At 42.7% G+C, this 72,089-nt stretch overlaps 1 long non-coding RNA gene across 1 annotated transcript; it reads left to right on the top strand.

Moving 5' to 3' along the window:
• The first annotated feature begins 26,569 nt into the window (after window positions 1–26,569).
• Window positions 26,570–56,906, top strand: LOC123813252. The gene is made up of 3 exons (XR_006784695.1): window positions 26,570–26,638; window positions 40,000–40,112; window positions 56,825–56,906. It is a non-coding gene; the product is annotated as an uncharacterized LOC123813252 (long non-coding RNA).
• Window positions 56,907–72,089: the final 15,183 nt, after the last annotated feature.

Here is a 72,089-nt window from a genome sequence, read left to right as displayed (position 1 = left end):
CTGTGTACTGAGCTAAGGCTTAGTTTCAATTACACAAAACTGTGAAGAGACATTGGATGTAATTGGTTATAATAATAATTGCAATAATTATAGCCATCATTCTAATAACTACATTCATTAAACCCATTGCTGTTATATTTAATCTTCACAACAAACTGATGAGGTATGTGCTGGTATTACACCTGTCGCACTGTTGTGGATTATGAGGCTCAGAGAGGATGAATAGCTGAAATTCTGATATAGTGTGTTCTCAGCCCCATCAGATCCAGAGCACCCTTTCATGACAGATATTTTTAATTCTCTTTTATTGTTGCAAAATGAAGTTCAAACATAATATCCACTTAGCTACATAACTCTAAAAGACAACATAATGCCCATTGGTAATGTAAATAAAAAATAAAAGGAAGATAATTTGTAATAAAATAATAGGTATTTCAACATGGAGATGCTTAGACCTGGCTATTCTGGTAGCATTATGAAATAGTTGATGGTTGTATTTGTATGTAGAATTACCTTGAATGCAACAGTGGCTGGGTTCTTGGGGATATTAACGGTGAGCAAAAGCAGACATAATCTTTGCTCTCATGAGCATACAGTCCAATAGCAGGAAAAAGAAATCTATTAGCCACACAAGTACCTATATAAACATAAGGGCTATGCAGGGAGGTGGTTGATGCTATAAAAGCATAAAAATGGGGGAGGGGTCACAACCAAGAAATTCAGAGAAGATTTACCTGGTAAATTAATACTTAAGCTGAGATCTAAAAAATAAACTTAATGGATTATGTATGCCTAGCATATGGTAGATCTTCAACTAATATTTGTTGAATGAGTGAATGCATGCATGAATGAATGAATGATGGGCATGTGCAAAGACCCTGTGGCAGGACAGCCAGTGTGGCTAGTGAGTGGAAAGGATAAGGGTTGTACTATGAGAGAAGGCCTGAAGAGTACAGGCCATTGTAGACCCTTGAAGTTGTGTTGTGGGTTTGGGTCTTCAGCCTAAGAGCAATGAGGTTGAAGCCAGCAAGAGTTAGTCTTTATAATATGGTTTGGGCTTTGAGAAGGTCACTCTGACTGTGATTTGGGGAAGCAAGTTGTTTGGAGGGGTAGGTGGTACGTGAAAGCAGCAGAGAAGGAAGAAAAGTGGGAAGGATAGTTAGGATGCTATGCAGTAGTCCAGGAAGCTGGTGGCTGCGCTGTGACCATGTGATAGATGTAGAGGTAAAGAAAACTCTGAGAACTTCTGTTAAGACTGCAAAGCACATGGCTCTGAACTGGAACCCAGCTCCTCTTCTGTTAGCTCTCACTGCCCTGGGAGCCTGTGGACAATACAGGGAGAGTGTACTGACCAGAAGGGGTCTGAGGCCTGGAAGGCAACTATGGCTGTCTCAAGGGAAACTGCAGGTGAGGCAACCCACAACTTGCTTTCACCCCCAGAGCTACAGTTCAGGCCAGGGTGTCTTCTCCCACCTCAGGCTCTGAAGAGGAGTACTGATTTCTGCAACTGAGAACATAATTTGGGCACTTGCACTGTTTTTACCTGTGGAGGAGAGAGACCATGGCTCTGGAGATCAATGGTGGTAAACAGGGGAGGAGAGGCAGGGAGTGGGGGGAGGGGAAGGGAGTTGTTTATTCACACCTTTGCTGTTCCAAGGGGCATGTTGCATGAGGCACTGTCAATTCCCTAGGACACAGGAGTCACTGAAACAGGGGCTGTACATCTAGGATTCTCCATGTGTTGCTTTTAACTTTTTTATTATAGATAATGCCAATCTTATTTGAAAGTAGAATAGTGTCACGAATCCACCATCACCTCCAACAATGATCAGCTAATGGACAGTCTTGTCTATGTCTCCAGCCTCTCTCCCTGCATCATTTTGAAGCAGACCCTAGGAAGTATGTAATTTCATCTGTGGGTATCTTGATATAAGTCTCTAAAATATAGGGGCTCCTTAATTTAAAAAAATTAAGCATATTAATACCATCATCGCACTAAGTAACAATTAGAAGTATATTTTAATTATGATATATGTTATGATGCATTATGATGGTTATCCAATAATTAATAGATGTTTGTGCTCTTTTCCCTAATGCTTTATTTTAAAAGTTTCTGTTGTTTTATATTTGTTCATTTGAATCAGAATCCAAATAAAATCCAAATGTTGTAATTGATTACAATGCCTCTTAGGTCCCTGGTAACCTATAGATTCTCCTTCCATCTCTCTCTTTTATGTTTTTTTCCTTTCAAGTGTTTTGTAGAACAAACCGAGTGGGTTGTCCTGTAGAGCCTCCTACACCTCAGTCTTGCTGAAGACATCTCTGTTGTGACATTTAACAGATTCCCTGCCCCTTGTGTTTACTGTAAAATGGGAGTCGGATGTTGAATTTTGATTCAGTTCACAATCAATTCTTTTTGGCAAAGTGGCTTCATTGGTGGTGCTCTGTTCTGCTACAGGAAGTACCTGGTTGTCTCTCTGCAACGTGAGCAGTCATTGATCATTGCTTGGATCTATTCATTCATGCCGCAAAATGGTGATGGACTAGTTCTGTATTCCATCGTTTCTTTTCACTAGCTAGAACAGGGTCCCCAACCTCTGGGCCGTGGACATGTACCAGTCTGTGCCTGTGAGGACCTGGACCACACAGCAGGAAGTGAGCTTGAATGTAGTGTGCTTGAATCATCCCAAACTAACTCCCATCCTTCCCGTCCATGGAAAAATTGTCTTCCAAGAAACTGGTCCCTGGTGCCAAAAAGGCTGGGGACTGTAGAATACCTCTATGCAGAGAAACTTTCCCTTGTCAACTATTTGGTTCTGCTGAGGCATAGTTCTAATAGAAAAATATAATTTATGTTTAATTCATTCACCAACTTTCTAAATAATATATTGGTTCCACAGCAACCTGTAAGGGTGACTAGTAAATGTCTTAAAATATCATGAATTTAAATATGTTAGGTGCAACTTGCACATTAGGTGCTCAGAGTATTCCTTTTTTAGCCAAGGGAATCCTCTTTAAGTTGACTCCTGGGTTGTTTTGATGCCATCCTCGTACTTTTTGATAGCTTCCTCGTTTTCTGGCGTGACAAACTTTCCAGGCTCATTTTGCACATTTGCTGCCCCAGACATGCTGTTTCTCCAGGGGGCCTGGTGTCCTTTAGAGAAAAGTGGTGTTTAGAGAGAACAGCCCGAGCAACAGCCCGAGCACTGCTTCTGGACTGTTTTCTGTAGGCCTTTTCTGTGGGTAGAGCTAGAAAATATGCATCATACAGTTAGTTTTCATTCAAATTCAGGATTATAGGGTTTTTGCCCACCATCGTCTATCTCACATCTGTATTTCCCTTCTCCCATAGTTTTCTATGACACCCACAAAATTGTTCATTTGATTTATTCCACCATACACTCACCACAGTCTCAGAGTAGCAATACCAACACTACCACCACTAATACCATCAGTAAAAAAAGTTTGTTTTTTCCAGGGCCATTGTCTTTACAATATATCTTAGTAGGGATGTGCAGCCAAATAACTCTGCTTTGAAGTCTCTCTGAATAGTTCTTCCCCATGTGGTTATGCCGACGACTGGTTACACACGTAACTGCCCTTGCTTCATCTTATCTGGAATTTTTAGGGGGTACTTTTAAAAGCAAGGTATATTAAAAGAAGTCCTTGCTACCTCCATCCAGTTTCCTTCCGCCCCTATAAGTAACAACATTTTTATGATTTATTTTTTATTGTATAGATGCTTAGATGATATAGATATAGATACAGGTAGAGAAAGAATGTTTCATTTGTCTAAGTTGTACCTACCATCTCCACTTTCGTAAATAAATTTTATATACATTAATAACCACACATTATTATATTAGTATTAACCATACATTATTATATACATTATACATTTTGCTACTGTGTACATTATATCATTATACATTATTATATACATTATTATACATTATTAATCATATTATTATTTTGCTTTTTTTTTACTTAACTATATTTTAGGTCACAAAAAACTGGATTCAAATTCTACCTATGCCACTTACGTGACAGGCGTGTCTCTTAAGTCTCTGAGCCTCAGTTTCCTCAAAGGCAGAATCAGAGCAATAATAACCTGCTTTTTAGGGTTGTGACAGGTGTGTGTGCACTAGCACAGTGGGGGGCAATAGTAGGTCAATGTACAGTAGCTCTAATGGTTTTTGCAGATGTGAGTTATATTTAGTAATGTTATGCATCTCCCATTTGATGAGACCCTTGTCATTCCCCATCAGTATCTCATGGTGAAGCTTAAGAGGGATGGGTGCGAAATTTGAGAGTCATTGAATAAGGACTCAAAAAAATAGAAAGCTGTTACTGACGAGAGCCCCGAGAGACCTCAGCAACTATCCTGTTTATTTTGTGGGGAAAGGTATAGAGACCTACACAGACTAAGCGATTTGGCCAAGGCCGCAAACGAGGATGGAAAAAGTGTGCTGGTCATGCCCAGTGCAATTCTTTTTCAAGGTAAATTTTCTTTAAAGAAAAATTCATCTTCTGCAGTTGATAGAAATTTCTGTGCACATTCCTGTGTTCTCTGTAAAAGGATAAACTGGATGGAAGGGACAAGGGACGGGTCAGGGAAACTATGCCTTGAAGAAGAGTTTCTTCCCTCCCTTGATATGTAAACATAGTAACAAGGACAGGGGCTGATCCCTATCACTGAGCAACTGGCTCACGAATATATCCTGTTGGGGATTGCAGGGGTGATAAGGAAGTTCAAGGAACAGTCTCTTGCCCTCAGGGGGCTTTAAAACAACTGCAAGCTCATTTAAAAACGGAACATGACTGTAAAAATGTGTGTCAGTTCTTAAAATAATAATAATAATGCATTCTAATTGCATTATCTTCAGTTACAACACCCTTGGACATGCTTACTATTATTACTATTATTCTGTTTTATATGTAAGGAAACTAAGGTTTAAGTAAGGTTTTGTGACTTTCCCAAAACTGTACAGTGAGCAGAAAAGCCAATCTGTGATTCCAGTTCCCCTGCTTTTAATCAAATGTGCACAAGGCGATGGTGCATTTCTCCTCTAACCCAATTCTGGGCTCGTGTTTGGGGGCAAAGGGAAGGAAAAAACAGGAAGGGTATTTCAGAATAATTTGCAGTCACTAATATTTAATGGATTAGCTCGCTCATTCATTGATTGATTCATTCTTTCTTTGCTTCCTAAGTGCCTTAAGAATCGAGACTGCCTGGGTTTGAATCCTCACTCTACAGCATACATGGTGAGCAGGTGGCATCCCTTCTCGGTGCTGCAGTCTCCTCATCAGTGTAATGGGTATAGCAATATCCACCTCATGTGTCGTTGTGAGATTTAAATGAGTTAGTGTGTAAAAGTGTTTAGAGCTGTGCCTGGCCCATGCTAAGAGCCTATACTCATCAGTTGTGTTGCTATGGCTGCTGAGCAATCTGTTTGGTGATCTGGGTTTTGGTGGAAAGAATCAGGAGTCCTGAGTTCTGGTTTAGCTCTGCCACCAGTGAGCCATGTGATCCTGGGCAGTTTATCTGTCATCCTTGAACCTCAATTTTCTCACATCTAAAAGGAAGGGCTTTGACCTCATGTACTTTAAAGTCTTTCTACCTTCAAGTGTCAATATTTGGCAGAGTCTGCCTCTTTCCTCATCACAAATATGGAAACCAATCTTAATAAAATAGTTTTTATAGCGGGAGCTCATTTAAAAAACAATTCTATTTCACTTTCAAAAAATAACGAGAGGGGGACTGATGCCTTTTGTACAAGTGTTTCTCCAAGTGTGGTTCTTAGGCCATCCCCTCAGAGCCACCTGGGCCACTGTGTCAAAAGGAGGCCTGGCCTCAGTTCAGACTCACTGAGCCAGGGCCTCTGGGGGTGGGGCCTGGAAAATGGCTGTTGATTAAATATCCCAGGTGATTCCTATGGCAACCCCTGTTTGAAAACCACGGGAGAAGAGAGAGAGAACACCAGTATTGAGTCAGATAAGCCAGAGCAGGGTTCTCAGACTTGAATGTGGACTTAAGTCAGTTGAGCAGATTTGGATTCAGGAGATTTGAGGTGTGGCTTGAGAACCTGCATTTCTAACAAACTTCCAGAGGATGCTGAAGCTGCTGGTCCTCGCTAGGCTTCCTAGCTCCACTATTGAGTGGCGTGACCTTGGGAAAAGTACCTATTGTCTCTCAGCCCCAGGTTCTTCGACTACAAAAAGGGAGAAAGCAGTGCCTACATCACAGGATTGTTAGTTGGATGAAACCACATCATGTATTGTATGTAACCTGCTTGCCACATCATGTAGCATGTTGGCAGCTGTAGAAGACACTCTGAGTGTCTACTGCTATAACACAGGTCCATTGATTCAGCCACTCAGGAGTTGGGATACTGGGAACAGGCAGTTTTAATGAAGACGTAGGCGACTCTTACGCCCAAGAGAGTTAATAACCTTGTACGCCTTCTCTGTCAAGGACAGGAAAATAGATCCCCAGCCTCATTTGAGTTCTCCAAATCCCACAAGCATCTGAAAGTCACGTGGTGATGCCTTCAATAACACTGTTGCTCCTCAAACGGCACAGGTAATGAGAGTTGTGTCGGGCAGCTTTCACTGCTTCCTCAGCAAATATATTATCGGAAGGCTCCTATTTCCCCACGGAGTGTCAGGCGTGGACTCAAATCATCAAATACATGAGCATGACAGTGTAACTCAACTACCAGGGTGCTCACGCCAGGAGATAAATAGGGACGGGTGCCTGAGATGGAATGCTGGGCCACAGGCTTAGAGCTCTCGAAGGTGACCAAGGTTCCCGTGGGAGAGAAACCATTTGCACGGTAAACCATTTCCCTTTCCATGTGGGGCCTCTGGCTGTAACCTGACCTGGATTTAGACTCTGAAGTTTTCATTTATAGAGTTTGGGAGGTGCAATTCAACAAATCTTTATTGAGCATGTATCATGCTAGGTGCTGTGCTGGGTGCAGAGACACAAGAACAGCAAGACAGGTCATATTTCTGGGAGGCGTGGCAGCTAAGTGCACAAACTAACACATGGACAGAGAAGACCATTTTAGATGCTGATGAGGGCTAGGAAGGGAATAAACAGAGACATGTAACAGAGAGACAATGAGACTGTCTTTTGAAGAGGATCAGGGAAGGCCACTTTCAGGAGGTGAACATTTAGAGAAGGTTCAAAGAATGAGCATGAATTGGCCTTTCACACAGAGGAAAAGCATCCCAGGAAGAAAGAACAGCATGTGTGAGGTAGAGAATTTGGTTTGTTGGAATAAAAAAAAGAAAACCAACATGATTGGAGAGTGAGTGAGCGAGTGAGTATGTGTGTGTAGTGGGGAGGTTACCCCAAATGAGGTGGAAGAGACGACTCATAATAATAGATAACACTTCTGGAGGACTCACCATGTGCAGGCACGGTTCTAAGAGCTTTGCCTGTAATAATTCCTTTCATGCTCATCATAGCAACTCTTATCATGCCCATCTTACAGATGATGAAGCTGAGGCACAGAGTGGCACATTGTAACCTTTTCTGGGCCCAAGCCTTCCGGCAGTCTCGTCTGAGCCCTGATTGGGGCAGTGAGTGAGACAAGGCACAGGGAGTGATCAGCACAGTGTCCGGCACTGAGCCAGCACTTTGCAGATGTAGTTTTTGTCATTATTTCTCCATTTTGGATCCTCAGTTCTCCATGGGGGAGACCTGAAGAGCCACGACCAAGGTGACTGTATAATTGTCATCCAAACTGAGACAATTCGGAGAGTGCAAGAAAGTACTCTTTCTAATTAAATAATAACAGCAAGCATAAACTGGGACTGTCCCTGGCCAGCCAGAATGTGTGGTTTCTGGAACCACAAAGCCCAGATCCAATTTCCCAGGAATTCACTGGCTGATGGAGAGATGCTCACAAACTCCATTGCCCCCCCCCCCCCCCCATTTCATGGGATTCAAAGCCTCTGGACAATAATCCACCTATTTAAGATTTCTTTTCTGCTGAAGTCAAAGTTTCATATAACAAAAGATTTTAGTGTGAACATGTGGTTTTATTATAATCATTTTTTTTTGCAAAAGCTTTAGCAAACCATGCAGGCACCATTCTGTGTGATGTAACAGTGGAATTCCTCTCTCATCTAGGGAGAACACACTTTGATTCTAAATTACAATGTCACAAGGAGAAGAAAGCAATTAATTTCAGACTCCACTAACCTGGAATTTTATATTATCTTGGGCAGTGGCTGAGACTGATATTTCCTTTTGCCTTAGCTATTGGTAAATGAGTTTGTAAAAAATGCATTTTTAAATGTACATGAAGAGGTGCTGGACATAGGGTTTAAAGGAAGTTAAAACTTCATGATCATAATAGCTGATGTATTTAGAGTGCTTACTATGTCTCTGGTACTGGGCTAAGCTTTCCATGTGTATTAATTTATCTAATTCTCACCTCAACTCTGTGAAGTAGGTACATGAAGAGGAAATTGAAGCCTAGAGAGGTTTGCTCAATTTTTCACATTTAGCAAGAAAATGATTTAGCCAAGAAACAAATTCCTATTCTTCAATATCTCTCAAGAAAATTAAAATATTTTACTAATAAAATTGATGAGAGTTTATGCAGGGATGCAGAAGAAATAAAACATCAAGTGGCTCAAATTCTACCTTCACTGTGAAGCTCACAGCACTAGTATACATAGCTTATATTCTAACTATAAACTTTCATTTTTGTCTCCCTCTAGGCTTTGAGCAACTTGCAGACACATGCAGACCTGTGTATTTGGTGTCTAGCACATTGCCTGGGGCACATAGTGGTGTTTACTACTTTGTTTATTGATGATTTAACAAATATTTATTGTTGGCCCTCTATGTGTCAGGCACTCTGCTAAGTGTGGGAATAAGCAAGGAGGATGGCCCACCTGAGTCTTGTCCTGATCAAACTCGTTGTCCCACCCGCACTCCTAACACGTCACTGTTCCTCAAATAGTCTCCAGAAGACCAAATTGAGACACCACACTGGAGGAGACTTAAATGTCCTCTAATTTGCCTCATAGTGTTGGATAGGACAGAGCCTTTCAGTTGACAGTAAGAGGGAAAGGTGGGCTGTTACCCAGCCGGGTAAACACAGTGCAATTTTTCTCAACCCCTAGTATGCATACAAATTGTCTGAGGCACTTGTGAAAAACACAGACTCCAGGCACTGCTCCTAGAAGACATGAGTTAGTGGGTCTGGAACACTCCAGATAGTTGACTCATTTATTTAAAAAATATGTATTGAGATCCTACTATACGCCAGGCACTGTTTTGTACTGTGAGGTTCAGCAGTTAATAAGCTAGACATGTCCATACTCTTAAGGAGCTTACATTCCAGTGGAGAAAATAAAGATGAATAAGTAAGATCATTCCAAATTGGGAAGAGTGTTATGAAGTAGGTGATGGGTTGAGAAATGGCCTGCAGGAAGGGGTAAGTAAGGGACTACTTTATGGTCAGGGGAGGCCTCTGTAAAGAATCAACATTTGAGCTGATTATTCAACCATGAGAATGAACCAGCTGTGCAAAGAGTTAGGGAAGAGGGTTCTAGGCAAAGGTTCTTAAGGAATTGCCGTGTTCAAGGAACAGAGAGGAGACCAGTGTTGAGCTAAAGTGAGCTACAAGGTGAGGTCAGAGAGGTAGGCGGGGCCAGATCATACACAGCCTTGGAGGCCATGATAACGAGTTTGGGCTTTACCCCAAGAGCAGTGTGAAGACTTAGACAGTACTGAAGCAGCCGAGAGCTCTAACCCTTAGACCACACTTCGAAAAACACTGATAGTATGGCTTGGCCTCAGCCACATAAATAGGATCCCAGAAATCTCACCCTATCACCTTCCCACCCCATCCCCATCCTTTGCTCTGCTCAGAGGAGCCATTACATGCAGCGGTGGCCATGTTTCCCTCTCACTATGACTACCTGAGGGCCACGTGGACATGTTTGGGTGAGGAGCTGTGACAAACAGTTGACACAGTCATCACATAAAATGGTTGTAGCTAAGGAAGGGGCATATGCTCCTTCAGAGGCCCCAGTATCCTGAGCAGAGAAAAAACAGCTGTTTTCTTGGCTCTCATTAAGGACTTAAGCCTTCTTCATATTGAAGAGCTTCCATAAACAAAACCAGAGATTACTGGATGTTCCCACAAAAGTTGTTTGTGCAACTGGAAGGCGTCTGTGGAAAGGGGAGCTCTTGGTGTTGGCGAACAGCATGACAAATGTTCTGTCCTGAGGCCTGGGGGGCCAGCGGGCCAGGGCAGATTCCAAAGCTGCATGGGACCGTCCTTCCTGGATTAATTTTGTTCTTGAAGATGAGTCCCCAACTTACAAGTGATCATAATAATGCCTGTTTCCCAGTCTCTGCCTTAGACTCTGCTCCAGTGCGGAGTTGATTTTGCATAACAATATCTTCTTCTCTCTGGGCAGCTCTGGGTCTCTCGACCTAGGGATGGATGCTTGGTTTATCTCCCCCAGGCGGAAGACACTCTTCTTTTTGGGTTGCTCTTGCCTTGAGGAGTTTCTTTGTCTTACATCCCCCAAATGCAAGATTATTGAGAACTTCTGGAATCTCCTAGAGAATAAAGGCGACCCTCGATGTTTCTTCCTACCAAGTCCTCTGTGAACATTGTGTTATACATCCTTTAGACCCTGGCCAGCCCTCCATCCTCTCCTCTGAGACTTTTCCTCTTCTCTGGACACCATGTTTGTAGGATGTGACCCTTGTCCTGTGCACCCAAGGCTGATCGGATGAGATACAGACACCTGCCTCTATGGGGAACCAAACAGATTCTCTGTCCTGAAGATCGAAATGGAGAGTCAGAGATGGTAGGCATGCCCAGCTGGTTGCTGGACTCAAAGACAGATGAACTGTAGATCTGGACTCTTAGGTTTGGTTGCCACTAAACATTGGTCATTTGAAATGTGGCCAGTCCAAATTGAGATATTTTGTAAGTGTAAATTATACAGATAAAGTATAAATGTAAGTGTAAATTGAGATATTATAGTTTAATGTAAACTATACATTAAAATTTAAAGACAGTATGAAGAAAAGATTCAGAATATCTCATTAATTTTTTTATATTGGTTACATGTTGAAATATATTTTGAATATATTGATTAAAGGTATATTTTTAAAATGAATTTTATCATATAAAATGTGACTACTAAAATTTTTAAATTACAGTTGTGACTCACATTGTATTTGTATTGGAAAGTGCTACTCCTCCCCCATTTTTTTATTGTGGTAAAATATACATAACAGAAGATTTACTATTGTAGCCAATTTTAAGTGGACAATTCAGTTGCCTTATTCTCAATATTGTGCGACCATCACCACCATCCATTTTTAGAACTTTGGTATTATCCCTGTTAGAAGTTTTGTATCCAGTGAACAATAACTCCCCATTCCTCCTTCTTCCAAGATTCTTGTAACCTCTATTCTACTTTGTTTCTCTGAATTAGCCTATTCTTGGCATCTCATCTCCATGGAATCATACAATACTTGTCCTTATGTGTTGGGTTTATTTCACTTAGCATAACGTTTTGAAGGTTCATCCATGTTGTAGAATGTTTTAGAATTGCATTCCTTTTCAAGGCTGAATGATATTCTATTGTATGTATCTGTCACATCTTATTTACCTATTTATCTGTTGCTGAACATTGGGGTTGTTTCTATTTTCTAGCTATTGTGAATAATGCTGCTATGAACACTGGTGTACAGATATCTGTTTGAGTGCCTGCTTTTAATTCTTTTGAGTATACACCTAGCAATAGATTGCTGGGTCATATGATAATATGTTTAACTTTTTTTAAAAATTGTTTTAAAAGATTTTATGTATTTATTTTTAGAGAGAGAAGGGAGGGAGATACAGAGAGAGAGAGAGAAACATCAATGTGCGGTTGCTGGGGGTCATGGCCTGCAACCCGGGCATGTACCCTGATTGGGAATCGAACCTGCGACATTTTGGTTCGCAGCCTGCGCTCAATCCACTGAGCTACGCCAGCCAGGGTACATGTTTAACATTTTAAGGAATCACCAACTGTTTTCTAAGCAGCTGCACCATTTTACCTTCCCACCAATGGACAAGTGTTCCAGTTTCTCCACATATTCACCAATACTTGCAATTTTCAGATTTTAAAATTTTAACCATCCTCATGGGTGTGAAGTGGTATATCGTCATGGAAAGTACTACTTTTAATCTTGTCACTGTGCTGAAAAAGAGAGAGAAGAGAGGAGAGGAGAGGGAAAATAAGAAGGGGTAGGAGTTAGAATGGATAGGGGGCTGGAAAGAAAGGGTAAAAAGAGAGAAGGGGAGACAAAGAACATAAAGAAAGTAACAGGAAAAGTCTCTCCAGGGTCCTGATGACAGTTCAGTTCCTGGTTTCAGTTGTCTGTGGCCAGGCCCACCAGCACTTCAATCATTGGGTTCTAAGAGGCACACATTGCCATGTTCTTGCAATAAGTTTTCCTTTTTTGGCTTAAGTGTGTTTGAGCTTACTTGCAATGCAAAGAGATACTTCTGAGACATAGTGATCTATAGATTTCTGAATATAGGAATAAGGTGAAAGAGTAGAGATATTATGATACAACACAGGATGGAAAATACCTGACAAATATGTGGCATATTTGCTACCACTTTCTTATCCCTGCAAGTCAGATTTTGGTGCTCAGTCACAGCCCTAGGCATGGCATTAGAATCCTTTTTCAGTGATAGATCTCTGGTTAGCCACCAGAGATTAGAAATGGCATAGAGAAATCCTATTTGTTGTTCTTGGGGAAAATCATTGAAAGAGAATTTTGAAAAGACACAGAATTTTGGTTTTATGAAAAGTAATTTTTTTGTCAAGTTATTTTCTTTTTCTGAGCCTCAGTTGCCTTGTCTGTAAAATGGCAACAATGATAGTACCTACCCACAGGGTTGTTGTGAGAAATGGGTACAGCAATAGAAACGAAGGCCCTTGGGAAGCATAAACAAACACAGATGCAAGTTGCTGTTTGGACCAAGGTCCTCAGCTTTCAGGGCCTGTCAGGGTCTCTCGTCCCCTGTGCGCAGCCTCAAGATAGCTTCATAAGGGAGGCACCACCATAAGAACCTGGGTTTTGCAGACAATTCCCAATAACCCTTGGAGATGAAATGAAATTGTCTTTAGAAGCTAGCAAGGCCCATCAATTATGTCTTCTTATTTTATTTTCTGCACGGAGGAAGTTGGCACTGAGAGGCAGTACTGACGAGGGAGATTTGGGAAAATGACTCATCTGGAATTTGCTGGAGGAGTCTGAAATTGGTAGAATTTCAGCCTTTGGGAGAAAAAAAAGGCTGTGTGTGTGTGTGTGTGATTTATGTCCCTCAGTGCTGTCTGTCCCTGAGGCTTCTAGAAAGCAGTTCTCAGGGAGCAAGGGCACCGTCCGACTGGGTCTGGGTCTGATGCAACCGGTATTTCTTCTTGGGCTGCTACAGTGTTTGCTGAAAGGACCAGAATGTGGAGTTAGGCAAATGAAATTTACTCATAATTATGGCAATTTATGGCATAATGCACGACAGTTTTTATTTCAAATGATCTTTCTCACTTGCCTAATAAGTATAATCAGACTTGTGAAATCATATGGTCTAATTCGGGGTTCCAGAAATATGGCCATCACACTCATAATGCACTGCTTTGCCTCTTCAAGCCCAAAGAATAATGTGGCCACTTCTGAACAGTATGCACGACCAAGAGGGTGTATCGATCAAGCACTGTTCATTTTCCCGTGGCCCGGCTTCAAGAGCCCTCATCCTAAAAGAAGTCAGGAAACAACACAGTGAGGAATTATAATAACAGCTAACAGTGATGTTGCACCTGAAATTTGCCTTGTCTGTCTTAAGCACTTTACATATGTTCATTTAATTTAAACCTCACAATAACCCCAAAATACAGGGACTTTATTTTACCCATTTTATAGATAAGGAAACTGAGGCAAAGAGGGATTAGGTGATTCACCCAAGATCTCATACCTGGTAAGGGGAAGAAGTCACACTCTTGATGACTCTGTGAAGACCTAGGCTACCAGGCAGAGAGAAATGAATACCAGAGCTATTATGAAGGAAGAGCCAGTTATACTCAACTCCAGAAATAGCAGCACAGAATGTCAGGACGGAAAAGGAAGTCAGTGACCATGGAGCCCTCTCAGCTTATTTTAGAAATGAGGAAACCGAGGTCCAGAAAGGTTAAGTGATTTGCCCAAGGCAGGGGTGTCCAACCCATGGCCCAGGGTGGCTACAAATGTGGCTCAACACAAAATCGTAAATTTACTTAAAGCCTTTTTCTTTTTTGCTCATCAGTTTTCATTGGTGTTTGTGTTTTTAATGTGTGACCCAAGACAACTTTTCTTTTTCCAGTGTGGCCCAGAGATGCCAAAAGGTTGGACACCCCTGCCAGAACCATGGAGGTAACTCCAGTGTCCCGACTCCTGTCTCTTGGCGATCTGTGGTTCCCTCAGAGCCGAGTGGACCGGGGTGAGTCCTGTCCGACAGCTGCCCACGGCCTTTCAGTTTGGATCTCCTAGGAGGTGTTCCGCTCCTCTACCTTGAAGGATCTTTCTTGCAAAGGGGGAATTAAGGTCCCAGTCTTGGAGTTCGAGTGTCATTTCTGACTCCTCTCTCTGGTCTGTCGTTGTCATCAGTCCTCCCACTTCACGTTCCCATCAGACTGTTTTTCTCCCAGTACTACTGGACAGTTCATCCCTCCTCTGCTTCAGAGCCTTGAGAGTCCTCCATCTCCTCCAGGATGTGGTGGAGCAGGGGACCACACCCCTGGGCCACAGTGATCGGTCCAGGGTTGTGCATGAGACCTCAACGGAGGCAAAGACACTCAATCCTGGGACATAGCAAAGGGTTATTCTCTTTCCTGAGGAGTTGCTAAGCTCATAGTGTGCAGTTCTGGTGGGCAGGCTGAGAACCTGTCTGAGGGCAAATCAACACTGACAGGAAGGGCAGGAATTCCCGGTGGGAACACCCAACGATCCACGGACTTCTCGTGGCATCAGCCAGTACTGTTGTTTTCTGCTAACGGCAGTTCAAATTGGATTTATGAGAATTTATAACCAAACAGTTCTGCTAACACTTCTGTCTCAAAACAAGGAAATAGATTGGTATTTTCTCAAGTTTGTTTCCAGATTTTCCGCTAATTAGATAAATATTGGGTAGCTACTGAAAGGAAAGGTAACAAAGACGGATAAAGATGAGTAGGACACAGTCCTTGCCCTTAAGGGCCTAATGGTCCAGCAGGGGAGTCAGGACTCATATGTAATTGTCTATCGTACAAAGCCTAAGAGATGACCTAAGGGAGATTCGAGCCGTGTGCCATAGAGGTGTAAAGGAAGAGTCCATGCTTAATAGGACAGCAGAGTAAGGTAGCTTTCCTGTAAATATATGGGATTTGAGATAGAATTTGAAGATTGAGGGGAATTTCAGACAAAGAGACCAATATAAACTTAAACGTGGAAGTGGGAAATATGGACATAAAGTGTGAACACATAAGGGGGAAAATTGATTGTCCAGTTTATTTAGAGCATATATTTTAAGAGGAGAAGTAGCAGGAAATTCAGTTCATTGTGTCAGATAAGACACGTGGTGGCCATATTAATATTGTATTAATATTGTTCCACCCAGATTGATTAGGACCATGTCTGGCAAATAGTTGTGTCTTCAATACATTAACTATTTATTTAATAAATGACTTGATGAGTGGAGAAGCTCCAGGAGGGCAGGAAACATGTTTGTTGTGGTCTCCATTTTATCCCCAGCTCCCAGCACAGTGCCTGGCAGAGTGGATGCTCATGTGTGTTTGTTGGGTAAGTTAATATTACAGAAGGGTTTCAGTGTCAGGCCAAGGGCTTCGTGCCTAGCTCAGCAGATAATAGAGGATCCTCAGAGATAATAGAGGAGATCCCAATATTCAAAGAGAACATACTTTGTGCCATCTACTCTGTGAGGCATGACATCAGTAGGGCTGTGCTTCAGGAAGAGAGGTTGTGCAGTATTAGAGAGGAAAGAAGAGACGCTGGGATGGGGAGTCAGCCAGCATCATTACTCATCCTGAAAGTTACTTGAACCTGATCGTGAAGAGAGTGTTACGAGAATAGGAAACAGAGGACAGCTGTGGAAGTAAAATGCAGGGTTTGGTACCAGTCACAAAAAAAAAAAGTCTAGAAGAGACTCTGAGGGATGATGTGGCAAATTATATTTTCCAAAGATGACCACAACTGTATCTCTTTCCCCACACATCAGAAAAAATAAAGTCTGATTTACCTACTCTTGAATCTGAGCGGGGCCATCATTTGCTTGTAGCCAAGAGAATGTGGTGGAAGTGACATACATGACTTCTGATGGTGAGTGATAAAAAGTGGCTCAACTTCTGCTTTGTTGTCTGGAATAGTCACCCTTGATATCTGGTCACCATGTAAACAGCCTGACTGCCTGGTGGCTGCCATGCTATAAGAAGCCCAAACTTGCCCTCATGGGGGGACCCCAAAGAGAGACCCTAAGACCACACCTGGAAAGTGGGAGAGATGCTTGAACGGACCTAGCAGGTGCCACCCCCTACTGTTCCAGCACCATTAAAAGACCCTACAGGAGAATCATTTAGCTGAGCCCTTCCTGACTCAGTTACATGGCACTGGATGACCATGTAGCCCTCTTACAGAGATATAGCGGAGGCTGAAGGATGGCAGACCACAGCTTACCCGTCCCACCAAAGTTACCCTGGTGCTTAGCACAATCCCAGGCACCTAGGGTGTGCTCAAAAATATTTGTTGAATGAGTGAATGAACATAGTCAGGGAGGTAGGAGAAGATGAAAATGTAGGCAGTGTTCAGCAACTCAAGGAAGATTTTACCTTACAATTCCAAAAAGAATCTGAGAATGAAGAACAGTGCACTCTATGACTCCACCAAGGTCATATAAGTAGACTGCACAGTATGTTCAATCTTTTTTCCATGGGAACTTTTGCAGACACCTGTCTCAGGTGTGGATCCTGTAAGAGAATTCAGGAGAATTCGCCCAGTGAGGTGTCGGTGGCATAGTGGGGAACATGGCTGCCTTGCATTTGCCCAGAGTTCTAGGACCCTTCTACTCTGCGTTCTCCCCTTGCAGTCACACCAGGGACGAAAGGGAGTGGGGGTAGGCTCTGTATACAACAAAGGGAATGAGCGAGTTGCTGGTTTAATTTGGAAATACCCATGCAAGCCATGCTGGTTAGCTTTTTTATTTTTAATTCAAGCTAATGAAAAATTGAAAGGAAATGAGATGTTCCATGAGATTTAGCCAAACACTGAATAGGTTTTACGGAATTTGACTACAAAATTAGTTATGGATGGCTTTCGGCTAAAGCCAGTATGACATCAAAACTCTGCCTGCCTGTTCCTAAAAGCTGGGGGTGATCACTGCGAGGCTTCCGGTGGGCACTGTAGGGGCTCTGTTGTGATCCCACTCACAATTACCTGGGAGAGGGTAAATTTTAAAAAGTTTAACTGTAGTCTGTGATCTGTGTTCCATTGGGTTTTCTTTTTTTTTTTTTTTGACCAAGGCACCAAGGACCAAACAACAAAGACAGAAAACTTTTAAGTTAGATTCTGAAATTATTTGTGTGTATACATAGTATATGTACATATGGGTGTTGATACACACACACACACACACACACAATGGAAATTACATAGAGATGAAGCAATTTTTGAATTAGAAACCATGAGAAAAGCAATCATTGAATGGTTATAATGCCTTTTATTTTTGCATGGAGCAGAGTTTTTCACACGAATTTGTCTGTATTCAACATCTGAAACTATTTTGGGTAATGACTTCTGATCGCCAGAGTGTCTGGACCTAACCTTGGTCCCTCTGCAGAGCAGAAGGGAGACATTTGAGCTTTGTATTCTCTCCCTTTTAGCTGATGGGTAGTTGAGGAGGATTTCATGTTAACACAGCAAGAGCCTGTGGGCTAAAGTCCAGTTTGTTTTGTTTTGTCATTTAGATTCTCATACGTCATCTGGGTTGCTAGCCATCTTGAAAATTGGATGGAAGGATGGATACATTTTATTCCTCATTACTAGCAAGCCTTTGAGTGTTAGTGCCCCCAGCTCCAGCCACATTGAGTTTCTCTCGGCCCCTCTGAGCATGCTACACTGTTTCCAGGTCCCAGGCCTTCTGCAGGGCTCTTTCCTCTGCCTGGTATGCTTGTTTTGTGTTCCGTTTTCCTAGCTAACTTCTCAGGTCTTAACTTACATGACCTTCTACAGAGAAGACATCTCTCATCCTCCATACTCCTCCCCCTCCCTGTGTTCTCTGTTACGCTTCCGTTGTGCTTTCTCATGGCACTCGGCTCTTCTCTCCATTTACGGTGCTGTGTCTGCGTGTTCGGTGGTTCAGTGCTGCCTCCTACCACACTGTCAGGGCAGGAACAGTTTCTGTCTGGTCCGCCTCTGCTTCCCCAGTACCCAGCAGGGTGCCTGACATGTGGATGCTCGCAGTTGTTCAGTGAGTAAAAGTTCCACTACCAGTGGGTTAGTAATATCTAAGAATATTCAATTTTAAAGATGGAAAAATCTTAGAGGTCACATGAAGCTAACCCAAGACACCAGATCCACGTTAATTGAAAGCACTTTAGTTATTTTTATTCCTTTCTACAAGTGTACTAGAGCTTATTTATTCTTCCGATAAATTGCGTTTGGTTTGTTTCCAGTTTCTTGCCATAATAAACAATGCAGCTATCAACATTCTTATATGTTTCTTTGCGCACATTTGCAACAATTTCCCTAGAGCATCTGCGTAGAAGTGGAATCAGAGGTAATAGAATATGTTTCCTTATCCTGACAAGATGGCACCACTTATTTTCCGGAGTGGCTGGCTCTTCCAGTCTTCACGCCCGGCAGCTGTGCTGAGCGTTCCTGTTGCTCCACTTTCTTGGCAGCCTTTGATTGCAACAGATTTCTTAACATGTGCTAATCTTGTGGGTGCGAAATGATGATTTCAATTTTCACGAGTCCAATCTGTTTAGACCTGAGGTTGCAAACCAGCTGTGCCTGGCTGAACGAGGCCAGCAGTCTGGATGCTGTTCGCAGATGTGTTTTGTTTGATTGAAAGGTGTTTTTTGAACTAAAAAATTTAATTAGTTCCCAGCATTTGAAAATGGAAAGAGTTCACTTAAGAATCTGTATTTCTGGGTTTTTTTCCCCCTTGGGGTAAAAAAAATGGGAAGACACTCACCACACAGGGCCCATATTCACACATGACAGAACGGGCACAGTTGAGAAGCAGCTGCCTCTGCTGGCTTGACAGTGGGATGTGCTCTGCGGCCGGCCCCAGGCCTGCAGCCAACCGAAAACTCACTTACCTTGGCTTCCTGGCCCCTGCAGGTTTTCACGTCGTCTGCCCTGTTTTAAGCATTCACCAAGGAGAGAAAGGCCCAGGAGTGGTGTGGTGTGGCAGTAGCGGAGTATCTCGCCCAAGTTTAGCGAGGAGTGGCTCTGCACAGCAGAGTACTGGGCACGGGGTTCTGGATAAAGGCTAGAACAGTGGCCGGGCTCAGGGCTACTTTCTCCCTGAAACCCCTCTGCGTCCATCTCCCTGTGCTGTGCATCCATCTCCCTGTGCTGTGCACGCCCACATCGCTTCCCCGGGTGTGATCTTCCCTGACTCTGAACTTGCTGAGCCCCTTCGTCTGCACCCCTCTCCTGCCAGTCGTGTCTTCACCATGTGTTAGGTTATTTGTGTTCTTCTCCTCTTTCCTGTCTTTTGCTGGATGCTCCTTACATTTTAGGACCATGTGTTTACATGTCTGTCTTTTAAATATTCGTTTCTTTTGGTCCTTCATGGTACTTTAAAGTGATGGCTTGCACATAGAAATTTCTTTCATTCACTTCCACAAACATTTGCTAAGTGCTCATAAGCCAGGCCTCATGCTAGGCACTAGGGCCATGAGATGCTACTGTTGCCTTCAAGGATCTGACAGCACCCTGGGGAAGGGACCACATTTGTTCATTCATTCATTCTTTCAAATAGCCAGGCACTGTGCTGGTTCTGGGGAGCAAAAACAAATGAAGATCGTTGCCTCGTGGAGCTTACAGACTAGGGAGGGGATAGATGTTCAGTTACCTGTGACCCAAGAAGCTGAGTTTGTTAGGCATGGACAAGCAAGGTGAGACTTGAGCTGAGGTTTGAAAGACAAGTAGAAGCTAACCAGATAAAGGAGGGAGGAATACTTGTTTTATGTCCATGAAGAACAGTTAGCCTGCCTGAAAGCCTTAGGGTGGGAGGGAGAGGCCCAGCTCACAGACCAGGAAGCAAAGTCCATGTGGCCAGCCACATGGCCTACACACTGAGAGTGTCAGGTGTAGGCTATGGCGGGAGATGAGGCTGGGGATGTAGGTAAGGTTCAGACCCCGAATAAAATGACTGCAATCAAGTGTTGAGGGGTTAAAGTAGAGGTATGTGCAATTGAGACACCCAGTTGTTGATTGAATTAATGTAATGCACAGGGAAGTGAATATGTTTATGGATGACTATTCTGGAAACTTACTGTCAAATAGAGAAGATGAATAGGATGTCTAGCAGACAGGCGCTTGTCGCTGTTTAACCAGGAAGGTGCAGAATAGATGTTAGATGTTTCAGAGACCTGCAATTCTCCATTACCTGCAATAAGGACAATCCTGCGGGCCTGGAGACATTATAGATGGATGACTCTTTGCCCTCACACCTGACTGGAAAAGGAATGGTCTCCCCCAGCCTTCCATCATCCCTGAAAAGAGGAGGACTGTGGCCTGCGAAGGATTAGCTGAAATAGGTCCATAATGAGCCAGCCCCAAGTCATTGATGGTATGCGGCCCTTACCTGTAAGGAGCTAGTCTTATTCCTTAAGCTCTGCCTGGCCAGTGCACCTCAAGGCTTCTGGGACACACAGTCTGCACAAGTCTATTTTCCCCCTCTCTTTGCTGACTTGAGGCTCCCTGAGAGCTTCCCGCCCGCAGGTTGGTACTCCAGGCCATGCAGGCGGCAGAGCTGTCTCAGACGCACCATTGAAATTGAACGCATCCTTAGGGAAAGCCCCCTTTTGACCCAGTGTGATTCTTAAGAGAGGAGAAACTTTATTTCTTATAGAATTCATTATAGTTGATTTCTGAAAATTATAGCTAAGAAGTGTAGGACCCTGCTGCCCTGTGACAGGTTATTTGATTGTTTTGTTGTTGTAATTTATCAGGTATCAACAAAAGGAGCCTCCTGTCTCCCCAGGGCTTGGTGCCACTTCAGTCACTTTGCTCAGCCTGTCCTTTGGCCTGGGGTACCCTCCCCCCTTTCTAGGGCCATGTCTTCCATAAAAGCTTGCTGAGTAATGCCACACCACAGTTACTATATCTCCTTCCTGACCTGCCTGTCACTCTCACTAATTACTCTCTACGTTACAGTATTTGACTATATCATTTATTCACACACTTTTAAAAATGTGTATAGGTGTTGCTTCTTTAACATGATTACAAGTTGACGATAGGCCAATAAGTATTTGCTGAATGTATTAGTGACATGGAAAGCTCAAGGTCAAGGACTGAAGTATATTCTACTTTGCTTGCTCTTATTATATTGAGCTCATTGATGGGATCATAAGAAACAGTAAATATTTCTGAAGCAAATCAAATAAACAGAAGTGAGGCTGGAAAGTAGTATGTCACAATGGTTAAGAGCATTAACTTATGGAAGCAGGTATCTCCAAGTTGCCAACTAAGGACTTGGACAAGTTTAGTAATTTCTTCATGCCTCAATTTCCTCATTTGTAAAATGGGGATTACAGTAGTGCCCACTTAAAAAAGGTATTGTTGAAGATTGAATAGGATAATGCATATACACAAAGCTAACCTAAAACTAAGATTAGTTGCAAACAAGACTGAACAGCTTAACTGTGCAGGCTGTGAGGGTTTGATTAGAGCTTCAAGATTATAAAAGGAAGAAAAAAGTAGATGGCTTTGTTGGAGCTTAGAACTGACCTCAAAATGCAAGGCCTCCTGGGACCATTCCCAAGGTGAGTGACCATTAGAAGGTAGAGTAGGGGATACTGCAGAGCAAAACGAGCAGGACGGAGCAGACGGACGGTGTTTCCCCAGGTCACAGCCCTGGTTCCACGCCAGCGCGGTCATCCCCCTTTCCTTCTTGTTCTGTCCTCAGAGAAAAAGGTTCGATGGCTTTTTCATTTGATGGAATCTTAGTTTGGTGACCCTTATTCAGCCTCACTTGAACTCTTGCTAGTGTCGCGCGCTCTCTCTCTCTCTCTCTCTCTCTCTCTCTCTCTCTCTCTCTCGGAAGAGAGTCTCCACCTCAGACTGTAGTCCTTTGATATATTATTTTATATTTTAGTGGAGTACAATATCATTGTTCTTCTCTTTATTTTTATGACTATCTTTTACTTATGTTAAGTACTACTGGTTTTTCTACGAATAGTAAATAAAATTTCTTTTTACATTTATTTTTAGCAAAAAAAAGATAATTAAAACTTAAGTGAATCGTAGTATAGGAGGTCCACTGTTAAATAAGTACCATGAAGGCGGAACACAAATGACCCATCAGAAAATCCCTGGGCTGGTGGTTAGAAGGGACTGAGTGCTCTACCAGTTCTGCCCTTTAGGAGTTATGCAGCCTTGGAAATTCATCTCACTTGCTTGAACTCCTGTTTTCTGATCTTTAAAGTGAACAAGTTAGACAAAAGAGACATGCTGTGGTCTTGCGTTGTCTGCACATTCTAGCACCCAGTCGGATCAGGCAGACTTGTCTTTAAAGGACTTGTGTTGCTGGGAGGTGAGGAATGGTGACACTGAACAGTTGTGCCGCGCCAGGGACACGCAGGGTGTATTTATTCTCTGGCTGTATTTGCTCCCATTCACCAGCCCCAAGTGGCCATCTTATTTTAGGACTGAAAATGTTTCAGACACCCAAACTCTGAATTAGCAAGTAAATTGATAGCAACATGTGGCTAATTGAAGTATTCCTTATTTCCTCAGGTTTCCTTTTTTATGACCTTGGGAAAATACTCTTTTTCACCCCTTTTTTTTAACTTGAGTTACAGTAATTAACCAATTTATAGTCACTCTTTTTTTAAAAGATTTTATTTATTTTTAGACAGAGAGGAAGAGTGAGAGAAAGGGGGGGAAGAAACATCAGTGTGTGGTTGTGTTTCATGTGCCCCCACCTGGGGACCTGGCCCACAACCCAGGCATGTGCCCTGGCTGGGAATTGCACCTGTGACTCTTTGGTTCACAAGCCAGTGCTCAATCCACTGAACCACACCAGCCAGGTTTTTCACCCCTCTTAAAGAAAATTTTCTGGATAGGTCCTGTTCTCTATTTTCTCTCTATTATGCCCACAGCTATGACTTACCAAGCTTGTAGCATGGACTGAGCACTTGGCAAAGCACTTTAAGCATATTTTATTGCTTAATCTTGCAACAATTTGAAGAGAGATATTGCTATTATCCTAGTTTAACAATGCGGGAACTGGGCCTCAGAGAGCTTAAGTGACTTGCTCAAGGTCATAGAGTTTGTAAGCGGTAGATAGGGGATTCAAATACAGGTCTGTTGACTTCCCAAGCCCATGTTCTGAAACCATCGTTAGTATTTTCTATATCAAGTTTTTAAAAGCTTAAATGGAAAATCAAGGGGTTGAGGATCTAAAATGAAAGATTTCTTTCTCTTTTTTTGTTACTTAAGTGCATTCAAGATATACTAACAGGATGGAATACCATCAGGTTATTAAAATCACAGGAGTGTGGGCCATGCCAACACAGGGATATGCTTATGTGAAATACCACTTGTGAAAAACCAGTACAAAAGGGAATATGCATCTTGCTGGCAGTTCTGTTAAAGCAATCTTAATATACATTGGCACAGACTGTGCAGACTTTGAGGGATAAGATAGTTCAGAGACCTTTGTGTTTTAGACTCTTTTTTCCTGCAAGGTTACTTAACTCCTAAATGAACAAATTTATATAGAGGAGTAAGCATGTTTTTCAGAAAGTGAGTAATCAGAGGTAATATTTACAGGAGCCCAGCTGTGGCTTGACCACTGGACTCTTTTTCTGGGCCTACCTGACATATTTCATGATTAGGTGATTCCTGTGTGGGAACAGATTGAATTAATAATCTCTAGTGAACTCCCAGTCTTCTATCACTCTAAATCAACCTCACCGAATCACAATTTAGTGAGAAGCTTCCTGTTCCTAGAAGTTCATAAACATTTCAGGTAACCAACCTCAAGAAACACGCACATGTGCTGCACACACACAGAATACTTTGCAAACGATTTCAGGGGACCTGTGGGCCCCCGGGTCCAGGTGAAGTGCGCTGCTGTAAAGCTCTTCTGAAGTCCCAGCTGGCTGGTTCCGATGAAGCGGGATGAACCTGAAAGGACTGGGGTTTCATGGCAGGAAAGCAGTGACATTAGTCCCGGTGGCCTTTTCTGTTGCTGTGGGATCTTGCAGGGTTTTTATGAAGGACTTTACAACTACTCTCAAGGTTGGGCAGAGCAGATGACACTATGGGTTTAAGAGGGCAGACTCGGAAGCTAGTTGCTAGAATTAAAATGCCAACTTTGTTATTTATGACCTGTGTAAAATAGGGCATGCTACTTAACTTTTCTAAGCCTCTGTCTCAACTTCCGCACAGTGGACATGATAATAATGATGAGGAGGACATCGGGTAGCTCACTGTAGCACAGTGCCCAGCACAGAGAAAAACCTAAGTACATGAATTGCTTAAGATTACTACAATTAGCAATGAGCTTCTATCCAAGGTCATTATCAACCTCAAGTCCACTTCTCCTTGTAATTTATCATACATTGTAATGCATTCGTTTTCTGTTATCTTTCTTGGATGTTACTATGTAGCTACACATAACTATATTTATATGTGTATATGTGTGTGTATGTGTGTGTATACAGAGTCCAACACAAATAATGCCCCTTTTTATTACAAAATCTTATATTACAAAATCATAAGCATGTAATTCTATAACATAACAATATCACACTCAAGCACACTATGTGACATTTTAGGTGAAATGTTCGAAGTAAAACTAAATTATTATACCCATGTTATTACCCTACCAACCATACTCAAGCAGGTGTTACTTCTGCCAGACTATATATATTTTTTTCCTTTCACATAAATTAGAGAGCAGCTTTTCAAAGAAATCAGTGAAATAGATCAAGAGAAATTTCTTTCAATAAATCTTATTTCATAGAAGGTTTAATTTTGTTCTTATTACATACTTATAAAATGTTACTATTTAAGTCAAAGGCTTCGCTGGATGAAGCTTATTAATAACTTATGTGAAATTGCCAGTGATTGGTTCAGCCTCATCTCTGCCATGCTACTCACACATTCCCCCAGGGGTCTCCTTCCCTTGGGGTGCCCCCCACAGGGCCCAAGGTGTAGCTTCCTCCCCATCCCCATCTTTCACAACTCTGTCCAAATGTTACTTCCTCAGCCTTCCCTAATGTCTATCCTGACACCCTCCCTCTACCCAGTCTCCACCTACCTGGCAGTTTCTCTGCCTTAAGTTCTCCTTTATTGTACTTGCCTCTGTTTTTAATTACATTGAGTGATTATTTGACTTATATCTGTGTTCTCCCCAGTGGAGGGTCTGAGGGCATCAATAACCTGCTTTAGATTACAAGATGGTAGAGGCCCTGCTGCCTGCCGTGATTTCTCCAGGCCCAGGGACACTTTAGGCAGTGACAGGCAGGAGCCTCTGCAAACCCCTGCGGGGCTGGAAGCTGGATCTGGCATTCTCCAACACCCCAAGAGAGCAACAGCCTGCTGCCAGTAAATTAGGAGAGCAATCATTGGAAACCAAGTCCCTCTGACTAATGAGGTACCTGAAATTGAGACGTCACTTATAATCTCTTTCCTCCTAGACTGTCTGGACCAAAATTCTAAGGTATTAAGAAATCATTTTCATTTTTCTAAGGGAAATCAAAACACTTGAATGTTAAGAAACAACTTGTCACCAGAAAGTTAAAAATGGGTTTTAGTATTAGCTTCTTAATGATTTTTGAAATATGCAAATCATGCTGGAGCAGATGTGCCACAAATGGATAGCTTCCAATGTCCTGTGAAAATCTGGGATGCCTCGGAGACTATAAAAATAAAATTTGAAACACAATGTCATTCTGGCAAAGGCTTGGTAACCGTTTTGGACTGCACCAAAATATTTAATTGTCTTGGACACAGAGGATCAATGGCGTTCTCCAATTGGTGAACTTCTTATGTGGAGATTAAATGAATCATGGGGTTGTAATTAGTTGTAATTACAGCCATAGCTTCTTCTGTTTTTGTCTCTTTGCTGAGGCAGTCGTCTGTGATGGCTTTGGAATAACTTGTTCCTGAGTCTGGGAAGGGTTCCGGAAAGGAAGTTTTCCATTCAGCTCTCATATACCCTACTTATGCTTTCAGGCAAAAATGACTTGCTTTTAGAGTTACTCATTTTTAAGGGCTTTTTATTTCCTCTTCCTCAGACGGAAGCACTGAGTTGGGGAAGCACAGAGGCCAGCCACAGGTGCAAACCAACTGCGTCACTGCTGGATGGATGCCACGCCTCAGGTGGGAGCTCTAACCATGACACAGGGGAGCAGAGGGAGGGCCGTTCCCTCATCCATTCCCTCGGGAAGACTGGGAATAAGAAGCTGCTGCTTACACACCAGGCCCTTTGTATGAGCACTGTTTCCCAGCTGGGGGTGTTAATGAGGGTGAATTACTACCAGGATATCTGGAGCACATCCCCTGCGGGGCACGGTCCTACTCTTCCTTCTCCAACCCTACTGCCGAGTTCTGTTATTTCCCTCCACTTGATAAGAGAATCCTTTGGCAAAAATATTGCTTCATTCCTTTTGTGAGCCTATTCTTTGAAGAGATGTAGTGTCACATAACGCCTGCCAAGGCTGTGGATGGAAAATTCTAGAAACATCCTACCCCAGGCAAACATACATTTGTTGCCTGATTCTAGGCCCTAATGAGGGTTGGACACATAGAGGGCAAGATCAGAGTACATTCACAGCTTCTCTTGAAACCCTCTAGAAGGAAAACATCTTGTGAGATTTTTATTCCTCAGAAGTAATAAGAATAATGAGCAACAGTTATATAGTGATTACTGTGTGCCTGCCAGTCTGCAACAGATCTTTCATGCGTGCACAGCACGTTGCCAGCACTGTAAAGGGGAATAAAGCCAGGAGAGCGCTGCTGACCCAACCTTTCCCCTTGTGATGCTGACATTGCCGTGGGGAGCCGCATGTTTGAAGCCCCACATTCGAGGATCTTTATAGTGAAAAAGGGATCAGACTTGCTTGGTCATTCTGGGAACTGGAGTTAGGGACGAGGCAGTGGAAATTACAGGGAGGTGGACAGGTTAGGCCAGTGGTCCTCAAGCATGGTCCTGGACCAGCAGCATCAGTAGCATCCAGGGATGAGTTCCAGATGCAAATTCTCATGCCCCGCACCAGACGGACTGAGGCAGAAACTCGGGGTGAGCCCAGAAAGCTGCTGGTTTCACAAACCCACCACTGATTCTGATGTTCGCCAAAGTTTTAGAACCACGGGATACGACAGAAGGAAGAATGCTCTACCCAGTGGAGTTTTCCAGCAACACACTGAGGTGTCACTGCAGGTGGGGGAGAGTGCCCATCACTGGACATGAGCACGCAGAAGGCTGGAAGAAGAAGCAAAGGGTTTGGACTTCAGCATCTCCCATGCTTATCTAGTGATAAAATAATTGTATAATCATGACACCAGTGGGAGCTTGAAAAATGTAATGCACAATTGCATTAAATAACGAAGACTGTTGAAATGCTCCCAAATGAAATGCTTGCTGCCAGAGATCGTCAAGTTATTTTTATACTCCATAATGTACAAAAAAATTAGAATAATAAAATTACTTTTATTATTAATGTGTTCATGTGAACATTGCTGACATAGACATCCCCTCTCCCAGTTACCTGGTGCTGTAGCAAATCAAACACTTGGTGTTTCTTCCAATCCTGGAAAATGCAATCTAGAAAAAACTGGAAGGTAGCAGAAATTAAATTTGAAATGTTCCTGTTTTTTTCCATGACTTTTTCAACTCTCCCTCTCTCCCCTTTTTTCCTCTTTTCCTGACAATGCTCCATCCTTACCTCCAAAGCCCTTAGGACCCAGTGTGTTCATCTTCCTCCCCCCACCCCAGCCTTCCCAGTCTTTCCTTACATTCTTGCTCCCAGGAGGCTAATGTTTAGGCCTTTCTAGTTTATCCATCTTGATCAGCTCTGTGCTTGTCCCACAAATTGCAGGGCACCTATCTGCTCACAAATCTGTGCTGATGGAATACGAATTGCTAATGAGTTATTGGTTAATCTCTTGAAGAACCTGTTTGCTTTTTCACTGGAGCCTTCTAGAGCTAATGCCTGTTCGGAGGAGAGTTTTAGAAAGTCAGCCTGGGGGAAGGGCACAACATGGAGACAATTTCTCAAAATTGGCCCCAGTGTGATTCCCTACATCAGAATTATGCAGGGTTTTGTCGAAAGTACATTCTCTGCGTCCACCCAGATATATTTAGTGTCTCTGGGAATGGGCCCACACATCTGCCTCTTTAAGTATCCCACAGGAGTTCTGTGCTAACTCAGATGTGGGAACCATGGTCAGTCCCCTCCCTGTCTCCTACAGAATCATCCTTCTAAGCTTGGTCAAGTCCAAACCTAACCTGTCTAGTATTTACCACAGAGATTCTTCTCTGGAGTCCCAACTTTTTTAGGAACTGAGATTGAAGGTAAAATACAACCACCGACTTGGCCTGAATTTGATACAGGCTGTGGAAGAGATGGGGTGTCCTCACTGCTCTTGTGTGACCCAAGCAAAGTCCCCATCAGCTACCTCTTTGCAGTTATAAGTCTATTTGCATTTTTCCAATAGGTCTGGGGATGGGGTTGGGGTGGGAGGATTACAGCATGAGGACAAGCAGACTTTACTCTGCTTTCCCCGTAACTACTACATGTGAATAGAGATCTGTTTATGGTCACTTATTGTCCCCATGATATTTTGGCCTCATTTACAGTGGGGATTGACATGATTGAGAGGCAGCCCTCTGGGTTTCCTTTGCAATAATCTAAAAATAAACAAAGCCCAAAGGATTCATTCCTTCGTCCCATTAATCTGCAGGAAGGCAGATGGTGCCCAATAACCTGATCTGAATTGCCAGTAAGGCTTGTCATCATTTTGCTAAGCACTTGCTGTTAAATTTTAAGGGATGCCGTCAGGTGGTGCGGAATGAGCTCTGAGAAAGGTTACTCGGGCCTGTAGGGCAGGAAATCATGGAAAGGGAGTGAGTCTGTATGCACACAATCTCCCTGAGAAGGAAGGGGTTTAGTGGGATGAGAAGGACTGGGGAGGATTCTGAAATTCGAGGTTGAAGGGGAAAGTGAGGCAGAAAGGGGAGAGTTAGCAGGAATGTAGCATTTTCCTAGGACCTCGAGCGCACCCAAGTTGTCAGTTTGAGGCCACCAACTGTTTCTTGCTTATTGTTACCTTCTCACCATTCTTATATATTTTGAGGATAGTCAATAAATGCCAGCTAAATGGATGATGCAAACCCTTGATTGGTGGGAAGTTTAACTGGAGTAAAGAGGAAAGGAAGAAGGACCAAGCTAGGGAAAGGACATGAGCTCCCACAAAGAACTGAAAAGATGAAAAGAGTCCTAGGTTGGAGGACTTGGGTTCTAGTGCTGACTCTGTCTGATATTATGTCACAGAGAAAAGCCTCATCAATGACCAGATGGAAGGAGGTGAGAACCACATTGCTGAAGTGACCTGCTACTTTGTTTGGGGTTAGAACCTAAGACTCCAAATCTCTAGAGCTGTTTCTACAGACGTCAACAAATTTGCTCCTCTCCTGTGTGTTCAGTGGATGGTTTATTGATTTTTCTAATTCATAGTGGTTAATTCTGTTGATTTTTTTAAATGTCAAAATTAAGTGGCTGGAGTAAAAGATCAATAAGATACTTTTCAGCCTCAAAATTTTGTTGTATATTCTGTTCTATTTGTAAAGAGACAAGTTTGTTTTGCTTTATTAGTACCCAAACTGTTAGTGACCTTGAACCAGCCTAACTCAGTTATGGGTATGGGAAAATCCTGAGGGGTCATCTTCCCTTGAGAAGAATCAGCTGCGGCCTGGCCACGTTTGCTCCAAGGACCAGACATCTTGCTCTAGTGCTAGACTTGGGTAGCTTTTACCTGCCTAATATCCACTTGTTTTATTCCTTTCATCGTTCCTCTTGGGAGAGCTATCTCTCCCTCATTCTCAACCATGTGGCTCCCACCCCCACCCTCCAGGGGTGAACACTTGACTGACATTTCGCCAGCTGGAGTATTCTACACCCTCTGGCCACCGTGTTTAAGGAGGAGAACCTAAATCAAGACAGCCTAATGAGACTCAGCCTTCGGTTTTTTTCCAAAACAATTGAGAATGAGGTTCCTTTCCTCCAGTGTCACTGAACTATGTGAATATAAGCTTGAAGTTGCTTAGACCTGAAAATGAAGCCAACACAGAGAGAAACCAACTGAAAAGTGGAGAGAGATGCATTACTTGTGACACGAATTGACCCTTTGTCTCAAGCTGTACCTGAAGGTCGGTTTACCCCTGGACTCTTCAGCAAAAGGGAGCCAGTGAATCCCCCGCTTTGCTAAAGTTTGTTTTAATTGGGTTTTTCACTTGGAGTGAGAAATGTCCAAACTGACACAGTCACCTTAGTACTTAGAATAATATGCAGGGAGAAGAAAAACGGACAATTACAATATAATGATCAAATACAGTGGCAACCTCTCAGGAGCTATTGGGGCTGCGTAATCTCAGCCTGCGGGGGACAGCAGGCTTTAGCAGTACTGCGGCGCCACGGCTAAAACACAACTGAGCAGTTTATGCCTGACCCGCAGTCATAGAGGTGGTATGGCATGGGGGGGTTGGCAGGGCAGAGTCCTCAAGTTCTAGGAAGTTTGTGATAAATGCAGATTCCTTGGCTTTCCTAGATCTGTTGATTCAACATCTGGTGGTAGAGGTCTGGAATTTGCTTTCTTAAAGATCTCCCAGGTACACTTTAGTTTGAGATCCACTCTCGTAGTTTTGAGAGGTCAGACTTTGAAATTAGAAGTTCTGCATTTGAATGGCCTCTGCCCTTTACTACCTGTCTGACCTTGTGCGAGTAACTTAATCTCCTTTCACCCTCAGCTTTCTTATCAGTAAAATGGGGATAATAATACATCAAAGATTGGGAGGATAAATTAAATAATGTGTGCATATAAAGCACTTAAGCCAGTGTTTTTATCTCAGAAGTATTCAGTAAGTATTGTTATTATTATGACATGAAACTATGAGATCAGGGAGCAGGCTGAGGAACACTCACAAGGAACAGGCAGAATGTTGGAGTGACGGTGCTCCCCAGAGTGTATGGCATGGCACGTGTAGTGGTTAAGCCTGGAGGCTCTAGAGTCAGAACTTCTGCATCAGATCCCGGTGCTGCCAGTTACCAGCCCTGAAGCCTCCTATACGACCACTCTGTGCCTTAGTTTCCTCGTCTCTAAGGTGGGACTAATGGTGGTACTTAACTCACAGTTTTGGGGTAATGATTAAACAAGATAACGGATGCAAAGACCATAAACAATACTTACTAGTTTTATCATGACCATTCCCCATCTTTCCAATTATAATATGCTTTTCCTTTGTGCTTCACACCCACATTGCCTTATTCCTCTGGGATCCACTTCCACTGGCTCTTGCCCCTGTTATTGAATGAAGAAATTAGATGCAGAGAGAGGGCTTCCCACTTGTAGCTCTTGACTTGAGCGGAATCCCCCTAGCAAGGGCTCTGCCTGGGGAGTGCGGGAGGTACCTGCTTTGTGCCGAGGGCCTGGTTCTTGTGTGGACTGCCTATGTGTTGGGAGAACCGACTGAACAGACTTCAAGTTAACATTTGCAAAGTGTCAGATCCCTGAGCATTTCCTTTCTGATTGAGCCCCCAGGAAACCTCAGGGCCCAGTGGATTAAGAAATGAAGAACAAGCTGCTGTCTTTGGGCCGTAAGTCATGCTGATGGATGTATCACTCTAGTCCTGCCTGCCAGGTCTGTGTAGGCACTGAACATTCGAGGACCTGCTTATACATGTTTTAAGAGAAAATAATCTAGCAAGCCACATAAGGAGAATATAACCGTAGGAGCAGAATGGCTATGTGGCTGTGCTGTCCAAGGGCTAGGAAGAGTTTGAAGAAATGTCAGAACCTGAAATACATTTTCCTCCTCTATTTAGGAAAAGATGATTTTTAATGCTTCTTTTAATCTTGATTATTTAAGATCGCAGATCCCAGATTCTATAATATTATTCAAAGTTGCTTCTCTTGGGAAGTTTCTCGATCCCCCTGAGCTTCCAAGAGTGGAAACAAGATGAGTGGCATCTGCAGTTGAAACCAGGCCATGCTGCTGAACAGTTGGCAAACCTAAGTTGTTCTCTTCTCGCTAGAAAGGGTGCAGGGTTGCATATTAATTCACAATTACTCATAAAGTAGACAGCAAAGCTTCTCTTTTGTCAACACTTGGACATACAAATTAGGTAATATTGATTGGGCTATGAATCTTTCATTTCCACCTTGCCTCATGGTGCCAATCACCTTAAATGAGGCTAGATTAACATCAGAAGTGACTCACACTTGGCTAGGTATCTGAGTCTAGCCCCCGCAGACTTGCTGTATTTTGGCTTCAGTTTGTCAGCTGAATTCTGTTACTGACTACTCAAGCGCAGAAGCGGAACCTTATAAGCCTATCTCCAGTTTATCCTGGATATGAACTTGTGTTTCAGAGTGATCTTTGGTTCTGACAATATGGCAGAGAAAATTCATAGGGAGGCTGAATAAAAAATAGAAATGGAATTTTATAAATTACTCTGGCATGAAAATCCACAGGAACAAGAAATGAAGAGAGAAATCAAAGTCAGGACCATAATGGAGAGCTGGCTTTTCAGCAAAATATATGACCCAGATATTGGCCCTAGGAGCTGAAGGTTGGGGGTTTGACTCCCACTGGGCTAGAGAAGATGTGGCTCGAGCCCTTGCTAGGTAGGGAAGCTGGAACCGAGCTTCAGTGTAAAGCCTTGATAAGTTGTGCTGTCCGTGGAATGGCAACTCGCACAGCTCCACATTTGATTCTAGGAAAGAAGCGGGACATTTTGCCACCTGTCTAGAGAACTGGTTTAAAAGCACAGAAATATGTATATCCAAAAGACCAAAACCCCAGGTCTATGCCACATATGGGTATGATACCCGGGTGTATATAGCTTATAAGTTAGCATGGACAAGTCAGGTCCATTCAACCCTTAGGCTACAATAGAAGCAATTGTAAAACTGTTTCTTGGGAGCATTTTTACAACTCAAGGCACAAAGGACTCACATAAGGAAATTAACCACCATGAGGAAGAGTCAGCAGGTGTGGCAAAAGGGTAATTAGCACCCCAAGAGTCAGAAATAATCTATAAGAGGTTATAAAATAAGAACATTTGAAGTTATTAAAAACATGAAAGAATGAATAGTATGATAAAAAGAAGTAGCAATTTTATACAAATATACCAATAGAACTCATACATAGTTTTTGACCAACTGCATTTCTTTGCCCAGGACTGAGGGACTTCTTTCCAGGGCACAGGATTTTCAGAGCTCATATAGAAAGTCTCAGGTAAACCATGATGGTTGGTCACCCTACTTCAACTGGTAATTGAAGATATTTTAATAAAGGGACTATTTACAAACCATGGAAAGGGTTTGGAGGACCCAACAACGTACAGTTCAAGCAACATCCTAGACCTAACAACAATTGGGAGCCATTACTACCCCTAAGCCTGAAGGGGCCAGAGGACAGTATAGCTGCTGAAAGCCAGAGAAATAAGGTCCATGCCTGACAGGAGCCCGCAGTGGAGAAAAACGCATCAACTTCCTCCTGCCTTCCCACTGAGCTCCTGTTGGGGCCTCCCGCTGGCTAAACTCAGCTGACAGCCAGAGGACAGGGAGCCTGTGAGCTGAGCCTATAGGTCAGCCTCCTGAGGCACAGAGCAGAGTGGAGAGCACTGCAGAATGGCGCTTGAGAGCCAAGTGAGGACTAATCAGGACAGACGCACCACTAAATCGGTCACCTGAGCCTCCGTATGTGAACCCTCCCGTGTTAACGCAGTTTATATAATATCAGAACGAGGAGCGGGAAGAGCAGAGAGGAGAGCTGAGCCCTGATGCTGCTCCTGGTATTCACAATCAGTGTGATTTTGAGAGAGCTTCTTCCTTTACGTCAAAGTAATCTGCTAATTAATTAGCAAACCTTTCTAGAACAGAAGCCTCAAGTTGGACATCCATAGATCAGATTTTTATTGCAGAAATTGTTTGGCCTTTACAAACTTTTCAGATAAGTCTGAATGACCCAACAACATTGAAAAAAACAACAATTCACATGAAAATCTGGATTTCTAGCTTCCTTTGTGTTTCTGTGTGGAAACAATTGCCTAAAGAAACCACTTTGGGCAGGGCCCTGTACTCCCAGTTCCCCAGGGCTCTGCTTCACCCCTTTACATTATTACCTGACTGCTCCCAATAGGAATTTGAATTTGTAACCCTTGAAAGAGCTCTTTCAGCTTTCAGCATTAACAGTCTGTGAAATTTAGGGTATACTATAATTTTTCCATATGAACATAGGCCTTTTGAATTTTCTACTCTAGGTAGCTTGGGAAGCTGGCAGGTGCTATTTTTGCATATCTTCCTTTACATCTTAAATGCTGCACATATGCAATTTTACAAAGCATATGGTTTTCCATGTGCATGACTACACTTTGTTGATTTTTCCTTTTCCAAGTTCTCCAAAAGCCCAGTAGAATAAACATAAGCTGCCATTTAGAAAACAGTTCTGAGGAAGAAACCAGCTGGGGCTGAAAAGGTGAAGGGATCCAGAGAGCCGCCAAGTGACCAGACTTGGGGTGCAAGATTCCATGGTTCATAAAGACCACAATTCTTCTTCTCCCCTTTGCATGACAGATGGTGAGCATGGGTCTGAAACAGTTCACAGGTGGGATTGCCTTTGTTTCTCTGGCTTGTGGTGGAGAATGGAGGCAAAAAGGTAAAATTCTGTGTGTGATAGAAGCTTGAATGGAAATACCCACAAATGTTTTACTGGATGATGGGCCCTGGGTCTTCCATCTCCTGCCAGCACCTATGGAAGGAGATCAAAGCGAGGAGAATCTTTCCTAGGCTCAGGGGAAAGATTGATCTGGAAAGAGGGTTTCTTCAGAGACCAGCCTTGCTTAAGAGATGCTCACAGCGAGCCTGGCAGGCCAGGGAACTTGGAAGTAGGTGGCATCAGCAGGAACTGCACTAACATTCCCAGAGGGACAGAGAAACTGTCACTGTCCAGCATTCTGTACCAAAACCAACTGCTTGCCTTGGTCCTCAAGGTTTTCCCCCTCAGCCTCCCCTCAGCACTCACACTGTATGCTGTTTCAACCACTTCTGGAAAATAACTAGTCCAAACGATTAGAATGTTGAAAGACAAGCTCCCGACCCCTTTTCTAGAATAAGCAAGGATTGTGGGTTGAATACAGATGTTCCTCAACTTACAGTGGGGTTACATCTCAATAACCCATTGTCAACTGAAAATATCCTAAGTCAAAAATGCATCTAATACTCCTAACCTACTGAACGTCATGGCTTACCTCAGCCTACCTCGAATGTGCTCAGAACACAATATTCAACAGCACTGGCAGCGCATCGCGCTGTGTCAGTTGTTTGCCCTCAGGATCGAGTCGCTGACAGGAGCTGTGGCTCCACACCACTGCCCGGCACCGCAAGAGAGTATCACATTGCATGTTTCTAGCCCAGGAAGAGATCAAAATTCAACCAAATTGAAACATTTCTGAGAATAATGAGGCTCCTATTAGTAGTTATGCCAGAGCAATAGGTATAAACCAGGACTGCTGTGGGAGTACAGAGGTGTGTGATTAGCCTAGAGTTGAGAAACAGAGGGAATTTCCGTAGTGGTATGGGAAAGCACGTGGCGTTTGAAGAACTGAGAGAATTGGAGCCTGATTAGTCTTAAGGTGTGTGTATGTGTGTGTGTATGTGTAAGAGAGAGAGAGACAGACAGACAGAGAAACCGAGAGAGGTGGAGTGGTGAGACATGAAGCTGGAAAGATAATTGCAATGTCAGGTTTTGCAGATATAAAATGTTTCTTACCTTTAGAATTAACCGTGAGTGGTAGATTTTATTATTGGCCAAAATAGCATTCGTTTCTCCTCCTTCCTAACAGAAGTCATTCCTTATGTAACCACATACTTCAGAAGAAGCTGACCCAGCTCCAGTGGTGGGTCTAATTAATCTAAGGGTCATATCTGCCCTTTTTCCAGGGATTACCTCATGGGACACATGACCCAACTCTGGTCGATGGTACATTAGGGGAGTCTCTTGGAGGGTTTCTAAGGAAAGTTCTCTCATTCCAAGCAGGAAGCCACAAAAAGGGATTATCATGTCTTGATGTCATGTCTGTAATTGCTATAGCCATTTTAATTCCAAATCTGAGATTGATACAATAACTGATAGCAGAATGAAGAAATGAAAAAAAAGCAGGAATCTAGATGTCTTTGTGAGCTTCTAAATGACCAACCTCTGCCCTGCCTCTTGATGCTATCACATATGAAGTGACACTTGCTTTATTACCAAAGTCCTTTGAGGTGGGATTTTCTGTAATGTGGGTCTAATAATGCTCAGATACACCATGAAGCTTAAGAATGTAAACTAATGGCCTTGATTTTGTAAGAACCGGAGGAAGTGTGACCTGCATGTCACTTACTGTCACTCTCACTGGTTTGACAATTATAGTTGCTATTTATTTTACCTTTTATTATTTCCTATGTGATTCTTTTGAACATGCAACTAGTCTGGAAACTTTCTGAATCAAGAACTAAGATAAACCTTTTTTGTCTTTGTAGCCCTACAACCTTGTATATAATCCACAATTTTTGTCAATTATTAACCCCATGTTTATTCCACCCACACAGATTCTTTCAGAGGATGACCAGAATGCTATCTCTATTTGGAGGTAATAATTAGCCTCATCTTCACTGGCTCCCTCTTGAATGTGGAGGGAAATGCTGGATGAATGAGCAGGAACATGGTGGCTGTGAGGCCTGTTGCCCCCGAGTACTACTTGGAGACCAGCCTGGCATGGAAATGACCAGATGTTTGAAGCTGAGCCACTGCTGAGTGAAATAAATAAGTTTCCTTTCATACTTCCCATCTGCACAGACAGTTTCTGCATTGCAAAACCACTGGTGCCTATAATCTCACATGGCAGCAATTGATCTCTTAACCTCTTTCCTCCCTAAACTTGGAGTTGGAAGGCCCCGGAAGTCCTATTAGGCCACATGGGTGTGTGTACACTAGTGTCCATCTGCCAGGCACTCTTGGAAATAGTGTCTAACCTAACTCATTGCCTGGGTACACAGGTACTCCTGGACTTGACGGAATCACCTATAGAACATGAGCAAGGCCAGGTATAGGCAACAAGAAGGGAAGTAGGGTTTAGTAGGAACCGAGAAAAGATGAGGGTCCAAAGTGGGGTGTGCCAAAAATGGACTAATCTTACAGGTCAGGGCCAATCTCTCTCTCAATCTCTCTGTTCCTCTCTCCTCTCTTTCTCATTTGACGTTGCTCATTTTTTGAGTATACTTGTAATATATGCTCTTCGTGAAAATTTTAAGAAATGGAGGAATATATACAAACTATCAAAATCACCTATATATTTATCTCCTAATATTTTAGTATATATCCTTATATATTTTTCCTATCTATGTAATTATTTAGTCAACATTCCCAAAAGTTTTTAATGCATTCTATGTGTATCAGGCCTCTTACTAGATATTGGGAAAAAAGTTGTGATCAATATTATGCATAATCCTTTATCTCATGAATTTTGGTCTAGCAGAAGTGACATCTAGACACAGATCTGCACTAAGAAGTAATTAATCTCAAGTTTGGCAAACTTAACAAAGGACAAGCCCTGACTCTTTAGAGATAATGGGGGCCCTAGCCTAGCCTGCATGCATCCGGTAGTGCACCTAAGGAAAGGACCCAGAAACTGAGATCAGATGGTGAGAAATCACTGCCTAGTAAAGGGGGACATGTATTGGGCCAAGGAGGTAAGGGTAGGGGGCAGGCAGGGGACAGATGGGAGTGAGAAAATGCCTGGTAGATGGAATACCTTGCCCAAGGTTCTGATGAGGGGCAGGAAACTGGGGGCTGGATCCTACAGGGCAAGTAGACTACAAGCAGACTACAGCCCATAGGCCAAATCCAGCATTCCACCTGCTTTTTAAAATAAAGTTTTATCAGAATAGAGCCTGCCTAGTCATTTATGTACCGTCTATAGTTGTTTTCACTCTGTGATGTGGAAAATGAGTAGTTGCTACAGAAACTGTATGACTCTCAAAGCCTAAAATATTTACTATCTTCAATTATAGAAAATTTACTAGCTCCTTTTACTGACCTTTATGGAAAAGTTTGCTGACTTCTGCTATAGGGTCTTACAGCTGGACATGTGGTGGAATTTTTTTTATCACAAGTACAAGAAAGACTTTGAGAGGAAAGCAGAGAAGGAACCTAGTCAGGTTTCCTTCTAAAAGGAGCACTCTGGCCCAGGGGGAGAGGACAGATTAGCAATGGGTACTCTGTGTGGACACAGGGAGCTATAGAGTATCCAGGAGGGAAGGTTGGATGAGGGTGATGCCAAGTGGACAGAGGCAAGTAGGTGGGTTTGAGATCTCTTCGAGAGTTGTGTGGGACAGGACTTGGTGGCTGGTTGAATAGGGGAGACAGGTAGAGAGGCTTCTAGGAGCACTTCCAGATTTCTACCTGATATACTTGGGTGGATGGAGAGGGCGCACTGGTGGAGAAGCAGGATTGAAGGGGGAAGTCCTGGGCTTTTAGCTCATGGCCTAGCTGACCACAGTGAGTTAATATAACCCAGTCCCCTCATATTAGACATGTAGATTGTTTCTATATTTTTGTTTAAAAAAATAACGCTGTGGTAAGCTCATATGTGCATATTTCTGATTATTTCCTTAGGATACACTCCTTAAAACAAAACAGTTGGCATATTTTTAAGCTCTTTGATCTGTATTGCTATGTTGCCCTCCAGAAATGTTATTTCAATGTATACCTCCACCAGTATGTGCTACTGAGGCCAATATTTGAGGCCAATTGCCCCAAAATTGGATGTCAGAATTGGTTCTATGACTTTTTAAAAAATCTCTATTACTTCTATCTTAAGATACTGCTTTTTGAAAAATTGTTCATGTTTGAGGGGATTTTTGAAGTGCTAGTCTATACATTGTTAATGCCAAGAAGGAATATACTGGCTAAAAAGGACTCCTTGTGGTTAACTGGCCCAAATTCATAATGAGAGTCTAGCAGACATTGTTTACAGAGGCCTCTCACACACACACGGAAAAGCCACAGAATAGGAAAGGCCACATAAGCTACCAAGCCTTCAGCATTAGATTCTTTCCATCTGAGCCAAATCTTATAAAGGAGTTCCTGGAATTGTACTTTGACCAGTGGGCTGAGAGCTGCCCTGTCCAATCGAAGCTGTGTAGCTATATTCTCACTTGCATTGTTTGCCAACCAATCAGAGAGTCTTTCCACATCCTCAAGTCAGGACAGTGCTATTAGGACCAAACTGAGCAAATTTTTATTCCTCATTTGCATAAGAATGGACCAATCAGGGACTAGGGTGGGAACTTTATAAAAATCTGCCTCATCTCTGCCTGATGGGGAAGAGGAGAACAATTTTACTTTCTGCCAGAGCCTGAGTCTCTCTAGTTTGCAAACTGGTCACCTGAATAAATTTTCTTCTTTTACCACACCCCAGGTTGAGAACTCCTGTTAGCATTGGATTGGTAGCAGCGACCGTTTTGTTGACAATGTTGACCTTTTCGTGGTGGAATTAAGGACATTTCTTCAACACTGTGGTTGACATCCAAGGTAGGAATCCTGGCACATGAGCCTTTCCAGTTCCACCTTGCCTCGGTAGCATAAAAATTAATCTGAGTCACATTATACCCCTAATACATGTTAGGTGGGGTGTTGGGTCACATATTTTCTGTCCCAAAGAGGCCTTTGTTTATGTGGCACAGCCATCTCCTGACAAACTCAGAGCCTTTTATCCAGTCTGGTGCCCTGTACCTCTTGGCTCAAGGAGCAGGTCTGTAGCATGAGGGAAGCTTCCGAGGTCACAGTGTGAAGTGGGAGGTCTGGCTTTGGAGCCAAACATCCCTGAACAAGAACGCTGGATCAGCCTATCACTGGTTGTCTATCTTGAAAGGCCACATGACTGTTCTAATATCATTTTCTCATCTGTGAAATGGGAGTTTTAGTAGCTAGTTCATGAGTTTTTGTGAGGAGTAGCAGCAAAACCTGTCAGGGACTGAGTCCAGTCCCTGGCACTGAGTAGGTGTAGAATAAACAGTGCTTTATTGAAAAATAAAGCAGGGGTAGTGATGTCTGTGAAGTTTTGAGGGCCTGCTGCCCCCTGCTCCACACACAGCTCAGCCTGAGACTCTGAAGTCTGGTAGCATGCAGACTGATCACAGCTCCTTAATTAAGATTGAGGACCTTAAGACTGATTATGAGGAGGGAGTCATGATGAGTTAGGCTAATTTTGCAATCCCTGTTCAGGTGGTCAGCTCGCAAATGGAGGAAAGAGAATAGTGAATGTGGTGGGATGCAGGGCCTGTACCCCCAGATGTCTCTCTCACCTGAAATCTCTACTGAATATTTAGGTTAAAATGTTATCTTTAAAAAAATACAGATATCATCCCAGGAGGTACAAGATATTAGCACAGGTTCTAGAGTCGACTGACTTGGGGGTAAATCCCAGCCCTGTAATTTCCTAGCTATGTGACTTTGTGCAAGTTACTTCATGTCTCTGACCTCAGTTCCTTCATTTATACAATGGGAATAATAATAGGGTTTGGAGAGGAATAGATGAGGTAAAACCTGGGACCTACATGCCCGACAAAAGTTAGCTATTGTTAGTAGCTATTACTAAACCCTGAGAAGAAGGGGTGGGTGGCAACATGACTCCACTGAAAATAAGTTACTTTGTCCTTCACATGAGCGAGTTGCCCTGTGTATTATGCTTTACAAAATAAGCACTGTTTGCCATCCCTATTCCACTGATGAGTCTCAGAGAGGTGAACTGGTCCTGAGTCACAGAGCTTCATCGGGATGCCCTCGAGAAACAGGGCCCAGTGCACACCCCCTTTCAGCCATGGCCATAACAACTCTCCCATGTAACACCTCTACTTTCCCCAGGAGGGCCGGTGGTCCCTTGAAATCCACCTGCACCCTTCCCCAAGAGAGTCTGGAGAGCCCCCAAATGCTTTCCATTTCGGAGGGAGATAGGGCCTTTGGCTTGCAGAGCTACTTGCAAAAGCAAGGTCAAATCTCAAAGCCAGAGGCCACGGAGTTTTTATGCCTCAGTTCCTACAGCGATGACTCATCATTTAGAGATGAAAAATCACCTCTGACACAACATAGGCGACTTATTTACGGACGATTGATCCCATTGTGTGCTATGGCCAAATCCACTTCTGGCCTCACGCCTGGCGTGGTTGGGAAAACAGCACGGCTGATGCGTCCTGGGTACATTCCCATCTGTGGGGCATACTGTAGGTTCCTGGGGGAAGTGAGTCAACAGTCTGTCGATACTATGGATTTAGTGTCATCACGTGGGTTCCGGTGTGAGAGTTCTTAATAATGTTGCACACACACCCCCACCCCCACTAACCACAATTAGGATGGCAAACCCAGAGGCCAGACATAGAAGCCCTCACTCTTCCTCGAGCTCTAGATCTTCCGCCTGCTAGAGAACCCTTATTTCATTCAGTATGTGGTTGATCAGTGCCTGCTCCGTGCCCAGCACTGCCCCAGCATAGGGGAAAGAAAGTCTCCAGAAAATTGGGTATAATCCAGATGAAAGTGAGTGCAGACAAAAAGAATTATAAAGTATCCTCTGTTTATTAAGCATTTACTTTGTGCCACGTCTGCTGCACCAGGAACTGACAGTTTATCCTCTCCAAAACCCTTGGTTGTATGTCCTGTTGTTTTCCCCGCTTTACTCTTAATGAAAATAAAACACAGAAGGTTTAAAAAGCTTGCTCAGAATGGCACATTTGGGCCAGTGGTGGAGTTGGGTTTCAAACTGAAGTACAATCAATTCTTGCTATTTGTGGTAGTTATATTCTATAAAGTCTCCCCAAACACCAAATTAGCAAATGCTGAACTGTTGCTCCCAGGAGGAATCAGGGTTAGGCTCCTCCTGTTGTCCCATATCAGTTTCCAATGTGTGTGTTGGGCGACTCACATTTTTCACTGCTTTTCACATGTCCATAATCTGCTGCCAAAGTGTCAGGAGTCTTGGTTTTGGAATTACAAATACATTTTAGAAGGCAGCCAAATTCATAAAAACGGAATCTGTGACTAGTGAGGATTGGCTGTAGTCTTTTTGCAGAGCATGGTTCTTCTGCCCCTCTTCACACTTGACCCTGCTGTGCCCAGAAGCCTCCGGGATGCCTTCATGCCCTTGGGAACCACCTCACCTTGAGAGTATCCTGGACCTAGTGGTTGATTTCCAATGAATAGAATGTGGCTTAAGATGATAAGATGGCTTCTTTTATCTCTCTCTCTCCCTTCCTCCCTTCTTTCCTTCCTTCCTTCCTTCCTTCCTTCCTTCCTCCCTCCCTCCCTCCCTTCTACCTGATTTGTTTGTTTCTTTCTTCCTTTTTTTTTCCCTTTTTTACTCATTAGGCAGAAGTGATCTTAAGTTTCTTTGTCTTTTTTATTAAATTTGTTGGGGTGACATCGGTTAACATAGGTTTCAAGTGTTCATTTCTATGATAGAAGGGAAGAAGAGGGAAGAAGAGAGAGACTGAGCATAAAAAAATGAAAGAGCTCTGAGAGAACTATATGACTCCATCAGAAAAAGCAATATAAGGATAATAGGCAAACCAGAAGAAGAAGAGAGGGAAGAGGATTGGATAAGATGTCCCTTTGAAGATTTGATTATAAAAAGACTATAGCTTTCATCTTGGGCACTCCTTAAAAAGATGGTTTTAAACTAGTACAAGGAAAAAAAAACGCCAATGTGAAAAAGAATGTAGAATAACACATTGAACTTTTTGATCCCAATTATAGGTTTATGGATCTAGATCTGTGACCACTAGGGCAGTGGTCACGTGGACAGTGAGCATCAGACTCTCCTGGGGAGATTGTTAACATACGCATTCCTGGGTCCAGCCATCAGAGACTTCGACTGTATGGCCATGGGATGGGGCCCAGGAATCTGCTCTTAGACCAGGACCAAAGGTGATTCTGCTCTAGGTGTTTTAGGACCAGTGGGAGGCACCACAACTTTTGAGATCCTATGAGAAAACCCTACAGTCAGACTTGGTGTAACTAAAATGCTTTGGGACGCCCACCTCCAGGTCTCCTGTTGGGTGTCTCAGTGGCACCACAGCGCTTGCTCATACAGGGCTGACAGTGACCTAACAGACACACCTCAGAAAGCATAACTGTTCTACTTGAGATCTTGCCCCTGGAGGACAAGGCACGGGAGCTCTGGCTTTCCCTTATTCTTTTTTCATTCCTACGTCCTCCAGCCCAGTTCCATGCATACCAAATAGGTGGATTTTATCAGAAACCTTTAATACCTTAATGTAGAAATCTGTAGCTCCATCTGGGCTTTGGAGGGCAAAGAAGAGGGATCATCTGAATTTGAACCTCCTGTATAATATCACTAACACAAATATGTAAGGGTTCATTCCACTTTGTACACCAAGAGTTAGCATTTATGGGAATGTGGAGGTCAGTGCAGATTTTGCACAAGTGATTTTTTTTCTGCTTGGTGAGTTAGGCACTCACATCTCTCCCTTGAAGCAGCATTTTAGTTGCCGTGTGGGAGACAGTGAGAGCTCTCTTTTAGAAGGTGGTCCTGCACTTTCAGATTGCCTTTTGGTCAATCCCCTGCTGCCTGCTCCAGAGCCATTCTTTCCTGAGGTATTCACTCTTCCCACAAGGGAGAAATGAATGTGTCATTGCAGTTTTGCAGGGGCAATGCATCATTTCAAGGGTGGACCGGGCTCTTCAGCTTATACTCTGACCATGCTGTGAATGCTCAGTTCAGACCACTGGGTTTCTGCAACCTGACTTCTCATCTAGTGGATATCAGGGGTGGTGGGAAGTGAGTGATGCCATGCAGTTTCATGAAGATACTTATTCTAATGAAATATTTCAAGTTCCAGTGTTCTAAATCTTGTTATGATATGTACTATAGGAAGGAGTGTGTGTGTGTGTGTGTGTGTGTGTGTGTGTGCACGCGTGCCTGTTTATGGAGAACACATCAGGTTTATCTCCTCATCTGTTAGAATAACAAAAAACACAGCTCAGGCAAAGACAGAAAACAGAGCTCAAGATGTCCCATCTGTGACACAGAATAGCCAGGATATTTCATGTAATGACTTTAAACTACAGTGAAACCCCAAGACTTAGGAGCACAGATGCTGGAGTGAATCTGGGCTCCACCACTCACAGACTCTGTGGCTTTGGGCACCCTCCATAACCTTTCCAAGTCTCAGTCTCATCAGAAAAATGAAAGTAGTGAAGGTATTCCCTCATTGGGTTATTACAAAGATGAGATTGTATATGCAAAAGTGCTTATGTGCCTGGCATGTAGCAGTTGTTCAGTAAGTGTTAGCTTTGTATTCATCAGGTTTTCATTCAAAATACATGGAGTGCCTTTTTGTGCACCAAGCACTGTTTCTAGGTACTGAGGATAAAGCAGTGTACACACAGACAGGAATCCCTGCCTTCGTGCCAAAAGGGGTCAGACAAGTAAAATGCAGCTTAGATGGTGATGAGTGGTATGGCCAAAAACAAGTCAGGGGAGGGTGCTGGTAATGGCAGCCTGGGCCCAGGCCCTGTTCCTGGTGTGTGCCTGTGCTGTGCAAGGACTGCAGTGTGGGATGTAAGGAGTGGCCTGAGGTCCTAGGCAGCTTGTGATGACTGAAGAAGTCTGAGATAAAACACACAACGGGATTATGCTGACTTGGCAGAGAGTATTTGGGGGTGAGATGGGGACATGGGGTCTTTCAGGAGCACAAAGAATTCTGGGTTCCTTTTTTATCCCTTCTATGAATTAGTGCAGCTGGAGAAGGGGTAGTTTTATAGTCCATTATTACTCTCTTTGCCATCAAAGGTTTCCCAACTTGGGGTCAGCAGATGAGATGAAGGGGTCTTCAGGACCTCCAGAATTTTTATTGCAGAATAAGGTACATTTGTGCAGGGAGATAGTTCATAAATTTTATTCCATTCTCACAGAATCCGTGACCAGATCAGGGCTGGGACTGCTTGTCTCCATGATTCATGAGATGGGTAACCACACCAGCCAGTGCGGGTTTATGCCTGATGTTTTTGCATAACTGAATAGGACTCCCTTTTATCCTCCAAACTGCCTGGATGACTGACTTTCTGGTGTCCCAAGCTGGAAAGCCCCCGCCTTAGTTCTTTGTTTGATATACATCTGCATCTCAGGCTTGAGAAGAATTCTCAAACACTGTTCAAGCAAGATGTTGGGACCACAGGTCATACTGCTCACTAACTGCCTAGGCTGATGTCCCCGGGTAGCACCTGATTGCAGAAACAGGGACAGGAGTGGCTCTACTTTAGGAATCAGGGGTAAATTTTCAGAAGATTCCTTCCAATGTGCTGGAGAGCATGTTTCTGTTCTTTCCCTTAAGCCCACTTTCTCGTGTTTCCTCATCTCCCCAAATTGATATTATGACATTGAGCAACTTGGGCAGTAGGCAGGAGCACAGAGCACCTGGATAATCAACAGGATAGATGATCAGAGCTGACAGTCCCTGACACTGGGGACTTAGGTGACAAAAACCCCCAATCTGTTTCCACTGAACCGAACTTGAGATATGTGTCTGCATGTCCTCAGGGCTTTTCTACAGTGGTGGTTGGAGTATCCTCCCCCTCCGACACTTAAAATGCCTGAATTTTGTTTCTTTATCAGCAATATAAACAAAGGTAAATTAAAAAAGCTAAACAGCACAAAAAACCAACAGTTAAATATAGACAAGTGGACCAAATATTAGAATTAAGAATTAGAATATCAGAATTAACTTATAATTTTTTAGAGAAAGTCACCTGACTTTCTGCCTTTTTCTTTTTTTTATCTCTTTGGTCTCCTTATGAGTTACCACTTCGTCTCTAGAAGAAAAATTTTGGCTAATGAATTTGGACTACTTTGGGTCTTTTAACCTTGGAGAGCCAGGAAAGAGTTAGGTTAAGCATAAGAGAAAGACGGGAAGAGAAAGAAATGGGGGATCAGAGTGTCCATTGAGACACATATTTCAGCCTCACTTCTCTTTATCATTTTTCGGGGGCTTAGGTTTGGAGGTCTACATACTTCAGTGAATCATGTTAAATTTGCTCTAGGGCTTTGCTGTAATAAGTTGTATCGCACCAGAGATGGGTTTTCCAAATGACTGCTACAGGCATACCTTGCAGTTTTGGTTTCAGACCACTGTAATAAAGCAGAACTAGTAATAAAGTGAGCTGTGATCTTTGTGTTAGTGGAGGGTCCTGCAGTTTGTAAAAAACCACAACACCTATAAAGGACATTAAAGCAAAATGCAACAAAATAAGGTATGCTTGTATTTATTATAGAATTGTTAAACATAACACAAGATTATCCAATATAAAAGTATCTGATTTGTTTAAACCAAACCTCCCTAGTAAGCCACACTACCATGCAGGCGCATACACGTTCCTTTGGGACAGGGGGATGCCTTCATACCCCAGTCTTTTCACAGGGGCTTGCAGGTCCACATGGGTGTGGATGGGAGCTCCGGATGCTCTCTTTTTTCCATAAGTCACCTAACCTAGCACTGGGGACTGGATCCAGGGCAAGGCCCAGAATCCCCCACCAGAGGCAAGACCCTCGAGCACAGGAGCACACCCGGACAGCATGCCCTACAGTGGGAGCTAGTGCTATGTCAGCACAGAAGCTCAGGGTCCTCATTCTTGGTAAACCCTACCAGTCTAATGAGTATATGTGCTGGCTCTGCTACCTCCACCTGTCAGGCTAAAATGTTACATATATACAAACCAAGCAACCCTAATATGTTCATCCTGACATTACACATATGCAAATAAGGCAACTCTAACTAACATGTTGATCCTGGTATTATGCAGTTGGCCCTCCCTGCAACATTGGCAGCTCTAGTGAGTTCTCTGGCCTTGAGACTTGTCTCTCTGCCACCTTGATTTGGAAGCCCAGGTTCTTCTCCATGGTAAATTTCATGGCCCCTAAGTTTCCTTCTATAATGTCTGGTCCAGACTAGAGATGCCTAAGTTTCCATCTCAGGGAGGACCTTCCCAAGGACCACCTCTGTCCTTTCTAGAGAGTAGATCTGCATCTGTGACTGCCACCTGCAGGGCTTGGCACACCAAGGGCAGACTGCCATGGCCTCCTCACTTTGAGTGAGGGGAGCCCACGGTCCTCTTCAGTTGAGGGCATGCGAGTAAGAACCCCCTGAGAGTAAAGGGGAGGGAAAACCTCGCCTTCTACATCTCCAGTGGCTATTGGCAGGGTTTTTTTTTAAAATCTACCATTCTCATTTTATAGATAAAAACAAACAAACCACAAGCCAAAGATGTTCTGTGATTATTCCAAAGTCTCATACCTTCCTAGTTGGTAATAGATCGGGGATGAAGATCCAGGTCTTCTGATCTTTGGCCCAAGCTATCCCCCGCTCTCCTTTTCCTCTTGTCATCATTCTGGGTGTGTTATCCTGGGGGAAAGCTATTACTCTGTCTCTTTCTCTCCCTCCCAGCTGAGGCCCTTTCATTTGTTTGCACCTTCCCTGCTAGGCTGTGGTCTTGAATTTCTCAAGTATTGCAAGTGTGAATTGCCTGGGGTTACATCTCCTGGTTGGAGTCTATGGCAGTCAATATCTTCCCAGGATGGGATCTCTCAGCAAGACTCCAGCCAATAAGTGGCAAGCAGGCAATCAACAAGTGCTTATTAGTCTCCTGATCTTTGTTCAGCTTTCTGAAGATGTATTACATTTAATTCCTCCTAGAGCAAGTGACAGACATTCCTGTCAAAGTTGCTTAGGAGGAATTCATTGACCCCAGAATGCAAGCATGAATATGAAGTCATGGGAAGGGCAGGGCCACAGCTAGAACTTGGGAAAACTGGAAGCAGAAACTTAACATCAAGACTCTGTTTAGTTCTCATATGCACCAGACCTCATTCTCCACATACTCGGAAAAGGTCTGTGAGTGTTTCCTGATTTTACCCTTACTGCTTCCGCCACTGGAGAGAGAATGCCTTCCTCACTGTGAGTCCTCCAAAGCCTGTGGAAATTCTCCGATTGGTCTGATCTAGGTCAGGTGGACAAAATAGCCATGGCATGGGTGGGGAGTGAGGGGGTACCACCCAACGTGAACCAATCAGCTGTGATCTGAGGTGGCTCCTGTTGTGCTTATAGGACAGCTTCCCTTGGGAGGTGGTTTCACAAAGGAAGGAAAGGGAGGCTTAGAAAGACTGTCTTAGGCTGCTTATAGACTGGATGGCCTAAACAGACTTTTATTTCTCGCCATTATGGAGGCTGGAAGTCCAGAGTGCCAGTATGGTTGGGTTCTGGTAAGAGCTTTCCTCCTGGCTTGTACACAGCCACCGTCTCAGTGTCCTCACCTGAGCTCCTCTCTGTGACTGAGCACAAAAGGTGAAGAGTGAGTACCAGCTCTCCAGTGTCTCTCTCTCTTTTAAGATTTTATTTATTTATTTTTTAGAGAGAGGGGAAGGGAGGAAGAGAGAGAGACGTTAATGTGTAGTTGCCTCTAGCACATCCCATACTGGGACGTGGCCTGCAACCCAGGCATCTGCCCTGGCTGGGAATCAAACCAGTGAGCCTTTGGTTTGCAGCCCATGCTCAATCCACTGAGCTACACCAGCCAGGCTCCAGTGTCTCTTTTATAAGGGTCCTAATCCCAGCCTGAGAACTCCACCCTCATGACCTCATCCAACCCTAATTTTCTTCCAAAGGTCCCCATTCTCCATTAAGGGTTAGATTTTCAACACATGAATTTCGGGGACTCACAAACATTCAGTCCATAGCAGACAGAAGATATTGCATCCAATATATCTGGCCACAGAATCTTACAACTAAATGGGGAGTTAAGATTTACATATAGAAGCAGCAGTGATAAAAGACTGCAGGTCACTGATGTGTCATTGATTATTTGGAGGAGGCCAAGAAGAGGGCAGGTGTTATCAAGGATGATACTGTTACGGCACAAAAGCAGGGGCCCAGGGCAGCCGAGGCAATATACTATGACCCGAAAGGAACCCCCCAGGTTCGTTATGTCCGCCACCAGAGGAAAGACATCTCTCAATGCCCGAGATTCATGAAAAGGAAAGGAATTTATTATTCATTTGAAATAACACAAACTAAAGTTCCTCACAAATGCACTTAGTCCTCCCAGCACCCTCCACGTGGTAAAAGGGAGCACTTCCAAAGCCTCGTGGTCCTGACTCTCACCCAAGCCTCATGGTCCCAACCAAGACACCAAAGCTGCGTGGTCCCAAACAGATGTGTGGTCCCAAAAAGAGAGACGCCCAATGGCTGCTGTGCCTCCGTTTAAATCCCAGCGCTAATCTTCCTCTGCAGCCCCATTTCCGGCTCCTCCCACAATTGGCCACAGCTGCCCACATTCTGGGCAGGTGTGGCCCTATGGTGTGGAGCTGATTATCTCCAAGCTCTTCTGGACCTTATTACAAATCCCTGTTTGGGGCTCCCCTCTTGGCTGCACCCTGTTACAATACCACACAAAGCTGTCCTCAGACTGGGGTAGAAGGTGCTTGAATTGAACACGAGTATGTCCCGGGGATCCATCATTCTCTCAGCCTGAATCCTGGAATAAAGACACATAGGGGCAGATTTAAACCTAAATCACAGATTAAAGTTTAGTTTGGCCCAGCTGAGCCAAGCCAATTCAAAGTTAACCTAATTCCCAGAAACGTGAAATAGATACTTCTTGTTGTAAATCATTGAGATTGGGTGACAGAGGGGGTGAGGTGGGGGGGCTGGTATTTGTCACATAGCATTATCACAGCAGAAAATCTGAACACTATACTGAATATCCCTCCACCTACTTTGGTGGGGCATAAGCCATCAAGAAAATGCTGCATGGCTGTGGCTACTTCTCAGGCACAAAGTGCCCCAAATTCTCTGCTGGTTGCAGAGTATTAAAGAAAAAGTTCATGCAGTGAACCCACTGCTTTATTCCCTACACCATGATGCTCAGGATCCAGACATAGCAAGAAACAAACATGAGGCTCCCTGCATGTGACCTGTTCATACTGGAAAATCTGCCTTACAGATACTCCTCCCACAGCTTGAATCTTCGTAATGCAAATTAGATGTGGTGACTCGAGAGCACACAGTCTTAACTGTGTAGCACATCGGGGTTCTGATATAAACCCCAGAGGAACTGGAACCACTGGAAAGAGACAAGATGGTACCTGTCACGTTGGCTAGTTTCTCAGTGTGGCTTCTGTCTTGTTGGCTATGCGTGGTTGTGAACTCCGCTACAATTGATTTCATTTTATGCTGACAGTGAACAGTGAAGGTGATAAATCTGTGAAAGAAATTCTCTAACTCCGAATTTCTTTTTCTCCAATGCTACAAGTTTCTCGTTTGTTTTAAATGGGAAGCAGTCAAGGATAATGGTTCAGAATTACATTTCTTTGATTTAGAGTTTGAACCTGGGGAAGCCCCATGAAGAAATAGTGTGAAAATGGCTTGAGCTCTCAGCCTCGGTGTCTTCATTTTTAAAATGAAGGATGATAATAGTGTTTATCTCAGAGGATTATGATGAGTCATAAAATAATCTGTGAGGCCCTAGCAGAGTGCCTCACTGACAATAAGCAGTCAATAAATGATAGAAAGTATTACAGGGCAAAGGTGGTTAATGTAACTTTTCTTAGGAAGGCGGCTGTTCATTACAGAAAGGCATTTACTTTGACCTTTTTATTATTGGGAGAAAAACAATTTAGGACCCAAATCATGATTAATTTATATGCTATGTTTATGAACAACTAAGCTTTCTCCACTTTGGTTCTCCAAGAGGAATAAGGGTCAATGACACAAAAAAGTTGGACTCACTGTGAAATGAATCCTTCCGGAAACTTAATTTGGTTGAGATCAAACAGACCAGCCTCTCTGGTAATGAACTGCGGGCAGCCTCCCAGGCGAACATGTAGTGCACTTGGATGCCTCCGCACACACCACGCTGGAGGGACAGCAGCTGTGCTGAGGGCAGCCAAAGTGAAATTCTCCTCCAGCAAATTTGCCAGGAAGATAAGGAGAACATTCCAACAGCTAATACAGTGCCCAAATGGCAGGTCGCCTCCTTCTCAGCTCTACTCTTTTCCTGATTGCAGAGAACACCAGCATGGACAGCCTTGGGTTTATGGAAAATAAACCCAAGTTTATTCCTTCAGTTGCCAAGGAAAGTTTAGTTCTTTTTGGAAACTGCAAGTTGATAATGGTTGTGATTTACAAGAAAAAAATTGGTTGTAAGACAAATTTGACTGTTTACCTTGAATGATCCTATAGACTGTAGTTGCATGTGTATGTTCGTGCACATGGCAGGTGCCTCTTGTTTGAAATAAGCCAGCAATTTTCACTTTTATATTACATGAATCAGCCATTAAATGTAATATTTTCTCCACTACCTAAGTATTCTGTTTCCCAATCCTTTTGCTTTCTCCCAGCCACATCAGAATGCACTGAACTCAGAGATGAAACTAGGGAAGTTTACAAATTTATTTTCTGTGACACAGAGCTTGGAATTTGCTCCCATTGAGATATATAAATAGATAGATAGATAAGGTCTGGCACAAATAATGCCCCTTTTTATTACAAAATCATAAGCTTGTAATTCTGTAACATAACAATATCACACTTATACAACCCCATGAGATTTTAAGTGAAATGCTCAAATTGAAGCTATAAATTATTATACCCATATTATTACCCTGCCAACCACACTCAAGCAGGCCTTACTCCTGCTGGATCCTGTATGTATATGTGTGTGTGTGTGTGTATACAATATATAATTATGTATTCATTATTAATTATAATTTCTGAGTGTACTCAGAAATGATTTAATGTGTAACCCTAGAGCAAAGATCAGTATGCCTTATGAAAAATTAACAAAGGGTCACTAGTAAAAAACCACTTTCTTTTGTATTTTTAAACAAATATAAGACTTCAGCTCTCTGAGAAAAAAGAATAGGGGATATATTTGTATTTCTTTGAAGGCTAATGTTGTTAATTATCCTTTCATGTGCTTCTTGATCATTCAAGTATTTTTTCTGTGAAGTGTCTGCTAACATTTTCCCCATTTTAAAAAATTGTATTTTTATTTTAAATTATTGATCTATAGGAATGTTTAATACATATACACTTGATATGATTACCAGTAATTTGCTGTCTTGCTATTTGTCCCTCTTCTTTTGTTGACTCCTTTTGAATTAGTCAAGTATTTTCTAGTTTTCCATTTCATCTTTTCTAGTGGCTTTTACCTATACTTTGTTTTATTACTTTAATACTCATCTTGAGTCTATAATCATCTTTTAATTTATCACAGCCTACCTTAAATTATTTTTATACCAACCCATGAGCAGTGTTAGAACCTTACAGAAGTATAATTCCATTTGTCCTGCTTCTGCCTTTTGAGCTGCTTGTCATATATTTTACTTCAGACATATTAGAAACCTGAGAATATATTCTTATATATTCTTTATTCTTTATATATATTCTTATATATATTCTTAAACATTTAATGGTCTTATCAAGAAACATTTTAAATCTTCTATTATATTCATACACATATTTATTCTTTCAAGTGCTTTTCGTTTCTCTCTGAAGCTGTGAATTTATATCTGGGCCATTCTTCCTTCAGCCTGAGTATTTTCTCTTCACATTTTTGTAGTGCACGCCTGCTGGTCATACATTCTCTCAGTGTTTGATTGTCTGAAAATGCCTGAGTTTTGCCTTCATTTTTGAAGGATATTTTCACTGATGAGAACATTTTAAATCGACAGGTTTGTTTCTTCCAGCACATTCAAGGTGTTGTGGTGTTGTTTCTGATAGAAGTCAGTTAAAATTTTCATTGTTGCTCCCATAGATGGCATGATTTTTTTCCTAACTGATTTTAAGATTTTTTATTTATCTTAGGATTTTAGCAGCTTGACTATAATGTACCTAGGTGGGGTTTTTCTTTGTGTTTATTCTGCTTTGTGTTAGTTATGCTTTTGAAATGTTGGTGGGTTGAAGTATTTTATCGTTTTGGAAAATTTGGGGCCATTATCTTTTCAAATATTTTTTATTTTCTAGTCTCTCTTCACTATTTATGAAACTTCAATTACACGTGTTAGTTGAGCTTATATTGTTCCACAGGTCTTTGATGTTATTATTTTCAGTTTATTGTTTTCTCTGTGCTCCAGTTGAATAAACCTGTTGACTCACGGTTTGCTAACCCTTTGTTCTGCTCTTAGGCCTATCAAATATAATTTTTAAAGATATGGTATACTTCAGTTATAGAATTTCTGTTTGGTTCTTTTGTATAATTTTTATTTATTTGATAAAATTCTCCATCTCTGACTCTACTTAATCTTTCATTTTCTCTCAGTTCTTTAACATATTTATAATAATTGCAAATGAATCCTTTTGTAACAATTTCATCATATGGCCCATCTGTGGGTCTGAGCCTGTTGACATGCATCTGTGTCTCTTCACTATGAGGCACATTTTTCAGCTTCTTTAGGGTCATGACTGTTTATTGTATTTCACACACAGTGTGTAAAATGCCAGTAGAGACTGAAATAGATGATCATTTCTTCCCTTTTGTTTGACATGAAGCTTTTACTAGGGGCTGAACTCATCGATTTAACTAGCAGATGAGCTGAACTGGGGCTGGATGGCCAGTGGAGTTAGATTTAGTTCACCTCTGGTTTAAATGTCTTGAAGGAGATTGGGCCCCTCCCTCCAAGGTTTTGGGATCTAAGCTCCACAAGACTGAGAAATCTCTCTCTCTCTGCTTTCCACACCTTATTCCAGGCTTTCTGATCAGGGACTCACAGAATAATATTCCTATGGGGGAAACTGGTGGGTCTGGAGCTTTTCCAGGTCCCAGTCTGCCACGCCAGCCTGTGCACGGCCTGGAACAGTGTGGCCAACTTCTCCTTGTTCCCACCACGAGGCTTTGCCTGTGGCCAGCTTGCCTCTCACCAGACTCAGCAACTCCCCTCGAGGTGAATGTCGTCTCCTGTCTGTACGCGTCTAAAAAGGCCTTCTTCTTCTCTGGATTCAGATTATACGGATTTTTTTTTGTTTTGTATTCATAGACTTTAAAGGCTTTAAAGCGAAATAAGATTTTTTAGTTTGTCTATTTTTGTTGTTTTTATGGAATGACAGTCTTTTATGGACCTCTATATTCTGATAATAGAACTCATGAATTTGATTCTGATGAGTGAAATAGATTACTTCAACACTCCATTTTATTGTTTAAATAAGGTGTTTAGTCACTTAGCAAATTATAATCTACTTACAGATCATTTTTCCCATCTGTTGTGCCCAAAGCCAGCTAACCTTTAAGATTGCACTTCACAGCTTCTGAAAAGTTTGCGATAGAGAGATATGAAAGACCTATTTTACAGAAGGGAATGAAGGCTAACTAATATTTGTTAAGTGCTGTGATGGAGCAGTATGTCCCTAAGAGCTCTGCTTGGCCCCTTACATACATCATTTTCTTTTTTGAACTGCAGAAATATTTATTGGGCCTTTACGCCAGGGTGGAGGAAACTGGTGGAGATGAAGGGCGCATGGGAACAATGGGATCACGATTCCAGCCAGGGAACATGACTGGAGATGAGAAATAGGTCTTTCCAGGGGAGGAGAGGAGCTGAACTTTAAGGTGTTAGATGTGAGAATGAATTTACTTGTTCCTGATTTAGTGAATACCAGGAACCGGGAAGTGCAGTATCTGGACCCCACGTGCAAGCTACACGTGTTAATGCTGGATTCTCTATTCAAAATATGACCCTTATGCACCACCTTATGTCTTATCTCAACTGTAACACAACCATGCAAATGTGGGATGCTTAGCTATCCTGACTTTTTCACCACAGTAAGGAATTTTAGTTACTTTCTCTGTTCTGTTTCCTGGGAAAGATTTTGTTTGTCATTGAAATAATGACACCACATGGCACTACCCTAAGGTGAAGGGCTGGCTCCAGTGCTTTTAATACAGCTTGGGCACAACTGATGAAATTGTGGGAAAGCCACATTATTCTCTGTGGGAAGCGGTGCACTTTGAAGGATGTTCTCCCAAAGTCACAGCGATGCCTGCTGAAAAGAAAATGAGCAGTTTCTTCGTGTTCTTATCACTTAGTGCTTATTTCCACTCTGTGCAATTTCACTTGCCATGCAGTTCCTCTCCTCTTCTTTCTCCTCCTACTTCCCAAGCATTCCCATCCCTTTCTCCTCTTCCTTTTCTTTTTTCTTTTTCTTCTCTCAATAAAATCATAAGTCCTGGTAGTGATTTCACTAATATTATTTTATTTCTCACTTGGGGGTGATGATGTTATTTTATCATTATCCTCTTAACGCTTTCACATAGTGCATTTACATTTTTCAAAACCCTTTTAGATGTAATAATAATGATGGTAATGATGATGATGATGATGATAGCTAACACGTGGTGCACTTACTCTTGTTGGTTACTATTGTAAGTGCTTTACACGTATTAACTCATTAAAGACTATCAAAAGCCCTTTGAAACAGTTACAATTTTTATCTTCATCTTGCAGATGAGGAAACTAATTCACAGAGAAATAATTTGCTCCTTCAATTTACAACTGACAGAACTGTGATTGTAACCCAGGCCATCCAGTTCCAGGGTAGATGCTTTTAAGCACTGCCTCAAATCATCTCTCATTTAAATTACTTTAGCTAATTTTTATTCTAAGCCATGAGGTCTTTAGGGAAGATACTACTTTTCTTATTTTAAAGATGAAGAAACTGAGCTGAAAACTGGTCAGAATGCCCTGAAATGATGGGTTTGCACTAACTCTCCGGGGAGAATAGGTCTTCAAAGCCTTTGGAGTGGGAGGAAAGTGTGTGTGTGTCTTCTCAGGGCCTCAGATGTTTAGGGAAGCTCTCTCCCTTACATCTTTATTCCAGGCCAAAGTATCAGGAATACTTAGGGCTGAAAATAATAGAAAACCTAACTAAAAGTGACTAACACCATAGATAGATTTATTTCTCACTGAAAAAAGGCAGAAGTGCCAGGGATGGTCGGTAATGCAGAAAAATCATCAGAACCCAGGCTTTTTCATTCTGACATTCTCAGCATTTTAGCTCTTTATCCTCATCCTTGGAGGCCTCATGATTGCAGAGTGGCTGCCCTGGCTACAAGCATCACATTATCTCCCGACCACATACAAAGACAGAAGCAAAAGCAGCCAAGGGGTTGAGAAGTTGCTTTACATGTGTCTATCTTATATCAGGAAGGAAAATATTTCTCATAATACTTCCCCTTCTGTTTCATAGACCAGTACTGGGGCATGTGGCCACCCATCACTACAAGGAGAGGATGGAAAAGTGAGTACGTGACAAAATGAAGTCGAGTGCGTCATGACTGAATTAGCAGAAGCAATCACAATTCATCCCTCAGGGCTGTGCACGCGGCAGCCCAAACAAAATCAGAGTTCTGTCAGTGCTATATCGTGTGCATGGTAATTTACTTTAAATTACTTCAGAATAAGTGGTGTGATGTGTATATGTGCAAGTAAATACTAATCAACACTCCAGGAATGAGTGGTTAATTAGTATGTGAAGAGTCCTTATCTGAATCAATAACTTTGGGTTAGTTAATTAGCATAAGGGGTGTTAGGAATAAGTTTTTATTGGCAAAATGAGTTGTGTTTCAGATCAGTTAGGAGTGGGACAGCAGGACCCACAACTTGTGCATGGGTAAGGTAGAAGGAACTAGTATGCTTAGCTGTCAGTAGCACAGGTGGGAGTTCTAGAGCCCTGCGGCCTTGCATCCTCCCATAGAGGATCCCACCTGCTGGCTTAGTAATAACAGGGCCTCCAATTACACTTTAAAGGGATCTTTTTCTGATGGAGCTTTCTGCAAGAGGCTTGACAGGGAACCTGAAGGCAGAGAGAGGAGGAGTCTCTCCAAAGACACAGAGCTGTTGTTCGTCTACTTGCTAATAAACGTGTATGCTTGGTGAATTTTGGCTGATACTTGCTGCATTTTAAGACATTGTCTTAGAGCAAGGTTGCAAGAAAAGAGCTGTATCACCTGCCTCTAACCACCACAGGCTACAACCTACATTAAGAAGAATCTGATGTTTTCCTGACAACCAAACTGTCTTAGGTCTGTTCACCTGAGTTAGCCAAGGGGGAATGGAGGATGGTTGTTGGAGAGACCACCAGACCCGCACTGTCACATAACAAGATGTCAGATTAAAAGCGCTGCACCAGAAGCACCACAAAACAATGGAAATGAAATTCCAAAGTGAGGTGATAAACCGAAATGCAATTAAAAAAATAACCAGCTTCAGGGTTTGAATGATCAAGAATAGATTTGGAAGAAGAATTTGTGACACACTCTCTTTGGATTGCTCTGCTACTTGGTGAACCCCCTCTTCCAGAAGGAGAGGTGAGAGGTGGTTGTCCCCTCACCACAGGTGTAAGGAGGGTGCTTCATTAGAAGACCACTCGGCATGCTGATACGTGTCCACTGAAGTTGGAGGTGGGCATGAGGGACTGGTGTTCGATACACACTTGAGAAACCTGAAGACTTTCTACTGCAGATGGCCAGGGGGACGGAAACAGAGTTGCTGCTCTATGGGGAGCAGCTGCTGTCTCCTCCATTGGCAGGTGAAGCTACATGGCGATTTGGGACCAGATGTAGAATCTGTGGCAGAGATGCTGACGTGGAGCTGTTTCAAAAGGAAGCCTGCCCAGAAGGCAAGTTACTCCAACAGAGAGCTTGCACGATGTGGCCCTTCAGTCAAGTACACTGAGTCTGAGGAGGGAAATGGGGAGCAGTCATGTGAAGGAGAAATTCTACCTGCATCGGGAGAAGAGCAGACAGACGAATCCAACAGGAGAGACGTGCTCAGAAAATAAGGAGCCCGTGTAACTCTTGCAGACCCGGAAAGCCCTGTCTCCCAGCAGAGCCAGGCTATTACATGCTTTCCTATTGTCTTCCATACTCCAGCAGGGTAGAAAACAGAAGCCACATTTGGTAAGCTGGGGAAAAAGAAGTGGAGAAAGAAACAAAAAGCTGACTTCATGCCCTGCCCAGAAGGCAGGTGGCTGGCTCGTGGCTGGCTCAACCTGAAGGAAAAGAGAAAGGGAAACCATAAGTCTCATTTACAATCAATTTGTTTTTAAGTTATTACAAGAGACTAGGCATCGTAACTACTGAAACGAGACCATGTCTGCTATTTAAGGTGGTGATAGAACTTTCTGTTACCCGAGAGTGATCCACAAAGTCATGGGTCTGCCGGAGTCTCCATCAGAGTCACTGCCCACACACAAAAGGACTGAGGGAGTGAGACAAGCCATCCGGACACACTGACTCAGGAATGAAGTACCGGACAGGTGCCAGGCCTGTGCTAAGCACTTCATATTAATTTGTTCAAATAGCCCTCACAACATTTTGAAGAGAAGCTATTATTAACACTGTTTGCAAATGAAATAAAAAAGAGGCTAGAAGGTCTAAGTAACTTGCCCATGGTATATGATAGAGCCAGAACTTGATATCTGTCTGCTCCAAGCCTCGCTCTTACCCCACTGCCTTTAAAAAGATGTAAGCACTTAAGCAGTGGAGGCAGCATGTAAACAGTGCCTTGTTTGGAATTAGGAGACCTAAGTTCAAGTGTATCTCAATCTCTTATAATCCTTGTGAGTCTTGAGCCCTTTACTTGACCTCCTTGGGGCCTTACTTTTTGTCTGTAAAAAGAGTCATAAACAATTTTTTTATTCTTATGCAAAAAAGGAACCTCGATCCTTACTTCACACTATGCAAAAAAAATTAACTTAAATCAAAATCCTAAATATAAGATATAAAACTTTAAAACCTAAGTTAGGCAAAGTTTCTTTATTTCTATAAAAGAAAAAATTATACATTAGGCATTATAAGAATTTAGAATTTTTTGCTTTAGGAAAGGCACCACTAAGAAAAAAAAGACAAGCCACAATCTGGTAGAAATATCTGCAAAATATATATCTGATATATATGTTTAAAGGACCTGCATCTGGACTTGCATCCAGACTTCTTATGACTTAGTAATAAAACAAACAACCCAATAAAATGGTGAAAGATTTGAATGGATATATTACCAAAAAAGAAATTGTAATGGCAAATAGGCACATAAAAAGCTGCTTAACATTACTGTATTTTGCCATGTATAATATGTTCCTGTGTATAGTGCACACCCACGTTGTTGGCCCAAACTTTCAGGAAAAAAAAATCTTTCATTCTAATTTTTAAATTTAATTAATTATTTATATATGGAAACAAAACTGATTATCATATTCCCGGGTATTATTTTGCATATGGATATAGTCACTGCTTTGTAGAGTTATACTTTTAATGCATAAGCATAAAAAATAATTTAAAATATTTATATATTAGTACTACCCATGTGTAATGTGGATCCTTATTTTTCCCTAAAAAAGTTGGGCAAAAATATGTGCATTATACATGGCAAGATACGGTATTAGACATTGAGAAAATGCAAATTAAAGCCATAGTGAGGTATCACTAGAAGCTTACTATGCCATTTATTAATTATGTCTTTGGATTTTTACCAAGACCCTTGCAGTGGGTCTCTTATTATTCCCATTTTACAGGTAAGCATACTTTCTCATCTGAAGTGGAGACTGACGGTCACCCAGCTAAGATGCAGGGCAGCAGGGCTTAGAACTCAGGCAATCTGGTTCCCACCCCACGTGCTACCATGACTCTATTACTGTGCTCCAGTGTCAGCTCCATGAGGACAAGGACCTTGTCTGTCCTGTGCATTGCTGGAGCTACAACACCTAGCACATAGTAGGCACTAATTAATGCTGATTGAATGAAAACAAGCCAGTGCACAGTGGAGTGCAGTCAACTCTTCTTCCTACCTTAATGGAGCCTTTGTGAATGGGCCACCCACTCCCACTATGGTTTGGAATACCCTCTTATGATACCTTTTATGTGGTCTCAGAAAACTCTACCGGTAGTCTTGGGCGGGTCCTTTCCACCTTTCTCTTTTCCTTTTCTGCCCTCCTTTTCCCCTTCATTCCTCTTTCTTCTCTCTCTTCCTTTTCTCCAACGGGCTGGTGTGGCTTTACCTCACCTCATCCATTCAGAGAGGACATGGGGTGGTGCTGACCTCCAGGACCAGCTGCCTGGCTTGCCAGGACAGTGCCATCAGAGACTGTGTGCAGACCCCTAAGCCTGCCTGGCCCTGCGGCCTCCTGTGACCAGCCTTTGTGAGCCTTCCCTACCCTGCACTGCAGGAGAGGCTGGCTGGGTCATATTCCCTTCTGACCTGAGGAAATTTTGTCAGCCCAAAATGCATCCAGTGAGGAGCACAAAATGCTCCAAGAATAGTCCCTGTGGAGGAGCAAAGCAGCAGGATCCAGGTCAAGCACCATGGGGCTAACTCGGTGGACCCACCTTCTTTGGGCTTAGGATAGGAGAGACAAGACAATGAAGTTTGCCTTCTCTCCTGCTAAGAATGGAGGATGGGGTTAAGCGGATTTGCTTTCAACTCTTGAATCAACATCAAGCCCGCCTTGTCTGCCAGACCATATGGTTTGCAGAGAGGCAGGCTCAAATTGGGTTTTTGGCAGGTGGAGAGAACTATGCTGAAAATGACAGAGTCTAGCAACTGGAGAGGCAAGGAGGCTGGCAGACAAGAGCCTGGAGAAGGTGCAGGTGGGAAGCAGGAGGAACAGTAAGAGAGAGGAAGTATTTTCTGGTAAAGAAAGGGGGAAGAGCATTATTTGTCTTGGAGAGGAAAGTATCGAGGAGTCCTGAACATAGTACGTGCATGATGCTACACAATATTCCCAAGCTTTTTCTGTGGTGCTACATTTGTGTGCTATACTATTTTTAGTTAACATTTGCTTTTATTCTGACTCTTGACAAACCTTATTTTAAAAGGAATATGTCATCACTACCACATGTGGAAAGCTTGTTGTAATTGGATGATAATCATAAGTATAAATAAAGGAAAGGCAACATGGTGATATTAAAGTCTAACTAGATACTATTCCCTACTGAAGACTGGACTTGGACCACTCTCTTTTAAAAAACAGAGTATTAAGGACAAAATAGCATCAAACTAAGACTTCTTTGATATGACCAGAAAGCTTGAAAAAGAATGATTTTTCTCACTATATGAATCAACATTGTTTAATGCAGCAGTAAGTCAGTGATGCATGTTTCCCTGGAACATTTTAGAACACCCTGGGGGAGGGGGCAGAACAAACATGGCCGTAGGAAGTCAGAGATTGGCTTCCAGTTCCAGCTCTGCCACCATGGTCTTGGACCCATGTCTTTATTGTGGGTCTCAATTTTCTCATGTATCGGCAGGAGTAGAGTTGAACTTCCCAAGAAATAGCAAATTGGTTTCATCTTTCATGGTTGCATATTGGGAAAAATGCTGAAGCTGTGTTCTCTCAGCTCAGTGAGAAAGAATGCAATAGTGGATTAATGATGTCTGCCACAGGTGCAGAGCTCAAAATGGCGAGATGCATTTTCCTAGACTAGAACATCTCTAGGATGCTACCTGATTTGGACAGCCTGTGGTTGTATGATTTACCTAATAACCCAAGAACAAACCATAGTTTGCTTATGACTAATAGCGAGTATGAAACAAGACATTTTTTGTAAGTGATAGGCAAACAGTTGAGTTCCACAAACCCACATCCCCTTCCAATCATACTAATTACCCTTAAAGGGTGACCACTCTCCTGATTTCCAACATATTTGTGTCAACTGTTTTTAAACTTCATGTAAGTGGAATCGACCAATCTGTACATTTTTGTGTTGGACTTATTTTGTGAGGTTCATCCATGGTGTCACATATACTGTAATTCATTTCATTCTATTGCTAGAAGGTGTTTCAGTGTATGAAACTACCAGGATTTGTGTCTGCACTGTGTATAGGCAGGCATGGACTGTTTCCAGTTTTTAGCTCTTGCCTGTGGCACTGCTATGAGCTCTTGTATGTATTTTTTGCTGCACACAGGTGAACATTTGTGTGGGGGATAACCTGAGCACTGGAATTGGTGGATGAGAGAGTATGCGTATGGCTGAGCTTTAGCAGAGACTGCCGAACTGGTTTCCAGACTAGTTGTAATAATTGCACTCCCAGCAGCAGTGTATGGGCATGCCAGTCTCTCCACATCCTCCCAAATGTTTAGTATTGATCCTTTTCCATTTTAGCCCTCCTAGTTTATGTTAGAATTTCAGTCAGCTTGTGTCTAAGGTGAACTCAAGTGGTACAGTGCTAATTAGAAGACTCTGCATGGGTTTTCCCTGGTCATTTCTTGTTGGAGGTGACCCAGTCCCCTCCCTTACTCCTTCCTCTGGGGAATTCAGGAAAATAGGCACAGCTGTGTTTTCATCATCATGACATTTTGGAACTGAAGAGGTAACAAGATTATCTGTCTCACCTCCTGATTTTACAGTGGAGAAAACTAACAGAGTAGGAGAGATGAGTTTATTAAGACCTTTAATCCTGCTAGTGCCTGAGGCGGGACTAGGACTCAAGCCATCCATCATGAATCCACTGCTTTTTCTGTCTCTTTGTGCTGTTCCTTTAATATAACTTCCAAATTTCACTACCAGACTTGACAGTCAAGGGTAATTCTCTGGGTATAGCAACACATACATATCAGCCTAGGTCTAGACTGCTCAGCCACCCATGCAGCCCGTCCCTTTGGGTAGTGAGAACAACCAGGGCGAGGACTTCAAGATAGAGTAGATGAGCTCCATTCCCCAGCCTCATTGTGTGCCTGGGAGTTGGGATTTGAGATTGCCTTTCAAAGCTTCCAGAGGCCCCTATAATCCTCATTTCTCATCAGCCGTGGCATCTGCCCTCTAATTCTGCATCCTTGTTTCCAGATAGAGCCAGGACATCACTCAGGGGAGAGTACAGTGATTGTGCTTTCTCTGTCTCTCTCTCCCTGCATCGTGTATCTTTTTATGTCAGTAAACTGGTCTGTTCACTTTTTCTTGCGGGAGAGTAATCTCAACATTTACTGAGTGGTTGCCATATACCAGGCATCGTATCATTTAATGCTCACAAGAGTATAACAAGGCCAATACTATTTTATCTCTATTTTATAGATGAAGTGTGGGTGTCTTAAAGAAATCAACTTGTCCAAAAACCCAGTATGAAGAGGTTGAGCCAGGACTTGGACCCAAGGAGTCAGGGCCATACTCTCAACCACTGTTCTGCAGCTCCGTTACTGCAAACCGTTGTCCTGGGATTGAGCACTGGCTCAGGGCAGGCCGTAAGAAAACCATGTAAAGGAAAGTCTGAAGCAATAAAGCAAATGTGTTTCCTTGCCAAAAGAACGCAGTGTTGTTTCAGTCTAGTGTTCCACCAGGAACTCTTGAAGTGTTTGTTTTCACAGAATTTACTCCTTGATGTGGGGGCTTGGCAGAGTCAGAGAAACTCAGCCAGAGCATTAGGGAACTTCTAACCTCCAGCTATCATTGGTAAATTAAGATGAAACATCTCTTCCTCAGAAAGGAGGCTAGAAGGCATATGTAATCATAAAGTTTGGTGCTCCTTCACAGGCAAGCATACCTATGGGTATAAAGGGAGTGGGAGGAGAGAATTGAATCACACAAGGTAATTTCAAGAGGACTTTTTATACAAGAATGAAAGTCCACCTGCCATTCTTTCCCCAAGACTGAAGAGGAGACTATGGCAAGGTTAAGGTGGGAGGTTTAACAGGAAGACGTCAAATGTGCATCTTCTGATGGTGAAATATAGTTAGATTAACTTATATTAGGGAGAATGATGTTGAGGAAACAGAGTTAAGAAACTATAACAACGTATGTGGAATTTTGGCTGAGGGTAAAGATCAGTATTGAAAATTTTGGTTTTAAATGTTTGAAGTCTGCTTCCCACAGTATCCCCTTTGCATATATTTATATCATTGGCCAAAAGTGGGCTGCATAGCCGCCCCTCAATACAGGTGAAGCTGGAAAAGGAGGCTGATTAATAAAAGTGAAAGAGCATCAAAATTGGCTTAAATTGCCATAATCCATTTCTTGAGGCTGGAAAAAGTACTTCCCTGAACGAAGTCAGGATTCTGTTAGTAGGAAGGAAGCTGAGACTGACTGTAGGGTACAGCACCTGCCCCAGGCGCCATGCCGTGTGCTTCTCCCAAGCCCTTTTCCATCCATATTCCTGTCTCATCCTCACACCCTTCCGGGGAGTCGGGTAGGTCCTGGGTGTTTAAGAGATACAAAGTTAGACTTCGGTGGATGAATAGTTCTGAGTACTCTGTACACTTTCTAAAATGCGTTTCTCAGAGTGAAAACTGAGTTCTGTGGTCGGGATCTTTTGGGGGAAATTGTATATTTAAAACATATAACACTTGCTGAACACCTCTTTTAAGACAAGAACAGTACAGAGAGTCTGAGATATATTATCTCAGACACCCTCCGGCATAGCTCCTGTTATGATCATCTCATTTTTATAGATAAGTAAGCCAAGTTTTGACAGGTTGCATAACTCTTCAATGACATACAGCTGGTAAGTGGTAGAAACCGGATTCTGATCAAGGGAATCTTTCCAAAGCCTGTGCCTTTTTGAAAGAGCACTACAAAGGTAGAATAGTGCCTTTCTCTGGGACTTCTCAGAGCTTTTACTGTACTAAAACGTGTTTCGTTAAAAAAAATGTATTAGAACCTCCAAGAGGAGGATCTAAACTATTGACTACAAACTCTCTGCAGCCATACCTTGTGTTATTGCCTTCACTTTGTTGCGCTGCTCAGATGTTAAATTCTTGGCACATTGAAGGCAAGACCCTCCACCAGTGAAAATATTGACTTCCTTTATTGAGATACTTTATTGGGATATTATCACTTGCTTTATTGAAGTGGTGTGGATCTCAGTTTGAAATATCTCCAAAATATGCCTGTATTCACCAGAGATCTAGCAGGACTTTGAAGGATTAGTGTCCTGAGTAACACACGTCTGGAAATATTGGTGTAGTGGAAAACACATTGAACCATGAGTCAGAAAACAAGCGCTCCCTCTACGATTCTGAAACCCAGCAGCCCTAACTCATCTAGGTGATTCCACCTTGCCTCTCAAAACTTCAGCTTCTTGTTCTAGCATATCTTCTCTGGATAGCTTTTCCAGATCTCTAGGCCTGCTTTGGGTGTCCCCTTCTGTGACTTCATATTGCTCTGCACAGTGATTCCCAATGCGGGCAAAAGTGCTCCTTGCCCAGAGAACATTTAGCAATGTATGGAGCCATTTTTGGTTGTCACAACTGGTGTCAGGGCAGGATGCTATTGGCACTAGATTAATAGAGGTCAAGGACACTCTGAGTATCCTTCAGTGCATTAGACAACCCTCCCTCTCCCCCAACCAAGAATTAGCTAGCCCAACATGTCAAGAGTTCTGAGGTTGAGAGACCCTGCTCTTTGATTATTTCTATCAGAGCACTTACCACTCTTTCTGAATCTTGTATTCACTTGTCTGGGTTGATTCCTTACTCAGCTGTCAGCTTCCTGATTAGAAATCGGGGTTTCTCAGAATGTATAGGTCACAGGCAGATCTTAACATTTCATGCTGAAGTAATGAAGTTAGTGATAGGTCATAGTCAGCACATTTGGGGGTGTTTCCCTAGCCCATTCTTGAATACTGCTGCATATTGTAGTGGTGGGTCCTGGCAGCTGTGTTTGCACTGCACAGCTCTGCTCCTTTGTCCTAGTTATTGGAACAGAGAGGGACACCAGTCCTCACCTCAATCTATTATATGTCCCCTCCAAGGAATTTAGAATTGATAGTGAGAGGCGCTAGGCAGTCTCTGCTTGTCACTTGAACTTGAGGGCTGTAGAGCAGCCATCTTTGGCCATAGTTTGTGAAAAATATAATGAAAGAAGGAAGATGAATTCATTGTAGATGGGTCCAGGCATGAGAGAATTCAGCATACCAGAGACAGTAACCTTGGTTTCCAATGGCTTTCCCCTTGCTGGTTCCATGGAGCCCATATGTGTCCCCTTGCACTTTCCTGGGGTTTCATTTCTACACCCTTTTGATAAACTCCCTGTATTTTATTTCAGTCTGAGCGGGCTTCTGTCTGCACAGAATCATAGAGTTTTGATTATGCTACAATTCAGGAAACATAGCCCAATATTTGTCATCTTTAATACAAAGTTCTTCCTTCCTCCAGAACAGGAGAATTTGGGAAAGAAAAGAAATGGTGTTAGAGAGAGCCTATGAAATGGACATTAGAAGGCACCTCTATCATCCCATTTTTAATATTCTACAAAGGACAGCTGAAAAGGCCATCCCTATTTTTAGATGATTACCCAGAAAGAGTGACTAATGTCTGGGGGGCTTGCTTTAGACTCTAAACTCTATAATGTTGCAGAGGCATGAATTCCTTTCTGTAAATGAAAGGCATTAGCAATTTATTTGTTTCAATACATCAAAAGAGGCTCATGGAGACAATTATTTGCTGAAGGGATACATGACCTTGTTGGACCTGACATTTATTTTATCTTCCTTTGAAAACAGTTAAAATTGCACAGTTAATATTTCACACTTCTAATCTTCCACTTCTTAGTAATTACCACAAAGAAATAACAATAATAAATTATTAAACCTGGCTGTTAACTTGGAATAGACTTAGGAATTATTTTTTAAGGAAAACAGACAAATAGAAAACTTCTGGCTCCAGAAAATAAATAAAGAAGAGCCTCATTTAAATAGAGTCAGAAAACCCTAAGGGGGAGCTCTCATGTGGGCACCTTTAGTAGCTGCTTTATAAATTTGGACATAAAGAACCTTACTTTACTACACCAGCAGGACGAAGGGAGATTTTCTCCTTGCGCAGCAACATTCCAGCCAATGAGAAACCACCACACTCAGCCAATGAGAAGCCAACACAACCCCGAACTCTGACTCTGCTCTAATGAAACCTCTCTTCAAAATGGCCCTTTCCAACCTCCTCCTTTCCTCTATAAAAGCATGTTTCTCTCCTTTATTCTCCCAAATTGCCTATGATTTGCCATGGTTCATTATGTCCAGAGTTGCAGTTCCTCTGCTATCCTCAAACAAACTCATTTTTTTGTTGATAAAGATAACCGGCTATTTAATTTTTAGCCAGGCCCTACAAAGGTTTCGGGGATATGACCCAGTAAACAGGTAGCACACCTGTTTGCCTCTCGCCATGATGGCTGAAGAAGAATAGGAAACAGCAGCCACAGTTCCTGGTGTAAGCCCAGACACGAAGTTTGAGTTCTGTGGCTGGCTCCAAGTTTGCCCTGAAAACAGATTCTATCATTAATGTGTTTTCAGATGCAGGACTGGCCATTGCTCCTACGTGGCCTAACCTTGATTGTTCCTTGACCTCCTCCCACAAGTCTGAGATAGTTTTCTAGAGAAATAGATATAAAATTTCTACACCTATTTTGTCCTTGATTTACCCAGCACAAATGCCAAGTAACATTTACATGATGGATTAAGGACCCTCCGACGTCATCACGTTCTCCATGGCAGACTTCGTATTTGCAAAAGCTTGACTACATTCTTGTCAACAGCCATTTGTTCTTTTCTTTACCTGTCAAAACTCCATCCTTATTATTTTTTTCTGTGCCTATTCATCATTGCCTTCAGATCTCAAAATATTTTTTTTCTAATCTACTTTGTTTTTGTGATCCTCAATTCCAAACACCTTTTTCCTTGGTGGTGGTTGAATTACAAAAACAAAAAGAACAACCGCAATAACCTGCTTTCTTCTAGCCTTTATTTTCGGCTGTAGATCCTCACTGATGCTGAGTGTATGAGCTGAACTCCTGGTCTGGCAGCTGTTTGCTTTTTGCTCATTAAACCTCCAGTCTCAGGATTAGGTGTGGAATAAAGAGTTTAAAGCATTTTATTAACTTCTTAGTCAAATAATAATCTCAGATACAGAATTTTTTTTACCCATATAGAAGGATTTTGTACATTGACTTTCAAAAAGTATAGGGAAAAAAAATAAGATGATTCCTTGGATGTAAGTCCAATAATCAGAGTCAGGATGTCTTTGACTGTCTGGAGAAAAACCCCATTCTAGCTCCCTTACATCTCTTCTTTCAGAAGCCTGTATTCAAATGTGGGAAAAGCAGCAAGGGGAAAAAAGTCTGTAATTTTAATGGGACTACAGGCACCACTTTGAAATATTGAACATCTCCACAAGAACAAATATAATAGCTTCCACCCAATGTCATAGCCGTGTGTCCTCTTTAAGGATCTAAGCATGTAGGCGAGTTGTGCTGACGTAAACTGTGACTGGATCTTTCAGGACGCTGAAGGCTGTCACTCCCAGGGCACTGTCGGCTCCCTGCTTAGTGACTCTTCCATGAGGCAGGGCTTTGATTTCAGTGTTCCTTCTCTAAAGCCATGACCACTGCAGCCGGCAGTGACTCAAGCAGATGGCTGACTGTGACAAGCCTCTTCTGATTGCTAATAAAAATACCAGAAGCTACACTGCATTGTATACAAATACGTGAGGCTATTGCTGATTCCTTTGTGTCTCTAGATTCTATTTTGAGAGCGGGTTGATCTTTTCCATGCAGAACACTCACAGAATGAGCAATCACATCAGGTGTGTGTTTGAAGCATCTACTGCAGTTTGAGAAGTCAATATTTTTATCTGTTTTAAAACCATACCCTTACCCTCTAAGGTTTCTGACAGACTGCCCATGATCTGGTGGCGTGGGGAGAGGGGAGAGAAGAATTTCAACCTTCTACCCAAACCATCAAAAGCACTCACAAATTGAAAGACTAACTCAAATTATATCACCCCTCTGTTCCCTGAAGAAATGCTGCTAATGAACAAAACAATGAGAAAATGTAGATTTGGGGTTTGGAGTAGGTAGAAGTAGGGGCAGAATCTAAATACTGAGTAATCCATTCTCTGGGTAATAAGTCCAAGAAGAGTTGAGAGCTGATTTTGAACTTACTTCACTTAGTGTATTGCACTGATTCACAAACACTTCAGCATCAAACCATCTGGGGGGATTTTATAAAATTGTAGGTTCCCAAGCCCCACCTCAGAGGTTCTGATTGAGCACATTTATTTATTTATTTTTTAATTTTTCTGATTGAGCACATTTAAACTGGAGCCAGGGAATATGTATTTTGAACAAGAAGCCTAAATGATTTCAGCCTGCTAGTGATTCATTAAAATATGATAGTAATAAGTTTAAAAGTCATGGGGCCAAGTGCAGCCCTAGTGAGCCAGCTGCTAACTCTGTGGCCTTAGTCTGTCAATCATGAAGATTCTGGGTAGGGCAGTGAGAAGCAGTGGGGTGGAGAGAAAAGATGATGGATAAAGGATCAGAAGGTCCAGTTTCCAGTCCTTGTCCTGTCATTTATGAGCTATACAACCTTGAGCAAATATCACTGGCAGGCTCAGTGCCTCATCTATAGGATGGGGCCCATAATTCATGCCTGGCTTACCTCACTGGGTCATGCGGATCAAATGAGAAATAACTTTGTAAAACATGGCAATTTGAAGTCACAATAATTGTATAGAGAAGCAATATTTCCACCCTTCAATACAATGATCGCATACTGATACTCAGCATCCCCAGGCCTAAACACCTTTGCTCCATGAATGAAAGGAAGCCTGGTGGATTCTAAGGGCTGATTCCAAATGCAGTCATCATGACCTGAAAGACTGTGGTTTTCAGAATCGCCAGCTCCACCTTGAATCAGAGTCTCTGGGAATGTGTGTGGGAGTCTGCCATTTGAATAATGCCAGAGATCATTTTTATCATATTAAAAGTGGGGGAGGCACTGGCAGGTCGTAATGGAGGCCTAGAACCTAAGAATTCACTTTGACCTTGCATGCCTCCTCCCTACTTCCTGTGGCCCAGAAAAAAGGAAATGTGTTGGTGCCCTGATCCTCTTCTTAATCCCACCCTTCTTTTCTATCCCATCTACTCTTGTTACCTCCCCTTGGCCAGTCCAGCTACATACCACTCCAGCCTTTGCTCGCTGCTCTGAAATCATCTCCCTCTTTCAAAACTCTTTCCTTTCCTGCAGGGTTTCAAGTTAACTAGCCCCAAATCCAGTTCCTATGAAGGCATATGTCATAGATTCTGTCACTCTCAAGACTCAGCTTTTGTTTTTAAACAGGTTGTTTGCATTATAATTTTATCAAAGTATTTTGTCAAGGCATTCCTAGAGAATTCCAGTAGAGGAATATACATCATTTGCTTCAGGTCAGCCAGGACAATACTGGGGACAAGGGCCCCGCCCCCAGCCTGTGTAGCCATCTCATACCAAGCCCTCTAGTGTCCATGCAGGTCCGCTTGATTCCAAGTAGCCGGTTCCTTCATCCTCTGCCCTGTCCCTTCCCTCCCTCTGCTTTCCAAAACAAGGCAACAGGGTGCTTCCCCTCTGCACATGGACGATCCCCTTCCCTAGGCCTTTTGTCATTTTGTTACCCGGCTCCAGAGAGCACCCAGCTCAGCTCCGATCTGACTTCCTAGATTTCCTAATGCCTCTGCTTTCTTTTCCAGGGAGCTAGCAGCCTCCCTCCTGAGCAGGGTCTGGCCTGTGGAGCCTTGTTTTTGTGTTTACTGATTTCTGGTGTGATGTGGGGCTCATCATATCGGAATTTTCAAGGCCAATGTTTCCCCAAAGTACCGTTAATAAAAGCTCATTCCATGAGTACTGTGCTTTCCTGAGGGCAGTGTGTGTTCCACCAACACCTTTTAAGGATCGTTTTTGCTTGGTCTGAGGGACGGTTCTCTCAAGCGTGCGCGCGCGTGTGTGTGTGTGTGTAAATGAAGAGGAAAAATAAAATGGATGGTAGATTGAGAAGATAAATACATGGATGTGGGGTTGAGGAAAAGATTGATTTTCGTGGTGTCCAGAGATGATGAGCTCTCCAGTTGGTAGGAAATAAAAGTCAGGGAGCTAAGGGTGAGAGAATGCTGAGAACTAACAAAACTGAGAGGAACCAGCACATTGTTACTTTTTAAATAAGATCCCATGTCTTACAGAAATAGTTTCAGGAATATTAGGCTGAAAATTCCTGCTGCATCTCATCAACCTCTTGAAAGGGTCAACAGACTGGGCTGCCTCCTGTGTTCATAAATAAAGTTTTATTGGCATATTCCCATTGTCTAACACTGTTTTTACTCTGCACTAGCAGAGTGTATGTATACACTACACTGGCAGAGTGCACACTACCATGTGGCCCACGACACCCCAAATATTTGCTATCTGGTCCTGTGCAGAAAAAGTTTGCAGACCCTGGTCTACAGTGATAAATTCTCGAAAGCAGTGATTTTCAACTTAGGTGCTGCAGGAGGCACACCAGTGTGCTGCAAGAATTTTTAAAACATGCAGTGCCTGACTAATGAGGGGCATTATCCTCTATTGCCTTCGACTGTCAAATAAAAAAGTGACAATGGCCAACACAACAATAGCCAGATGAGAATTTTAATAATTAGTTTATGTGTGCTGTGAGATGAAAAAGGTGGAAAATCACTGCTCTAGAGCACTCCTTTTCAAACTTTTTCTCTTAACAACAAAATGCATTTTTT

Source organism: Phyllostomus hastatus, unplaced genomic scaffold, assembly GCF_019186645.2.
Source record: "Phyllostomus hastatus isolate PE091 unplaced genomic scaffold, TTU_PhHast_1.1 phas_contig_150, whole genome shotgun sequence".
Taxonomy (NCBI): domain Eukaryota; kingdom Metazoa; phylum Chordata; class Mammalia; order Chiroptera; family Phyllostomidae; genus Phyllostomus; species Phyllostomus hastatus.
Note: the sequence above shows the minus strand (reverse complement) of the source record. Positions and strands in the feature narration are given on the sequence as shown.